The sequence below is a fragment of the Dreissena polymorpha genome, chromosome 12 (assembly GCF_020536995.1).
Source record: "Dreissena polymorpha isolate Duluth1 chromosome 12, UMN_Dpol_1.0, whole genome shotgun sequence".
Taxonomy (NCBI): Eukaryota; Metazoa; Mollusca; class Bivalvia; order Myida; family Dreissenidae; genus Dreissena; species Dreissena polymorpha.
Window position 1 is genome coordinate 8,286,496 of NC_068366.1, and position 72,089 is coordinate 8,358,584.

Sequence of the window (72,089 nt, forward strand, 5' to 3'; positions counted from 1 at the left end):
CTCTGATATGATTTTCATAGACGTTTATTGTATGTTAAAAATGTTAAAAATCAATACCTTTGAATAGGAACACAAACATGTAAGAATATAACATATCGTATTTGGCAGTGTGTTTTTAAACATTACAAAGTAAACATGGTTAAGGTTTAGAAAATTAATACTTAAATGAATTTGTCAGAAAAATGCAAATCTATGAAATATACTGTGGGATGTAAACACTATTTTGTTTACATAAAGAAGTGTTGACGAATATTTCGTGCTAATCATAATGCAATATACTATATATAACAAGGGGAACATTATCATTGTGATATCCGCACCAAATCCATTGGGCTTTTCTTGATTGAATGTTTATAATAATCATTAAATTTGAATTCGAAAACATGTAAGAACTTAAACATATTTGTTTTTCAGTAATTACGTTGTCAACAAAAGGAATGTGTTGTTATTACTACTTGATTTAAGAAAGTTTCAAATACATTCTCATTAATTAATGATTCAGTGGGTTGTAAACAACTTTGTTTAGTTTAAGGTGTGTGTTCAATGAGTTTAAATCTGCATTAATAGGAACATTGTTTGTAATTTTAACACTGCCGTCTGCAATAAGTGAGATTGTTTATAATTTGAAACCTGCATGAGTGTACTGATAACATTTTCTCTCGGTGCAATTTAAAAACAAAATATAGAATGAATAAATAGAAGATGTGAATACGCATTAACCTCATAACAAATCAATTCATATTAAACAGGAATAACATATTCTTATAATTCCATGTAATTGCTTTTTAATTACTTAATGGTTATGATAAATCAGAGCAAGCGAATTACAATCGTTTAAATTATAAAATGAGATACATACAAATATAAGAAGAAAACCTTATTGTTGATACGATTCCGGAAACTACATTAGTATTATCGATTGTGAATGTGAAATACAAACTACACGTAAATGAAAGTAAAAAACATAATTGTGTATCTCAAACAGGTTTGCCTTGGAAATATTTATAAAAAAGTAAGACCAAGTGTGCATTCCGTCGAGACATTCCAGTCCTGGATCTTTCTGTTTTGATTGACTTCATGAATAAAGAAGCCAACTAAATTTAAATGACTACAATAAACATACGTCAATGCAATAACAGGTTGACACCATTGTTTTATTTTATTAATTACTACATTTCCGATCTATTGTACCTAGCTCATGATGATTTAAACAATCGTGGGTTGTATTACTCAGAGTAAGTAACAACAGAGCAACATGTATTATGTATGTGTGTGTATTGCGAATTGTATGTGAAGAAAAGGAGTGTGTGATAGCACTACTATCTAATGTGGTAACTAGACTCACGAAATTTGGGACGAATTTTTATCTACAAATTCCATTGCCGGCTATTTAGTTTTAACTGAAGTTACTAAATTGTTTATGTGTGTGTGTGGTAGGGGGACCCGGAGAAGCGAATACTTACCAAACTCACATGCTCCGGGAAAAGGATGGAACTCGGTCGTTGAAGTGAGCAGCGCTTTTATCAACCACTGCGCTAACTCGACTGCCCGATATATAGAGACTATATGGTTGGTGACTTTTGATATCATGTGATATCAGACGAGTCTAATATGGCGTAGGAAAAGGCGAGGCTTCCCGAGCCTTTTCACACGCCAAATCGGACGAGTCTGACATCACATGATATCAAAAGTCACCAACCATTTATTCTATTTATTATGCCACATTTAAAGTAAATAACTAAATATTAACAAAACAAACAAAAACAATCAACCGCTAAATTGCATTGATGTACGGTAGTAAAATATGCAAATTAGTAGCAGCCTGATTACATCCGCTAGCGTCTATGCATCTTTACACATAAAAAAATAGTTAAACGCACATTATTTAACAAAATAAAAGAATTAAAGCGAGAAATCGATACTTAAAATTATAATTTCTGCACAAGAAACAAAATACCAATATTTTTTTATAATGACACATTCGACTTGTACATGTACTTCCAAGTACACGCCAACCGCTATTTTCAAAGCAAATGTGTAGAGTGACAATTTCGAACAATACAGACAATAACCAAATTTAACGTTGTGCGCGAATTGAGAGTGATAAGAGTGATTTTTCAACTTGTCCATCTCCGTAATATACGTTTGGTTGGGAGATATTAACGATTTTCCCAAAAAAACAGGCCTTCTCTGCGAAGTCAACGTGGGTGGGGAACGCGACTGCTTGTGGATTCTGAGTTGCTGAAACTTTCTAAGGAAGCTGCTTTTATGCAATATTCAGCGATTTTGCAAGCTGTGTGTTTGGAGTCGGAGATATATATTGCTGAGATAAATGATGATGTGTACATTCTTGTGACAAATAATCTGCATGATATCAGTGGGGGAGCATCCTGAGTCCCACATAGCCTGCACCATATGTTTCTTGGTCAAGTGGTTGGTAAGTTTCATCGTTATACATGCAAATTACAAATGTTTCATTATTTGTGCTATTTTTGACACCCATTGTCATGCTGATGAACCAACGGTCGGTGCCAGTAATCCTACTGTCATTTGTCTGTGTGCTTGTTGAAAGTAGAATGGGTTGTTTAGCTGCGATAAGCCATGAGGCTATTGTTTGGATAAAATGTCTGGCAGTTGCTTTTTTATCTTTGTTCAGCAACCTCGGCCCTCTCTTTTGTGAAAAAATGAGTCGCACAATGTTCATATTGTGAAAACTGGGTGGTAACTGTTCAAAATTCAAATTGTGAAAAAATGAGTTGCGAATTGTTTAAAATTTTGAAAATATCAGTCTCAAACGATTTAAAACTGTGAAAATATTAGTCGCGCAATGTTAAAAATTGTGATAAATGAGTCGCGCAATGTTGACCATTGTGAAAAATAAGCCGCGCAAAAATTGTGGAAAAATAAGTTGCATACTGTTCAAAAGTGTGAAAAAAGTAGTTGCGCATTGTTCAAAATATGAGTCTCAAACTGTTCAAAATAGTGAAAAAAGTGTCGCTAACTTTTAAAAAATGTGAAAAAGTCGCTATTTTAACTTTTTAATATTTATCATTTGCATAGCGAATTCCTCAAATTTGTGCAAAAACAGCTAGCCATTCGCTAATGAGGAGAAAGCCCCAAGTCTATCATAAAAAAGGTTTTCAGTTAAAAAAAATTCTTAATTATTTATCCTGCCTCTCAAAGAATTCAAGATTTACCCCCTCTGCATTCCGACACAGCTTCAAATCAACCCATCCTATTACTTTTTTGGAAAGATATGCCTACAACTTTTTTCAACAAAATTTTTTATTGAGAAAAGTCGTTTTTATGTTCTTGTTTTATCTTTGAATGTTACAGATCTTAATTCAAATAAAAAATCTAATAATAATGTATAGATCTAGATTTGTATTTAAAAAGAAGTGGCGCAATAAGTGTTTTATTTTGTTCTTACCAAGATTTTTTTATTTCATTTTCAGGTTAACTAGACTATCAGACTACCAGTGTACACAAACATTTTCTGTTTTGTTAAAAATGTGGAAACATAACCAGTTTTATGTAAAATTTTGATTTCAGACACTTAAAAATTGAATAGTTCATGTATTATTAGATATGGAAGGTATTGGCTAAGATAGAATATTTATTATTTAGATTTTTTTAAACAATTGAAGTATTCATGTATTATAAGTAATGCCAGGTATTGACTAAGAAAGCATCTTTAGAATTTTTTTTGTCAACATTCATTTATTGTGTTTGATGCTCATTTTTTTGCCTTGCTATTTAAAGAGTGACACAAAAAGGAAAGCATTTGCATCTTTAAAGTATAAGTTGTCCTGAATTATTCTTTTGATCAAATCCGTCATGTTTATTATTTATATAAACGTATGAAGTTTATTTTTGTTAAGTTAAATGTTTCTTATTATGTTGTCTAATTTGTGTTCTTTTTTAATCAAGTGTGGCCCAAATGTGTATTTGTTTTAGTTTTCCCATTCATGAATGCTCATTTCTTTCATGCTTTACATTTTTTATAAACTTAATTAACGATAAAAAAATTATTATAATTATTATAATTATTATATTGTTTATGGATTTTCTGAAAACAATATGAATGGTTCAGTTTGTTTACATTTTAACGACGTAAGCGACATTCCACGCCTACAAAAAAGTGGTTCTCAGTATGGGTGGGACTAAGCAAACATTGAACGCTTCACAAAATAATTATGAAAAACAAATGTGGGCGGAGTTAAAAAAAATTATATTAATGAGCGGAGCTTAAAAGCGTTATCGGATGTGGTATCCGATAACACTCTAAAATATCATGTCAGCGTCTCCAACGTAAATGTGTAGTAGTGGCAAAATAATATGTTATAAACAACATAATGCAAAAACTGCATTATTGTTGCAGATTTTATATTTTCCACCAAGAGGCTAGCACTATAATTAAATTCTTGCTTCATTACTATCCCTTCGTCTGTGAGTTGTTCTTTCACGTTAACGGTAAACGAATACATATATTGTTGCATTATTGTGAAAATGCCTTAAAGTTCATCTTACAAGAATAAACCTTGAAAATTGAATAGCATACAGCTTATTTTGTTAATTGTCGAATGTGTTGCTAGATAAAAATCGACACTATACATACATTTTGAAAATGCAAATTGACCCAAATAAATAGCCAAGCGCGCTGTCTTGGGATAGCTGTTGTTCGTGTTGTAAACTGTTTCAGTGGTTACATGAAGCACTCTCTCAAGAATAGGGGAACTGTATTATACCTATCTCAAGTGATGTATTGCAATATAAGTAATCATTAGAGAAGATTTGGCGCGCATCTCAGCATGAAAACTTGACAGATTTATTACGAATGTCTGTGTGGGCTATAATTAACATACTGTTCTGCTTCTTTATTTCAAGCACAGCGAACGCACGCGTCCTAAGAACACTGTCCATGGCTGATTTAACATATCTGTTACACATGCGTGTGGTTTTCTGTACACATATTACTGTACTTTTTCTCTAATAAACAGTCCCACATTATTAATAGCTAAAACCCATAGTCATATATCATTTAAAAATGTATAAACAACAACAGCCAGTGAATTTGCGCTGAGTGTTAATAGCGACATTTCGGAAATAGTTTGGGTCTGGTTTCATCATTATGTTTTGCTCTCCAATGTTTGTTCTTACAGGGTTTCAACAAGATAATGGTATAGATGTAGGAGACATATCACATAAAATTGGGAACCATTATACATTGTACGTTTAACTTTTTACTTTTACTTTTAAACGTACAACTCACTACTTTTTGCAAAATTAATCACATTCATATAAGCAAATAATTGATATCTTCTTTCACAATTATTCATGTTCTCATAAATAGAAGTTTTATCATATATGTAAACTGATTTATATCAATACTTTACGCCTTCAAAACATTGTTGCCATTAATATCACTTAAAGTGCGTAACGTTTTTGCATTTAACATAAATGTTACAAGATAATCGAATATATTTGGTTTCAGCTCTATTGTGTAGAACCAGCAGTATTGGTGAGACATCTTGAGGACGTTAGCAGAGTGGGGCCACCTGATACAAAGGCCAATACTAATCTTCTTATTGAGGGTATTTACGATTCTTGATTCATATTACATTTTTAATCTGACGAACAAGCAATTTCAACTCGGTCAACAAGTGGCATTAAAGAGTTGCACCAAAAAAGTACATACACGTGTATGTGTCCTTGAATATTTACCGAAGTATGACTATTAATTATCTATTTTCAAGATAATTAAATTGAACTTGTCTATGAAGATATGCTGTTAACGTTATGAAGAGTGGCTCAATATTTGATGAATTGCCGTAGTAATGAATTTGTTTGTGTCATCAGGTTTGAATGGTGATACATGACTGTAGATGTTAGCGGTTGATGGGGACACAAATGCAGCTCACTAACAAAACACTACGAGATACCATGGCTCCTCTCTTTGCCATCAGTGTGAATGTTTTTCAAATTCTCTTATTATGTATGTGCATGTTTTTTTAAATATACCATAAACATTTGTATCTTGTGATATTAAATAATAACTCAGGTTGTGCCATATATGCATTTACTGAAGTATCACAAACCATTATTTACATGATTAAATAAGTCCTAAAATACTTGATATTTAGTTTTAAATATTGTATTGTAATCTAAATACCCATATGCTGTGTGCTGATAATTTGTTTCACACTAGCCGACATATGAAATTGATATTGATTTACAATTTTGAAAACACTTAATTTGTCTGTACAATGCATTGTAAGCTCGACAAAACATCAAAGTGTTGATGTAATCGTCGAAGTCGCTGTCGTTGTCAGCGTCGGTGTATGCGTTATCCTGTTTCGATAAACTCAATTGCTGTGCAAGGTTACTGACCAAATTATCTAATTCTAATTTGCAAATAAGCAGAATTATACACCTTTAAAAAAAGAAATGATAATCTCTAAAATGGTGTAACATTAGAGATTCACGTCATGTTATCCTAGTTGATCATTATTGCAAACAAATATATAGCTATGTTGTACCAAAAGATGTGCCGAAATAGTATGATTCTTGTTTTAAGTACAAATTGACTTAAAACACACAACAAGATTTTCATGCTTGATGAATAAAAAATGTGTTCATATTTTGTGTCATCAGTATGTGCCTTACGAAGAATGATTCACGTCATACAAATGATAATTGATCATTATTTAAAACAGGAATGCAAATGTTATAAATATGTAAATGAAGATGAGCCGACATACCATTTTCCTCAGTTTTAAATACAAACTTTGTGCAAACATACACCACGATTTTCATGCGAGATGAATTGAAAATTGGTCTAATAATGTGTCTTTTGTAATAAAACATGATACACGCGCACACCCTTTATTGGTGAAAACTCCTTTTTATTATATAAACATGTGTGTTTGCATAAAAATTGAGTTCATGAAATTCTGAACAAACAGTTAGGATATTTCCGATGCAATCAATCTGCTATTTGAACGTATATATGCGTTCCTCATACAAACATTGCCCCCTCTCGTAAAAATACAATATATATATATATATATATATATATATATATATATATATATATATATATATATATATATATATATATATATATATATATATATATAACATACAAAATATACAAAATATACATGTTCATGACAAGCTGATTGATGAAATGAGTATCAATGATTATCGGAAAAATGTGTATTAAGACATAAAATTTAACTAACTTTTACCGGATCATTATTAGACATCAAACTATTTTTTTAAATTTATATAAGATGAATATATTAATGTATTCGGGAAAATGAAATGCAGCGATAGCAAACGGAATTTTCATTACATTGACATATCAATGACAAAGTAGAAGTTCGAGTTCTCCATGCTCGCTGAGCAAGGTTTCGGAATGACTGTTAGATCTTAACTTGGCTGCAACAGCCGGGTTCTGCATAAAGCGAGTCAGCTTTTCTTTCTTCTTTAAGATATGTTGCACTCGTTGCGCTAACGTTACAAACACTTGATTCATGCTGGTCCAACCTTCACTCGCCGATGTTTCAAAGAACAACAAATTATACTCGGCACAAAGTCTTCTGATCTCAGTATCAGACACTGTTTTTCTCTCAATCATGTCCGACTTATTGGCCACCAACGCTACAGAAATTGGCTGGTTGATAGTATGCACGTATTCAGCCAAAGTTCTCGCAATTTGGAAGCTCGTGGCCATTGTGATCGCAAATTCTATAATCACGCAGTCCGCCCATAGGACTTGATGTGGATTGATGTCGTCTGCTGTCATCTAAAACATATTACCCGATTAATAGATAAAGGAAACATGTAGAATCAAAACTGAGTCTATAGCCCTTGAGCGGTCTTCAGATCTCATAATGAGATAGAATTATTACACATCATCAAATAAGAATTTTTAACAATATACCGTTATCTACATAACTGAAACAATTTTACTCATTTCTAAAAAAGTGCATAAAAATTTATATAAATTATACATAAATTGTAAAATGTATTACATAATGGAAATGAATACCATTTATAAGCACATAACTACGACATATTACAGTACGGTCCTAATCGATATATTGGTGGTGCGCTTTTTTGTGCATTTGCCTACAATTGCCAAAATATCAACATACTATTTGTATAGCTTAAAGTGGCTTTACTGAAGGAGACCTTGCTTTTTGCAACATACCGTACGTAAGGTTCTCATAACAAAAACCTTTATTTCATATCAAATTAATGAATAAGTTTTGACGTAACTTTCATGTTACTTAATATTTATATTAACTACTATTATTCACGAGTATTACTCACCTGTCCGAGAGTGTCTATAATATGCAGGGTTAGATGTTTACCCTCTATGCACTTCGAGTGGCTGTACAGCATATCTGGAATAGAAGTGTACTTATTTTATTGTGCCAAACTTTAATACTAAAATAAAACGACAATATTTGCGCTAACCTGGCAAAATCAAGGTTATTGATACTGACTCTTTGGGACTTTCTTTATGTGGAGAATTGTAATATCGTGTTAGCATGAGGAGAAAAGTATGTTTCTTGAAAGATTTCTCTAAAAATAATGACGAAAATTATTTAAATATTCGAATGAATCATACATAACATACATAATACATTTCCCCGACCTCTCGAAGTCATGGTTTTAATGAAACTATTTTTTAAGAAAAGGACGATCATTATGCACATGCGAACCCAAATACACATGCTTGTGAACCCGAAGACACATGGGTGTGAATCCGAAGACACATGCGTGTGAACCCGAAGACACATGCTGTGAACCCGAAGACACATGCGTGTGAATCCGAAGACACATGCGTGTAAACCGAAGACACATGCGTGTGAATCCGAAGATACATGCGTGTGAAACCGAAGACACATGCGTGTGAATCCGAAGATACATGCGTGTGAACCACAAGAAGCAAGCGGGTGAACACGAAAACACATGCGTGTGGAACCGAAGACACATGTGTGAATCCGGATACACGTGCGTGTGAACCCTGTCAAAGAAATAGGGTTGTCTTTTATTTGTGTGTGTGTGTAAATGTTAATATAGTTAATTAGAATAGCAAGTATAAATGTTACTATAAACCAGCTGCGGGATACACATCCAAGAGTACTGAAAGCCCTGAAATCATAAATCATACGGTCAAATCTAATGGGAAATTTAGGGTCAGGTCTGGGGTATGGGGATACTTTTGTTTATTCAAGGAACCCTGGTTAGTGTATGGCAGAGTTCGAGAGTTTTCTGTGTTTTTCTGAGTCAGTTGAATTTGGGCTGAAGACCAGAGCGTTTATTGTTTGGAAGGAGGTGCCATCAGAATTTCTGATCGTCGGCCACATTGTGGAGGCATCTAGAGTGTTGTGTATATAGAAGGATAAGAGAAAAATCTAAATGGGGTATGTTAACAATAATCTTTCTCGTCCAACATGTGCATTATTGTAGTAATCATTCTGTATTGTTTTGTTTTTCTTGTAAAACTTGTAGTGCTTGATGTTACGGAAATATTATGTTATTGCAATGTGATTTTGATAACTAGTAAAATGTGGTATAATTGAAAGCTGTTATAAGGGATTAATCATAAGCATAATGATCTGAATGGATATTCTTATATCCTTGTAGATCCCATTTTTGTTGGTGTAAGAATTACCATGAAGAAAGTTGATGGATAATGGGATAGAAGATAAAAGTTTAATAAGACGTATGATGCTTATTAGAATTAGTTGAATATTGGCCATCAGTTTCATAAAGACAACTACAGATAAATTATACAGATAAACACACTGACAGGAAGGAAGCATTCATATCATAGTAAACCTCAAAAAGTGTAGCAGTGATGTGTACTGTGTAGTTCCGATCGGGTAACTGGAAAGAACTGGACCTGAGAACTGAATATATGTATGACGTACACAGCGGAGCACAGCAAAAACATTTGTTTTTAACAGTTGACATTCGATCATCAGGGATAATCTAGACTATAATTTCTTTTTTGTTTTTAAATGTGCATGAGATTAGAATAGAAATTAAAGCATGAAAATTAAATAGATACATAGATAAAAAAACTTTGTAATCCTCTTTGCAGTATTGTGATTTGCATAGACCCCAAAATTGCAAGTCCTTTCCTTCTATCTGAGGGACATTGGTGGACTTTTGTTTACATTTAAAGTTTATAGTTAGTTGGCTCAACTATACTATTAAAAATCTTTGACAAACCCGAAGACACATGCGTTTAAACCCTAAGACACAGTTGTGTGAATTTCGTTTATTCATCGAGTTGTTTCGAACAGAAGCAACGTTTGAAGATTTCCAGTTTAACAGCTGTTTACATGACAATCGCATATTTAAATATATAACTCACAATTCAGCTTCGGGAACAAGTTATCTTTACCGGTCATGCATATTATTATTTGGTAAAGCTTTTTCACGACAAAGCCCATCGATGCATCCAGTTCATAGCAATTAAAGTAACGCATTATATATTGTATTATCGTTAAACATACTTGTTCTCACGTTAAAAATAATGTATCATACTCCACATAACAAACCACATCACAGTTGCAGTACCTGTTTCAGAATTTTAATCGCTGATAAATCGCTTTGTCAGGTATCGAACAGTCAAGGCTGAAATGAATAGAGTGAACATTTAATAGTATATATATATATTTGTTGTCAGATGACAGTTTTGAGACGTAAATAAATAATGAACTTAAGTGTTCTTTTCATGCATAGTTTTATTACTGGAATTGTTAGTAAAAATAGCAATAGGGTATAAATTGAGCACACTAAATGCCTCGCCTCAGATGAGCACTTAGTTATGTTGTCGTTTATAACGTATTACCTGTAAGTTATCTCATAGTAAGACATGACAGCGACCGTTTTAACAATTTGCAAGAATGTGATGTTTATTGAAGCCGTGTTAATTACAAAGGTAATTTAATTACTCAGGTATGTTAATGTTCTTTAAACGCCAAATGACGACGACATGTGTTAATTGTTAACAAGGTATATATACGTATGGTTTATACGACGGTAAGTAAAGGGTTGGGTTTGTGTTAACAAACCCATACTTACGACTGTAGACATGACAGGGCAAGAAAAAGATGTACGCTTTTAATATATGCATGCTCTAATTGTTGATTATTACGTAACGTAACGTAAAAAAACGTTGAAAAAACATGGAATACAAAATGTGTCGGATTCGGTGGAATGTCGATTTTTATTCACTCGTGATCTTAGAAAAAATATATAATTAGTTTTATGATAATCTAAAAATATAAAATTTACCGTAGAAAATAACAATTTGTTTATTTTCACTGCTGTCATTTCACTGCAGAAATGTCATATTGTATCATTAGGTATTAAAGAATATGCAGTCATCTTTATTTACCATTTGTACTTACTTTATGTTCAGTTAATTCATCATAAAATTAGCGAACATGATCGAAAGCATCAACACTGATCTCACCATTTATTGCACAATAAGTGATATATAAAAATTAATCGGAAGCTCAACCCGGAATGCCCATAAAAGATTAGGCTCGACTACAATACGTTAGGTCGGTCGGGTTAATTAAAATAAAACAAAACTACTATAAGCCTTATTAAAACACATAAATTCATTACTTTAAATGGACACACTTATCGGAACTCAAGCATATCAGTATCGGACTAAATGTTTGTAGGCACTGATCCCTCGACTAGGTCGAATATTTGTTTAGCGCGAACACTGCAGGCTATTATATCAAATTAGAGATATTTGCTATGATTAAGTAGACTTTAAAACTACAAGGTTACCAGCATGTAAGAACATGTTCTGACATTTAATGAGCATGCTGGGAATGTTTGGGTTAAACTTGTTATCATTATCTTATCTCAAGATATGTTGTAATGGTTGTTTTTATTATAGAAACATTACCGTAAATTACAAGTTTCTGCAATTTCTATGATATTCTGATGATAGCGATTTAGCCGCATGACCCGCAATTTTGATGGTGTTAAAAACTACCGATAATTTAAAGTGTGTGTTGCAAAAGGTCGGAACGTTCAAAAGATTGTAGCATAACTAGGTGAATTATGTTCAATCACACATTAAGCTACGGGAATAGTCTAACATAGATATGAACATCTGTCGACTCTAATATATTCGCATACATTCAGATTAATTATTACTTCATGCCCATGTATTGTTTTAGAAATATTGTTTCTGCTTCTGTATCGATAAATTCTGATACAGACAAAAATAGTAAGATGGCGAGTATTGACGGATAACTGTTCTTACGTTAAGTTATTGCTAAGCTATTAAGTGATAAGTTATGTGTTACTACGTGATTATTGATGTGCTTTAAAGTGAGTATTGTTTATCTTTTAAGTGATTGGTTAACTAAGTACGAGTATCGGCCTGCCTTTCACTCGATTTAAACCGAAACATTTGCTGGTATTGACCGTTCTAATTAAGTCTTCCGTCCTTTTTGTTTTGTGGAATATCGTAGTTTATTCGTTGTCTTTAATTGTAAAGCCTTAAATATTAATAGCGGGAAATATCCTCCCATTCAGTTCTGTTTTTTTCTAATCATTAATAAAGACAAACCGGTTGCAGAAATATAAATTGAAAGTAAGTGTTAGTCTTATTTCTGCTGATGCTTCAAATTGTGCTTCAAAACAACATATAGTGCATACTTTCACTCATTTTAATTTAGTTTAATAAACTGTCCAACATACTGTGAGCAACTAAATTAACCCTTTTTGTTTGAAAATAATGATTGGTGTAGTTGTTTTTAAATAAATCATTGTGGTTCAAATTATTAATTTTTTAAAATGGCTTAATTACTATTTTTACCACTCTTGCGTTGAAAACAGAAAATATCTTTAATAAATTGATTGCATTCTGTTTTTATTTCGCCTTAAAACTTTCTTTCTGGCTGTAGACCAACGTATGTATTAGCACAAGTAGCATCTGTTCGTTATTGTATATAATGTTAAGATACGTATAATAAATGGACACGAACGCATCCCATCCATTCATGTTATATCATTATTCCGTTGTGTCTTGCTAAATAACATTAGATGTATTCTTGCTAAATAACAGTAGATGTATTCTTTCTCGTTTTCAAATAATCGCACACGTATAGCGATACTTCGCAAGAAGATTATAAATGTAAAGCATTAACCCAAGCTATAATTTATATTAGAGTCGTAAAAGAACAAATTTATTTAAGCCGCCATCACATATTTTAACACACAAAAACTTACTGACCTGTCTTGCCTACTCCTCGGTGACCCAACGCCAGTATGTTGACCTCCTTGCCGCTGGAGTGGGCGTGACGTAAGTGCGTGTCTGGCCTCGCCCTCGGACTACGATGACCAACCCTGTCCAGTTTACGCTCCACTGACATTGGGATATCAAGCACGTGTCTATATTGCGTTCTCGGTGTGTTGAAAAACTGCTTTCTTATCTTTTGTAAAACCAAACATACGTCAGAACCACTATGAAAACTGAAGCTTTGATGAAGTTATCTAGTTGCCAGTTTGTTTTTACATTGTTCAAATACTGCACATATTTTATAAAACAGTATTTTGCTGACCTGCCTTTCCTACTTCTCGATGACCCAGCACCAGTATGTTGACCTCCTTGCCGCTGGAGTGAGCGTGGCGTGGGGGCTCGCCCTCGGACTACGATGACCAACCCTGTACAGGTTACCCTCCACATACATTGGTAGTAAGCACTTTGTGTTATTGCTTTCTCAATTTATTGAAACGCAATTATAAAAATGATTCAACGATATTCCAGTAAACGAACGACAAAAGCTCTGGGATTATAATAAAATGAAAACCTGCAGCACGGAAACTGACTGTTTACAACAGCCACTGTACCCACTCGCTGAATAGGAGCCTGTGGAAGTTTCATGCGCATCCTCTTAAACTATTGAAAAGTGGCATTGGGGAACGGTTTGTTATTACTTTTACAGAATTAACTAGTACAAAGTATAGACTTGTATGACTTTGATTTCGGACGTCATGCTTGTATGTGTTAATGCAGTGTTATGCGATATTAACACAGATATTAATTATGAAATTCTAGCATTTCATAATTACAATGAAGTATAAAATCAATGTATGATAAAGGTAAATTATTGTTGATGTGTTGACAAACCTATTGCGAGAAGCATATACATATATAACTTGAACCAACCCATCATTTTTATATTTTAGTTTAAAGTTAAAATATGCCAACAATAAAATATTTGAATATATTGAGCGGGTAATATAATTGAAAACTCGTACTTAAATATTTAAAGGGGCCTTTTCACAGATTTTGGCATTTTTTAACTTATTCATTAAATGCTTTATATTGATAAATGTAAACATTGGATCGTAACAGCTCCAGTAAAAAATCAAGAATAAAATTAAAAAAAGGAAAAGAACATTACCCGGAGCAGGTTTCGAACCAGTGACCCCTGGAGTCCTGCCCGAGTCCTGAAGTAAAAACGCTTTAGCCTACTGGGCTATTCCGCCGAGTACACATACTTAACGTATTTTATACATTATATAAGCAATCTTCGTAGTTGCACAAAATTTAACGACAAAAACAGAACTCTCCAAATTATTCAATCGTTACGCGTTGCAACGCTTTATAATTTTTAGGCTTTAAAATCGTCAAAAGATGCATATAATGGCTATATTAGAGCATGGTAATTGTTCAGTATTACTGTTTCCTCACAAATATCATAACTAAAACGAAAATTTGCGAATCTGAAACAACTTTTTTCAATTTTGTCAATTTACCAAAGCGTGAAAAGATCCCTTTAAGTGAGTTACGTATCTTTAAATTAGCACATATTTCGTCGAAAATTAATATATCAATATTTGAAAAACACGGCGATTTGCAGATCGATTATGTTCGACTCATGGTTATCTGATAAATACCAGTCCAGAAATTGACTAGCTGATCAGTTGCGTTTAACCGAACGAAAATTATAACGTTCAATCAACGCGCATGTTTTCGCATGCACATGCAGTTTAGATCGGTTCAATTGAAACCTCAGGCGTCTCAGGCTAGCAACAGGATGCTCCACTGTATCAAACATGGGTAGGAATCATTTGTATTGTGATAACTAACTGAGAGAACGGGATATAATGCATGTCTGTAAAGTCGTACCAGATGAGCCTGTGCAGTCCGCGCCTGCAAATCCGGGACAACACTTTCCGCCTACACCAATGTGAAGAGGAGACTTTCTTTAAACGAAAACAAAAATCATAAATGCGGAAAGTGTCGCCCCTTATAAGCCTGTGCAAACTGCACAGGCTCAGCTGTGACGACACTTTACGCTTATGCATTAAACTCCTTTTCCACAGAGCAAGGCTAATATATTAACATTATTTGTTTTGTATCTAAATTATTCAAAGGCGAAATATTGATGCTTGGCAATTTTCGATGAATTTTATCCAACAATTAAACTATTAATGAATCCTTTCCAAAAAGAAACATTCAATGAAATGTTGATTTCAGAAACAAAAATAATGAAATGGTGATGTACGAGAGATTTTTAAGATTTCCCTATCAGCTCGATTTGTTTAATGTTTGCATGGTTTTGTTATTAATTTTTCTTTTATAAAGCCTCCTCATTTGTATTCGATGTTTTTCCTTGTAGTTATTAATGTAATAATGCATGAACCTGTAAATTCGCACATTAATTTCTCTGTATAACTCACAAATGTATTTGTGTTTTCCAATTAGCAATACTACTGGAAGACCAAAGAAAATGATGCAACCAGACCCAATCTATTTACAACAAGTCGCAATAAATACTGTGCGTTAATTCACTGGCAGTGTCTGTTATTAAAATGGTATATGGTCATGTGTTCACTACTAATAATGTGAGGTTAATTAATCATGTGCGGTTTCCTTTGGAAAAAGTATGTCATGCGTTAATTCTTTGTTCTAAAACTGAAGAAGCAGAACATAATTGTGATGATAGCCCACACAGGTTTTCCTCATAAATCTGTCAACTGAACATGCGTGCCTAATCTTCTATAATGTTTACGTCTTTTAAAATACATCACTTGAGATAAGTAGTACGCACAATTTTCAAATTTCATCCAGAGTTCATCACCACAACCGCTGTTTACAAAATGAAATAAATGAATACGAAGACAGAATAAGTTGTATTCGTACAAGATGAACGTCGAAGCTATGCAAATATAATTCAACACTGTATTTATTCATTTACCGTAAACAATTTATTAATTAGAAGAACAGACAAATTCTATTCGACTTTGTATACAAGTGTCAACGTTTTTTTTTGGAAAATATATTTATAATAAAAACATGCAACAATAAATTCGTTTTCCCGTTGACTTATTTAATATTTAATTTAACTATTAAGTTGCTGATAACAAACTACCTATTGCTCTAACGGAACATAAACTGTGTGGGAGAACCTAAAGTCAGTGTATAAGATCATCATCGTTTAGTGCAATTCATATTCATCAATTTAATAAAAATAATATCATTTTGCATTTCCTCGTAAGAAACATAAAAGCAGTTAAAATGTGTAGACAGGTGTAAAATGTGTAAGATGCATGGATCGTTTTTGCTAGTTTGCATCAAACAAAGCTCGTTAAAGTATTTTCTGGTACAATTCTTATGTTACTCTGATCCCACTACTATTGCTAATAGCTTACGGTGAACAAAGAACGGTACAGAATCTCTCGAACTGCATATTTAGCGATTGTATTGTGTATATGTGTGTGTTTCTTTTTGATTTTGTGTTGCAGAAATAGAGACTTTGAGGCAAAGGTTGCTAAGGAATGGTTAATAGGTTCAAGAAGAAATCATACCGACATGCATGTTTTTAATGAAAAGACCAGAAAAGCGACTGGCCAAAGTTGCATACAGCCTTATAGGCTTGAAAAATTGGGTTAAATCATGTGTGCTGTACATTGACATACAATATTTAATATATTAAAATACTTGCGAAGATACACATTTGTCTGTTTCTACGATATTGTTCAAATTTGTAACAACAATGTTAACGTTGTAAGTTTCCGGACTTCATGAACAACGAATATACGTATGGCAAATCGTGAATATCGAGTTCTACAAATTGTTAACCTTATAACTGTGCCCAATAACTTAGAATAAACTTATAGAAGAGTCCATATACACTCTTGCTTACACAGATAGCATCCAAACTAACCATTTATAATATACATAACTATATGTCATTTAGCGTTCCGAAAAATACCTGTACATAGTTAAATACATAATTATCAGTTCTTTAATAAAAATTGCTTACATTCGAAGTGCGCGGAAAGTTGTTGCCACGTTCCAAATGCAGATAACTTACAGGTGATGTTTAATTCATGAAGAAATCATGTAATTCCCATCTGGGACGAGGCATGTATTTTCTGAAATGTCGACACTCAAAGTGTATTGCTATTGTCACTAAAACAGACAGTTAAACACATATTTAGATGCAGAAATTTAAATGGTCTGGAATAAGTTTCTTCATTAGTATTGGCGGATGGTAACGATGTTTCTGCCATATTCAATATTATCTTTAAATGCCTTACATTTGATATAGCCATACATATAACTTTAGCTCTGACTGTTCGAATCCTGACCAAACATTTATCACTAATTACAATGCTGAAACATACATCAAACGTCTGATTGTGTTAGTTTGATAATACGCTATCAAAGCCTATGAGTATTTGATTAGTTTTATTTTTCATTTTATGTTGTATGAATAACATGATTTGAAGTTATATTGAAATCATTATAATATTGAAATTTGTAATTCTTCACAGTAGCCGAAACCGTAAAAGAACATTAAAGCCTTAACATGTGTATTGTCCTAAAACTGTGTCGATGTCAAACAAACTAACGAAATTAACATTCCAAAGCTTAGCAACTTAAGCAGGTTGTTCTTAAATGGCGACATGTTAACGTCTGGCCATGTGCTCACTCACTTCTTTGGCATCAATATACTGACAATTACGCAGGTGAACAACCCGGCCACCATGGGCTCCATTAGTTGACAAGGTAAGATTGTGTAAGAAAGTATACTAAAAACGTTTAAAGAGACCGTTTATCAACACTATTGAAGAGATGTTGTACAGTCAGTCGACGGTTAGCATCTTACCCTGCATATCATAGACACTCCCGGACAGGTGAACAACTCGTTGGTATAAAAATAGTTGATGTTATGTACGCAATGATATAGTGACATAGAAGTAACGTCAAAACATATTAAACTTTCTAGAATGAACGACGCTGGAACTAGATAAAACACGACTTTGGAGCTTACGACCAAGAGTATAACGAACAATCAAAACAGCACAAGCTTTCGTTCTTGTGAAGTTAAGGCCACATCTAGCAAAAACATGACAGAGTTGTCATGAAGAAACAGTAATTTATTTCACTGGAAACAACATTTTATATGTGATGTGTAATCAATCACAAATACTGATCTATCTAAGCTCAGTAGATGCCCAAGCTATGCCGTTGAGGTGTATTGTGCTCACATCTGGTTAATTAAAGACAGCCCCATTGCGATGACCGACGTTTTTAATCATTTTCGTGCTGTTTTGTGTTGTGATGGTGTGTGATTTTTTTGAGCCATTAGTCGCCAATAAATCAGATATTAATAGACGAAAAACTTTGCCGAATATTGAGATCAGTTAACTTTGTGCCGAGTATTTTTCCTTTTTTTTTACATCAGCGTGTGAAGGACGGACCAGCATTAATCAGGTGTTCGTGACGTTAGTGCAGCAAGTGCGACAGAGCTTGAGACAAAAAACTGACTCACTGATTTATGCAGAGCTTTCATACCGAAACCGCGCTCAGTCCGCGTGAAAAAACTCAAACCTTTAACTTGCAATAATTAATTATCAATAAACAATTTATTGACAGATCTCTTCTTATAAATAATGTGACAATTTATTGTCAATTCGTGGTCTTGTGCTGCCATTAATTTAACCGAATACATTTATATATTTATCTGAAAGAAATTTATTTAAATAATTTTATGTCTGAATACAAAAAGTCCCAGTAATCATTGATACTCATTTCATAAAATCACTTGTAATTTACATGAATATGTTATTGACAGATAAAAACATAGCATGCAAGTGTATAGAAATATAACTATATTTTATTATCATATATGAATAAGAGACGTTGATTTATAGTTAAGACACGAGAAAGTCATAAATGATGTGAATAATATTAAATGCTTTATTTTTTGCGTTTTATTTTCACGCTGAGCAATGGTGTTAAGAACATTCATATTAAAATAGCTAATTAATACTATCTGCCAAATCTAAACGGTTTTCTTTTAGGAAATTGAATATGTTATAAATAATATTACCATTCGTCATAATGTATTCGATACAATGCAATCGAATATATACGGTGATCAATGTGTTTTTGCGGATAAAGGCAGTTAACATGGATGTTGTTTTATTGCACAATTATTATTGCATTAAAGCTCTGTATTGTAAACAGGTGTACCTTGTTTAGATACGCGTGTTGTTTTTCAACCAAGATAGAAAATCTGTTAGCGGTGAGATACGAATTCTGAGCAATGCTAAATTAATTTATCATGAACCGCATGATTTATTTTGAAGGTACGTTTATACTAAAACTCGGGAAAATATTTTGGCTTATCTGCTTTTACAAAACACACATTCATTACATGTACATACTTGTTTACAGTAATGCTCAATTAGCATACAATTACGCAAATCGTCATTCATAATTGTTATATTTGTCAGTGCGCTGTTTCAGTAGAACAAGAAACCCATAGACACACAAACAAAACACTGTGTTCGCTAAAACGCCAGCAAACAGACAGCTACTGAACGAAACTCAACATGTCATGCTAAACGTGGGAAACTGAAATCAATTTAATTTCTACCTTGCATCTTGAGATACGATGATGAATAAATATTCGAGAAACAGAATAGTGGTTATTGTTTATCATGTGTTGAAGTGTTAGACAATTGTTTGCTCTCAAAATAGTAATTATATACAGTCAGTTATAAGTTACCAATAGAGGATCACTAGCGATAATAAGTTGTTTTGGTGAAAAGCAATACTGTTTTTGCGACCTCTAATATATCAGTTTAATAAAATATTACCGTTTCTTACTGTTTCAGCAAATTTTATGTTTTGAATGCAGACAATAAGTATTTGTGGCACGTTTTTGTTAGCAGCGGACTTCATGCATAAACGGATCACTTGAAGCCATAACGGATCACGTGATCAAAACCGCTCGGGGGCTATCTCAAGCGTAAATTGAACTGTCAAAACATCAAATACGTTGTTTACAATCACACATTTACATTGCCAGTTAGTTTGTTATTTTGTGTCGTGCCTTTAATGATGTTTAAATAATATTCATTTTTGTTACATTTTTATGTGATCTTGTATCTTTACCTTATGCATTGTGTTTTTATTTATTGTGTCAATATAAGATTTATCATGTTGAAATGCTAATAAAAAGTGAAAATGCATTATTTTACAAATTGCAAGCTGTGAAAAAAAGGCATATGTATACCTCAGTTTGCGCAAGACTATAAAGAAACCCATAAATCCCTCAAAACAAACAACTGGCACATTGTATCCACCAACTGTAGTTTCATTTCATCAATTATAATTGCAATGTTATGTGATTTTAAAAGGATTATCAATATGTCGGCTTTGATTTAACAGCAAAGAAGTGAGTCTCCACAGGCTAGCTCATTTGGAGATACATATATTGTTTCAGTGTGAATTATCTGTTGAAAATCTTAAATAGAACTAACAGAAATGAATAACTTACAAAACATTAATATTGCTTGAATCATTTCTTATCAATGTTGAACACGATATACAAATAACACATGAAGATAACACATGATTAAGATCATTTATTGGTCGATTCTTAAGAATTTGCATACATTTTAATATAATATATAATATAATCAATGGGATCACAGATAATTAAATATAAATCATCATGTAAAACAGTAAACAATCAGTGTAGTTCTAAACTAGCCAAAACAGTAACAAACAAAACAACTAAAACAACGGAACACAAGAACTAAAATAACATCACACGATAAAAATAATATCAATGTAAAATGGAAACACATCAAACAACATATTTAAGAATATAATTATAGTAGACATTATGGCGAGGATATCCCATCACTTATTGACAACCCCGTCAAGTGCTTGGGTAAATGGTTTGACACCACACTGGGTGATAGCAGAAATAACAAAGAGCGCATCAGGCAGCAACTGAGGAATGGGCTTGCAAAGATAGAGGGAACAAGCCTACCAGGGAAGTTCAAGGCATGGCTTTTCCAGCATGGCCTCCTGCCCCGTCTTCTGTGGCCACTAATGTTGTATGAGATCCCAACATCGACGGTTGATAGCTTGGAAAGCATGATAAACAAGAGCCTGAGACGATGGTTCGGACTTCCATCATGTATGACAAGTATTGGACTCTACAACAGAATCGGAATGTTGCAGCTCCCTCTTTCATCAATTGTAGAGGAGTACAAAGTTAGTAAGGCAAGGCTCGTGTTGACCCTACGAGACTCTAGTGACATGAGCATTAGAAATGCAGGGATAGAGGTCAGAACTGGAAGAAGATGGTCAGCATCGAATGCAGTTGAGCAGGCAGAGAGTCGACTGAGACATCAAGACATAGTGGGAACAAGTTGTCAAGGTAGACAGGGACTCGGCTTGAACACTAGACAACCGTGGAGTTCAGCCACAACAGTCCAAAGAAGAGAACTTGTTCAGAGCGAAATCCGAAAGGAAGAAGAAGAGATAAGAAAGATGAAAGCAGTCCAGATGGGGAGCCAGGGAAGCTGGACAAAGTGGCAGACAACAGGGAGGAAACTGTCATGGACAGATATCTGGAAGTACCAGTTTTTTCAACTGCAGTTCCTGATCCGGGCAGTTTATGATGTCTTGCCAACACCGGCGAATCTCCAGAGATGAGGGCTGATAGAAACAGCAGAATGCACCCTATGTGGAGGAAGAGCTACCCTGGACCACATCTTGTCCTCTTGTAAGGAAGCACTTGCCCAGGGGAGATACCGCTGGAGACATGACCAGGTACTCCGAGAGGTAGCGGATACACTTGAGAGACACAAGAAGAAGGCACGAGTACATGCAGGGGCAAAGCACATCAACTTTGTACCAGCAGGGACAGTAATGAAGGGTACAAAGGGAGGACATCCGAGTATCCTAGACGGCACAAATGACTGGGAACTACGGGCAGATCTAATGAAACAGCTGAAGTTTCCAGACATTGTCCACACTACCCTACACCCAGACATTGTGATGGTCTCCGGAAAGACAAAGAAGATCATCCTGGTAGAGCTGACTGTCCCGTGGGAAGAAAGATGTACTCAGGCACATGAGAGAAAGAAGGCCAAGTACGAAGATCTCGTCCAGGAATGTAGAGAGGCCGGGTGGAGAGCATGGAACTACCCGATTGAAGTGGGATGCAGAGGGTTTCCTGCACCATCGCTGGGAAAGATGTTCCAGGATATGGGAATAGAGGGACAGGCGAGAAAGCTGGCCATTAAGAAGGTATCACAGGCAGCAGAAAGAAGCTCCAGCTGGCTGTGGCTAAGGAGAAACGCCAGTAGCTGGAAGCCATCCACTAATGGGTAGTGTCTGATCAACACTGCCGCCCGCCACTTAGAGCTTGTCCTAGGTTTAAAAGGGCGAAACAAGCAATGACAAGTGGTACCTAGCTGATGACATTAGTGGAAAGCAGTTTATCTGTATTTTACAACATGACTTCTGAGAAATCAGTGACTTCCAGGAAAGACTGGATGACAACCAGGAATACATTGGTGACAACTGGAGAGACAGTGGACATCCAGGAGAGACTGGAATTGGGCATCAAGGGCCGGCACCCCAAGATAATGACTCCGTAAGGAGTAACCCACAGAACAGCTACAACAAGACATACAAAAAGATACCCCCAGGGTCTTCCGAGAGGGGGGGTGGAAGAGAGATCCAATAGGACGGACACAACGGAATCGACACGGCTAGTACAACGGACATTGACAGGTGAGGCCTATACAGAGACAGCTCAGTGTGTTTGCGGGAAAATCTGTAAGAATGCCAGGGGTCTCAAGATACACCGGTCTAGGAAGGGTTGTCAGCCTGATCCGGAGCAGAGACAGTGCACAGACTTGTCTGGTGAGACACAGGAGGACCACAGCCAGGAAGAACACCACAGTGCTGAGGATCTCCACGAATCTGAGGTGGAACAGGTTGATAAGCCTACAAGACCAGAACATGATCTTGGTAGCCAGGGCAGTCGTACAGATGACAGACTAGAGCGCATCAAATGGCCAGCTATGAACGAGAAACAGTGGAAGGAGTTTGATCAGGATGTAGATGGCATCGTGGAACAGGTGTTACTTGGAACAGTAGAAAGGAAACTGCGGAGTATGTGTAGACTGATATATGCAGTCGGGAAGGAAAGATTTGGGGTGACACCATCGGAAAGGAAGCAGACTACAGTCGCCAAGAACAGACGGCAGATAGAAATAGAGAAGTTGAGGAAGGACCTTCGCAACTTGGGGAACCAGTACAGACAGGCATCAGAGCTAGAGAAAATTGGTCTACAGGAACTACGAGACCACACCAGACGCAGACTTCAAGACCTGAGGAAAGCGGAAAGGATACGAAAAGCCAGAAGGGAGAAGGCCAGACAAAGATCACGATTTCTTTCCAATCCCTATGGTTTTAGCAAGGAAATCCTTGAAGAGAAGAAAGCGGGACAGCTGAATTGTTCTAAAGAGGAGGTTGAAGAGCATCTGAAGAACACGCACTCTGATCAGGCGAGACATATGCGGATGGAGGGACATGAACGCATAGCCCCAGTACCCATGCCCATTGTTGCATTTACTGAGGGAGAACCAACCCTCAAGGAGGTCCAATATATAATCAAGAAGGCTAGATCCAAGTCAGCACCAGGCCCAAATGGAATACCTTACAAGGTGTACAAGTCATGCCCAAAACTGCTGAGACGGTTGTGGAAACTATTGAAGGTGGTCTGGCGTAAAGGAGATGTACCTGTGGAGTGGCAGCGAGCAGAAGGCATCTTCGTCCCAAAGGAGGAGGTTTCCAAGGATATTGGACAGTTCCGGACAATATCATTGTTGAATGTGGAGGGCAAGATCTTCATGTCAGTGGTTGCCAGGCGTCTTACAACATTCATGACCAGTAATGGGTACATTGACACATCAGCACAAAAGGGAGGTGTTCCAGGATTCTCTGGCTGCATTGAACACACATGCGCTATTAGCCAGTTAATCAGGGAAGCTAAGATCAACAAGACAGATCTCACAGTTGTATGGCTGGATCTAGCAAATGCGTATGGCACGGTACCCCACCGGGTAATAGAGTTTGCTCTGAAACACCACCATGTACCAGAACATATTCAGAGCATTGTCAGAAGCTACTACAGAAACATCAACATGCGCTTCACAACAAAGAACTTTACAACATCCTGGATACAGCTTCAGAAGGGGATTGTAACCGGCTGCACAGTGTCAGTAGTACTGTTCATCGCCGCTATGAATCTCATCATCAAAGCCGGAGACAGGGAGTCAATGGGACCGAAGACCCAGACAGATATCAGACTTCCACCACAGAGGGGATTTATGGATGATCTGACTATCACAACAGAGTCCCACATACAAGCTCGATGGATCCTATCAGCCCTTGAAGATGTTGTGTCATGTGCTAGAATGGCCTTCAAACCAAGGAAGTCAAGATTTCTTATCTTGAGAAGAGGTAGAGTCTGGCAGAAGACAACACTCAGGGTACAGGGCGAGGATATCCCATCACTTATTGACAACCCCGTAAGTGCTTGGGTAAATGGTTTGACACCACACTGGGTGATAGCAGAAATAACACAGAGCGCATCAGGCAGCAACTGAGGAATGGGCTTGCAAAGATAGAGGGAACAGGCCTACCAGGGAAGTTCAAGGCATGGCTTTTCCAGCATGGCCTCCTGCCCCGTCTTCTGTGGCCACTAATGTTGTATGAGATCCCAACATCGACGGTTGATAGCTTGGAAAGCATGATAAACAAGAGCCTGAGACGATGGTTCGGACTTCCATCATGTATGACAAGTATTAGACTCTACAACAGAACCGGAATGTTTCAGCTCCCTCTTTCATCAATTGTAGAGGAGTACAAAGTTAGTAAGGCAAGGCTCGTGTTGACCCTACGAGACTCTAGTGACATGAGCATTAGAAATGCAGGGATAGAGGTCAGAACTGGAAGAAGATGGTCAGCATCGAATGCAGTTGAGCAGGCAGAGAGTCGACTGAGACATCAAGACATAGTGGGAACAAGTTGTCAAGGTAGACAGGGACTCGGCTTGAACACTAGACAACCGTGGAGTTCAGCCACAACAGTCCAAAGAAGAGAACTTGTTCAGAGCGAAATCCGAAAGGAAGAAGAAGAGATAAGAAAGGTGAAAGCAGTCCAGATGGGGAGCCAGGGAAGCTGGACAAAGTGGCAGACAACAGGGAGGAAACTGTCATGGACTGATATCTGGAAGTACCAGTTTTTTCAACTGCAGTTCCTGATCCGGGCAGTTTATGATGTCTTGCCAACACCGGCGAATCTCCAGAGATGGGGGCTGATAGAAACAGCAGAATGCACCCTATGTGGAGGAAGAGCTACCCTGGACCACATCTTGTCCTCGTGTAAGGAAGCACTTGCCCAGGGGAGATACCGCTGGAGACATGAACAGGTACTCCGAGAGGTAGCGGATACACTTGAGAGACACAAGAAGAAGGCACGAGTACATGCAGGGGCAAAGCACATCAACTTTGTACCAGCAGGGACAGTAATGAAGGGTACAAAGGGAGGACATCCGAGTATCCTAGACGGCACAAATGACTGGGAACTACGGGCAGATCTAATGAAACAGCTGCAGTTTCCAGACATTGTCCACACTACCCTACGCCCAGACATTGTGATGGTCTCCGGAAAGACAAAGAAGATCATACTGGTAGAGCTGACTGTCCCGTGGGAAGAAAGATGTACTCAGGCACATGAGAGAAAGAAGGCCAAGTACGAAGATCTCGTCCAGGAATGTAGAGAGGCCGGGTGGAGAGCATGGAACTACCCGATTGAAGTGGGATGCAGAGGGTTTCCTGCACCATCGCTGGGAAAGATGTTCCAGGATAGGGGAATAGAGGGACAGGCGAGAAAGCTGGCCATTAAGAAGGTATCACAGGCAGCAGAAAGAAGCTCCAGCTGGCTGTGGCTAAGGAGGAACGCCAGTAGCTGGAAGCCATCCACTAATGGGTAGTGTCTGATCAACACTGCCGCCCGCCACTTAGAGCTTGTCCTAGGTTTAAAAGGGCGAAACAAGCAATGACAAGTGGTACCTAGCTGATGACATTAGTGGAAAGCAGTTTATCTGTATTTTACAACATGACTTCTGAGGAATCAGTGACTTCCAGGAAAGACTGGATGACAACCAGGAATAGATTGGTGACAACTTGAGAGACAGTGGACATCCAGGAGAGACTGGAATTGGGCATCAAGGGCCGGCACCCCAAGATGATGACTCCGTAAGGAGTAACCCACAGAACAGCTACAACAAGACATACAAAAAGATACCCCCAGGGTCTTCCGAGAGGGGGGGGTGGAAGAGAGATCCAATAGGACGGACACAACGGAATCGACACGGCTAGTACAACGGACATTGACAGGTGAGGCCTATACAGAGACAGCTCAGTGTGTTTGCGGGAAAATCTGTAAGAATGCCAGGGGTCTCAAGATACACCGGTCTAGGAAGGGTTGTCAGCCTGATCCGGAGCAGAGACAGTGCACAGACTTGTCTGGTGAGACACAGGAGGACCACAGCCAGGAAGAACACCACAGTTCTGAGGATCTCCACGAATCTGAGGTGGAACAGGTGGATAAGCCTACAAGACCAGAACATGATCTTGGTAGCCAGGGCAGTCGTACAGATGACAGACTAGAGCGCATCAAATGGCCAGCTATGAACGAGAAACAGTGGAAGGAGTTTGATGAGGATGTAGATGGCATCGTGGAACAGGTGTTACTTGGAACAGTAGAAAGGAAACTGCGGAGTATGTGTAGACTGATATATGCAGTCGGGAAGGAAAGATTTGGGGTGACACCATCGGAAAGGAAGCAGACTACAGTCGCCAAGAACAGACGGCAGATAGAAATAGAGAAGTTGAGGAAGGACCTTCGCAACTTAGTACCAGTACAGACAGGCATCAGAGCTAGAGAAAATTGGTCTACATGAACTACGAGACCACACCAGACGCAGACTTCAAGACCTGAGGAAAGCGGAAAGGATACGAAAAGCAAGAAGGGAGAAGGCCAGACAAAGATCACGATTTCTTTCCAATCCCTATGGTTTTAGCAAGGAAATCCTTGAAGAGAAGAAAGCGGGACAGCTGAATTGTTCTAAAGAGGAGGTTGAAGAGCATCTGAAGAACACGCACTCTGATCAGGCGAGACATATGCGGATGGAGGGACATGAACGCATAGCCCCAGTACCCATGCCCATTGTTGCATTTACTGAGGGAGAAACAACCCTCAAGGAGGTCCAAGATATAATCAAGAAGGCTAGATCCAAGTCAGCACCAGGCCCAAATGGAATACCTTACAAGGTGTACAAGTCATGCCCAAAACTGCTGAGACGGTTGTGGAAACTATTGAAGGTGGTCTGGCGTAAAGGAGATGTACCTGTGGAGTGGCAGCGAGCAGAAGGCATCTTCGTCCCAAAGGAGGAGGTTTCCAAGGATATTGGACAGTTCCGGACAATATCATTGTTGAATGTGGAGGGCAAGATCTTCATGTCAGTCGTTGCCAGGCGTCTTACAACTTTCATGACCAGTAATGGGTACATTGACACATCAGCACAGAAGGGAGGTGTTCCAGGATTCTCTGGCTGCATTGAACACACATGCGCTATTAGCCAGTTAATCAGGGAAGCTAAGATCAACAAGACAGATCTCACAGTTGTATGGCTGGATCTAGCAAATGCGTATGGCACGGTACCCCACCAGGTAATAGAGTTTGCTCTGAAACACCACCATGTACCAGAACATATTCAGAGCATTGTCAGAAGCCACTACAGAAACATCAACATGCGCTTCACAACAAAGAACTTTACAACATCCTGGATACAGCTTCAGAAGGGGATTGTAACCGGCTGCACAGTGTCAGTAGTACTGTTCATCGCCGCTATGAATCTCATCATCAAAGCCGGAGACAGGGAGTCAAGGGGACCGAAGACCCAGACAGATATCAGACTTCCACTACAGAGGGGATTTATGGATGATCTGACTATCACAACAGAGTCACACATACAAGCTCGATGGATCCTATCAGCCCTTGAAGATGTTGTGTCATGGGCTAGAATGGCCTTCAAACCAAGGAAGTCAAGATTTCTTATCTTGAGAAGAGGTAGAGTCTGGCAGAAGACAACACTCAGGGTACAGGGCGAGGATATCCCATCACTTATTGACAACCCCGTCAAGTGCTTGGGTAAATGGTTTGACACCACACTGGGTGATAGCAGAAATAACACAGAGCGCATCAGGCAGCAACTGAGGAATGGGCTTGCAAAGATAGAGGGAACAGGCCTACCAGGGAAGTTCAAGGCATGGCTTTTCCAGCATGGCCTCCTGCCCCGTCGTCTGTGGCCACTAATGTTGTATGAGATCCCAACATCGACGGTTGATAGCTTGGAAAGCATGATAAACAAGAGCCTGAGACGATGGTTCGCATGGAACTTTCCTCAACCATATCTGAAAGAACTTCTGTAAGAGTGGCACAAATGCTGACAGCATCATCAACAACCAAAACATATCTACAAGATATAACAACGCCAACTCCCTGTGGGACAGGCCATGGTGGGAAACTTGGACATAGCTTTCCTGTCACAATCACATAAATATTGCCATCAGAGTCCAAAATTTTGCGAAAGAAGCTCGACAATGTGCCGCGAGCATGGTCTACAGGTAAGCCTGCAATATCGGACAGTTTTAACTGCCTCATTTCATCTGTGGACATGTCATGCAAAAACATATTAAATTTAGAAATGTCAGCAGTCCACACCAGACAAGCATTTTTATCTTTCAGATTGGTATACTCCCGGTCAACATTAAAGTACGTGTCTGTAACAGGTGGTATGATTTTAAAAACATGGTTTCCCTTAATCACTGAATTGTCATTTTGAGTGTCGTTGATGGACTGGTGGTTGTGACTGTATCGGGAAACCTTGATGTTGATTGAGAAGAGGTAGACAGACCGTTGGTGGCTACTGACCCTAGAAGCCTCCATGTTGATGGAGCAGCATTGGACGGACTGATGGCGGCTACCGAACAATAAGCCTCATCCCAGCCTTCCCGAAACAGACAAATACTTATACTGTTAATGATCAACAATTATAACTTTGTAAAATATCATTTAAACCACAGCACTTGTCAGCCGTGTGCAAGGACAAATAACTCAGGAATGTTTAGTGATGAAAAGAGTCCTTTACATCTAGAATTCATGTTGACTGTAAATTTGAAGTTCAATTTAATCTTTTTAGATATATACACATGAGCCATTTATCAAAGTTCAAATTCAAAAGCTGTTAAGAGAATAAAGTTCACAATGTTGCCATCTAAACTATACGAAATGCATAACCCTAATAAACAGGTAAGTTGAGAAGCTTGAGCTGTATAGAGAATAGCTTTAACATTGTTTACAAGGATTAAGATTTGATGTTTAACAATAACAGTGAGAATAACATTTATTGTAAATAACAAAGTAATGGATAAATGGTTTCTGCAAAATACACTAACAATATGAATTCTTATTATCTGCTTGTTTTCATTTACATTTCTTTACACACAATCCGGACAAATGAATGGTTCATCTTCATTCACAAGGCCAGAGATACAGTCTGCACGAAGCCACCCATCAAATTGGTCACACTGCGTCCACATTTGTTCAGCACCTGACTGCATGTCTTCCTCCAAGGTTACTAAGCAACCTCGCCAATACTCATTTGATTGGCTACTGTTTGCTTTTCCAAGACTAGAATGTCCTGTAATGTTCTTTGTCTTTGGCTGTTTTCCCTTTGAGCTTATCTGTTTATGTTCCATTGAAGTAAGAATGTCTTACAGAGAATTTATCAATATTCTTCTTACAGATTTTATGGAAGCATGAGCGATTGGAAGGACCAATGCTTCACTTAACGCTGGGGAAATCAGACCTGATGTGGAAGGAAGATTCAATGAACATTTTTCAGCAGCTGACTCAGTTGTCTCCATAAGTGCAGTGTCTGCAAGCAACGCCAAACCTGAAATCTGTCTTGTATCGTCCACTCTTGTGTTACTAGATGGATGTGCTTAGGCATGTATTTTGGCGTAAACATCATAGCATGATGATTCATCCTGTATGTCATATGATTCCTCAAGTCGTCTTTTGTATTTGATACGCACTGGAGTACACAGTGAGTCTTCAAACAATTGAAATGCATTTCTTGCTTTTGATGTATCTGAAGTGCTTGACTGTTGCACAGTAACTGTACTTTGATTTGCCTGTTGCACAAGAACTATACTTTGATGTGACTCATCAGTTGTATTACTGATGAAAGGTTTTTCCAGGCTACAACAGATCACTCGTGATTTTGTTGCTATCCACAGGATAAATACCCGCTGACTTGAAGGCATTCTATCTTCACATGTTCATTCTATTTCAGACACCCACTGCTAAACAATGACCTGATGTGTTACGCTATTTAACCTGCGTAGTGTCACAATAACACTTTTTCAACTAGTCCTGCTTAAAGACGATAAAAAACGGAAGATTGGCTTGTAGGAAATGTAACGGAGATGACAGGAGTGGATATATATTAGCATTTCGTCATACGGGCATCTAAGACTAAAATGCAGTCCTTGTCGTATGAGTCGTTTTGTCTGATCATATGTCATATATTCACAAAATCTACCCAAAATAACTAGTCTTAAATAGATCGTGTATATCCAATACAGACGCTGCGTATTTAGACTTACATTTAACTAATAATAATAATTTGATTAAAACTAGTTTATTCGAAAAACGGGACGACTTTACCTTTGAAATTGTGAATGTTCCGTTCCTAGATGGCAACATCCCTAAAGGACTTTCCTATGGTATTTACATTTCGCAGTTGGTACGTTATGCCAGAGTATGTTCATGTATTAAAGATTTTAATGATCGTAATCTAATATTAACAAAAATTGCTAAAACAAGGCTTTTTGTACCATAACCTAAGAAGTAAATTCGCTAAATTTTACTCTAAGTATGGTGATTTAATTTCAAAATATAATGTTTCTTTAAAATGGCATTTAAATAATGGAATCTCCCATCCATCATTTTATGGAGATGTTTTGAAGCGTGTCCGCAAATTAAAATATGTTAAACCAAATGTTCTTATTAAACTTTTCAATTTGATTAACTTGTTTTTATCTAAAGGATACGATGCTTATGTACTTAAAAACACGTGTTTGATGGTTTTCGATTCACTATATCTTTCTTCTCTTAAAATTTGGAATCATTAGTGATATAATAGGCATTTTTCACTATTGAACAAAATTGTGTCTTTGTGTCGTATGCACAAATCTGCATGAAAACTACATTTGGACTCACATCGTACATCAAATCATTTCTGTCGTCAGTTGTCAAAACACCTATATACTGTTTGATTCCAATAATGTCGCTTTAATGGAATTACCATTTTTATATATTTAATTCATAATATTTAATCAACTAGACTTGTTTTATTAGTAGTACAATTTTGCATTAGCCCCCCATTAATAGTTTTATTATTACTTTACAGTACTGCCCCTGGATTTTGTTCACGTCATTGTGTCTTCGCTTGTCAATTACGTCATAACTCTTTCTCTGTTCCTGGGTACATGAATTTTTTGACTTCATACGATCAACTTTCCAGTTGTAATCTACATGCATAGGTCATTGGGTTTATAACGTTTAATTTTATTTATATTTTCTCTCTGATAGGCGTTTCATTTTTTATTTAAAGTAACATTACTACTCAAAATCAACGACAATTTTGTACAATTGTTCGTAAAATAAACATAAACAATTAAAAATCAATGTTCCTTATGGCAATTGCCGAAATTTCAACGCCAGATGTTGTCTGATAAAATAGATGTTTGTAGATACAAAATGCTCGTTTTTATTATTGTTTTGCATATCTATTCATACGACACATGAACACTAACATGGTGTTCGTGTGTCGTATGAAAAGATATATTCGCGGGAATTAATTGTGGCCACAAATAAATAACAACGACCATTTTGTATCTACAAAAATCTATGTAATCATACCACATCTAGCGTTGAAATTTTGGATATTGCTACAAGGAACACTGATTGTTAAAGTGTTAACTTTATTTTACGAAATACTAAACGAAATTTTCATTGATTTTGAGCGTTATAGAGACTTTAATTATTATTAATTTAATGTTTAGCAGTCACATAAACAACCAAGCAATGTAATATGGAATTGTTACACCCATTATTGCTGCTTCTTCCTGTTTTTGCGCGATGATTATCTGAAATATGAACTTAATGACGCTATATTCTTAAATCTTTTTCTATAAAGAAGGAATGTAGTTTACACTTGTTTGTAGTTTCATTTTATCGTTCGTCAAAAAGTTGTAACTCTGTTGCTCAGGTATCTTCAATACCATTGAGTAATTAAATTGTAATTAAATTGAATGCGTTTTAATTCCCTTTTATTATTGTTCAATTTGAGTTACAATGCTATGACGTTAAATTTTATTTACACTTAAATGTATTATGAATAATGCTTGGCCAAGTGTGAGCTTGAGCGCTCTATAACCGGTTTAAACCCCGAATGCTTTGCATTGGCCGTTCCAAGGCGGTGACCCCAGTTTTATTGATATTTTGTGTTTATGTTTGTTTGTATTGTGCTGTATTGTGCTGTTTTGTACTGTTTGGGCAATCGGTCACTTGCCTTAAATAAAGGACCAACTAATTGTTTTTAATGCGAATTCAATACTGCTCCAGCAGCTGGAGTTTCACTTCTTTATATGTCATCATATACATGTATGCAAGGGTACCGGAAATTGAATGTGTATAAACCACTAAATCGTGATCGATAATAATTGAGTAGGTTCCGAAGTCGTGTCAGCACATAGGAAAATAGCTAACATAGCTAATTTATTTAATTGCCTCTTAATTCAAATGGTTGTAACTCTCTAACTTTTGTTTATATTTATTATGCATTAATTTAATTCCAATCATATTGAATTATTGCCGTTTGAATATCATGGCTATGAGGAAATAAATATTAACATCTCTTGATAGTTAATCTTCAGTTATCCTATATCTCATTTGTAAACTGCAGCGAGAAAAAATCTTACCAATATGTATATTTTTTATATAGAAACATAATGTTTTCCTTGTTTCTGAAATTCTATGTTTTAATCCTTAAACATTAATAGGAGTTACAATAGCATAATATATCCTTTTCTCAGTAACAGCACTTATCATCATTTTAAGATATATATCGTGTACATAATTATTGTTTAAATATTTGTGTTAATTTGAAAACTTTGAGATTTACGCGAAGAGAACTATTTACTTACCAAACAAAATAACGGGTATGACAATAAGAATATGTTAAGAATAAAGTACATGTTTTTATCTTTAAATGCTCATACAAATGATCCCAACACCTCAAATACGAATAAGCACAAACACGCCCGAAATCAGTCCTCAAGTTTAAATTCTAGTGTTTATGAGACTTTTAAATAATTTTAAAATTCATGTACACATGTACAAACCACCCGCTCCTATTCAACTCGAGCGGAAAGTATGTCAACATACTGATGCTGGGTACCCGAAGAGTAGGTAAAATAGGTAAGATAGTGTATGGTGCCTGTGTTCTAAAATGTGCAGTCGGCTTATATTAATTTGTATTATTACAACTCCAATCTAAATTAATCCCTGGGTCCATCCTTGACATATATGCTCCAACTGAGAGTAGGAGTATGTCAAATGTAATTTAGTATTATAAAACAAAATAATGACAAAATCAGTAAACAGATTAATAGTATGCATGCGTGTCAATTTATATCAACGTAATATTCAATTAAAAACAGATGTACATCATCCTATAACATATATTGGTATATTACCAGAGTGAAAGGTTTTTGGCAAAACAAGCACAGAACGCAATCAATTAATGAGCGACATGCTCTGTTTTCAATGGAAGAGTGGTATACTCAGTATTGATGTCCGGTTTGAATCTACACATAACTCATGTAACGAAGCGTTATGTCTAAAACCCCAAAACACCTGCGTTTACACCAATGTTGGTATACATTAATGTAGCGTCTAAAAATCAAATTGCCTCTCTTACTCCCAATCAGACTGATCTATATTCTCATAGAAAATATCTCCAATACCGTTGTTTAACGTAATATCAACAACGTTAAAAGAAGACGCAAACCTGAAAACAGCAGGGTCAAATATTGTTTCTCATATGTTTAAAAATATGGGAAAAATGAGTCTCCAGAACGATTATCAGGCGAGAAATACATTTCCTCGATTCATTTATGTACGAAAATGACCGAATTTCTTTCAATATGAGACACTATATACAATACGATAATTAATATTCTAGAATTATTGAAGCAGGGATCACCGGATTCAAAGCAGTAAAAAGCAATATTGGGTTCGAAACGGTCGAAAAGCTTGAAACAAACTCAAGCTTTGGAAAGCTATAATTGTTTAATAGCCCAGCAAATGTTATTTAAACGCTCAATATTATGGTATTTTAATTAGAAAATGACAAGACCAAGTTTAAAATGTATTTTTGTAACATGATAACATCAAATAAATGACATTTTGCCCATCTGTGCAGATATTCTTATAAAGAAATAATTTTTGTTTTTTTGTAAGAAAATACGTTTTGATTGATCTTTGCGTTTCGTCCAATCAATCATTTTCAAATATTGATTGCATCCCTTGCTAAATTATTGCTAAATTATTGCGAAAATACATACGACGTAAGGGCGAACGTTGCATGCAACATGTACTATGCCTTAGCACAAAGACTTTTATAAATGAGATATATAGAACGTTTTGTGGTGGTTAGACAGCACACACAACCACTAATAGCATGTGATAAAGATGCATGCAAGTAAACATCGATTACGTACCAACATAAAAAACCACATAATGAAAAACTAGATGAGACTAAATTTACCCACAACATAATTGGTAATGATTGTATAGTACCTCTATCTCAGCTGAATGCATGGAACCGAACGCTATCGAATATTACAATAAATGCATAATATCATCTTTTATTAATGATTAATTAAATACAGATCTTGTTTATCATTACGCAATTACAATGAATGTTTTCAAACACACTTATAAAGATGATCTCCGTTTTAGATTATGCTATAAATATTCAGTTTACTGCTTCAGGATTTTATTTGATCGAACCCAGATTTAAAATTCACCATTTTCGGTGTACTTGGTTACATACATAATAATTATTGGATATGAAATGTGCTTCGAGTTCATTCACACCAACTACATAATTGATCACTTATGTCAATATATGAATCTTTATAAAAACGCGTTTGAAATTGATAATATCTTGCTCATGGGATGATTCTTGTGGAAAACTACGACCCGTATGCTCAAACAAATGCTTTTTCGTCCTTTTGGCAAGAAATAGTACACTTATATTGGAGTAGACAATCTGGATAGAAAAAAAAATGTTCAAAACGAGTTCCATGTTTTACGTCAGAAGCATTCCACAAATAATGGCAGCTACTGTATCTAAGGTTGACCACTTATCAAATTAATTTCAACCAATTAATAGTGCAGGTGCTAACACCAGAGAACTATTATAGTTTATTTGAACATCGGAGAAGATGAAAAGTGCATATACTGTTTTACGATTGTAATAACCATTTCTATTCTATAATCTGCTGTGTAACGCTAGCGAAGATAGTTTTCTTGACTGAGATGTAATTGTAGAGCACTTAACATGGTTAAGATACTACGAGTGTCCTTATCGGCAATACAATGAACAATAAGTTATTGTTTGAATTTAAAACAAAACAATATCATTTATATAAAATCGCAAACACAACGGTTTACCAGCACTACCATTACATGTATATACATTATACATTCTATAATATTTCAACACAAATGACAAGGTGTTGGGTAGCTGGGACCAACGAGTAATGAAATATTGACTATCAGGGCTGGTAAATCACACTTCTCTTGTTGTTGTTTTTAAATCGAATTACTCTTATTTATCTCACAAAGAGCTTTACTTCGAAGTTGTGGATGCGATTTCAGATATTCTGTATACTCAACTGATTGGTTAACTTTAATACCGCTTCCTAAAAATAATTTATATTGACACATTTTAAGATGTGTAAATAAACATTATTATTACCATGAATTAGGATATACTCCCGTCTAGTTGTAAAAATGTAACATTATACCTGTCAAAAATATAAGATATTTATTTTACAAGAAACTGTATTTCAACCCATAGACTTATGTCAAAAGTGCTTACCGTTTCATTTGGTCGGAAAATATATGACAAGATCGAAATAACACTTTAATTTCGTATTGCTAAATCCTTCTTCCAAATGCGATCTTTATTTGTTGAATTAACAACTGTCTGGTCTATTTATGTTGAAGTTTAACCTAATTGAGGACAATGATTTTAAGCTCAGAAATAATATTTAGATAGAGACGTTTATTTTCCAAGCTGTAACAAAGCCTAAAGTTGGAATAACGGGAAATCACATTTACGCGTCAAAACGATGCTTATTGTTTAGTTTGCATTGGTAGTTTAAATTGTAAAGGAATATATTTAAAACAAAATCATTCCTTACGCATTCAGAAGTTTAAACAAATTAAGTGTGCTAATTTTTACTTAAATCGAGTGTGCTCATGCCTTACCAATCATAAACAGATGTTGTTACGCATTATGCTGACTTAATGTGCTCGAGTATTGTTCGAGACGAGATTCCTCTTAATACAGATTAGAAAAGTCTACAATTATGGTTTCAGAACTAAAATTCGCCCCATTGAAACATTTACCTACACTTTCATAAATTTCTGGCATTTTACGACAATGGCGATCGCCAGCGGTAGTACATATTGTCAAAAACCATAATTAAAATATGTAATTTGTTTGTAACAAAATAAAAATGTAGTAAATGTTAGTTAACATTTACGCATAAAAAAAACATAATATTATGACGTCTTAAATGTTGATTCATGTTTAAATTTGGGTAAATATATCCGAACACTTGCAGAACAATTGCCGATTTGTTTATATTACTGTTATAATTGTTAAGGTTATCACTAAGTCAGGATACTTTGTACTATTTAACACGGTCCATTAGACAACATTAAACAATATTCTCATAGTCTTAAGACTATGCATAAAGCGTATTCTATCCCAATAAATGATCTTAAGCTGAGCTGAGTCTTATGTCTAGTAACAACTCTAAATTATTTGTTTCTTTTGTAAAATAAATACATTACAAGGGAGAACAGCAACACTAGAAGCAGTACTTATTAAACAACGTAAGTTTGTTCGTGTATTTAAGTGTTTTCCTTATTCTAAAGAGTGGATCGGTGAACACGGACTCAAATCTGGTCTTGTCCTTTAACAAAATATATGAAGTATGCAAACGTTATGCCAATGAACAATACACACATTTCAATGTCATTTTGCGTGTCAGGAACATCATACCCTGGAGTAATTAAATTATTTTCATTATTACCACTTCTTCACTAAACACCACAAAATTAAATTAAAATAATTAAAAATCATTGTTCCTTATGGCAATTGCCGAGATTTCAACACCAGATGTGGTCTGGTAAAATAGATTTGTGTGGATACAAAATGCTTGTTTTTATTATGGTTTTAATATGGTACCATTTTAGTGTTCGTGTGTTGTATGAATATATATTTTCGCAGGAAATTTGCATGGAATTCATTGTGTCCACAAATGAATAAAAACGAGAATTTTGTATATACAAAAATCTATGTAACCATACCACATCGAGCGTTGAAATTGTGGCTATTGCTATAAGGAACACTGATTGTTTAGGTTTTAATTTTATTTTACGAAATACTTAACGAAATTTTCGTTGATTTTGAGCGTTATAGAGACTTTAATATTTAAGCTCTGACTGTTCATTAATGTGACCAAACGATTCATTTGCGAGTATAAATCTGAGCCAGGTACATACTTTGTGGTTTATAATATGCTATAACAAACATTATGATAACACGGTCAATCATTTTAACTTGATGACGTCTATTTGTTTGAGAACAAACCATGCAACTGCATATATTAATATTTACTTAATGTCATCTAAGAGTGGCGTCGCTAAACAAGCAAATCTACTAATAATATGTCTTTACTCTTCAGCTTACCTGTTATGAACGCTCAATCGCGAGGGAATTTCAATTATGTTTGTCAACCAATAGCTTAAAAAGTGGAACACTTCAAACATTTTTTTGTGTTCAAATCCAATTGGTAAATTTCAGTCAGAAGTGCAGACGAATTTGATTTCGATTCCATGCAAATTTGTCTTCGGTGATCGTCATATTATTCAAAAATATGTTAACTAAATCCATGCCTACACGAATTATATATGGGTATACCGACAACTTAATACGATTTTGTCATCAGTTACGTTCATGCTATTGCCTATTTAGCTAAAATTGGTGTTATATTTCTCTATAAAAATGTGCGACAAAAAACTAAAAGGCTTACTTCTATTTCGTATAAATTTTTATATCGCAAATAGTAAACATCTTACCATGCATATCATAGACACCGTCGGAAATGTAAACTTCGCTCGAGAATATATTAACTAAATATGCACTTATAAAGTGTTCTATAAGTAACATCGAAATGTATTTACTAATATGGATTGAAAGTAACCAAATCTGGTTGCTTTTGATGCGAATTTCTACGTTAGTAATGTTAGGAAAATAAAGGGAAATATATGCAGTGACGTCAAATCAAGGGATACACATTACCTGTAGAAGTGCGTGCTAGATTCGGCAAAAGGACACAAACAACAAAACCACACGCTAGCTTTGGACCGCACTACAATCTGCCTTCATAATTTACTAATCATTGAACTGTATTTCTCTAATTTAAAACATTTTACAATGTATATGCAATAAACATGAATATACTAAAGAAACGAAACGAAGTTGAAATATGTACTTATCCAGACATATGAAATAAATGTGTTTGAGTTATTTTGATATTCGCATATCGTTGGCAATTCTTAGTTGCTGATGTGTATTGCAATTATGGCTGAGAGTGAGCTTCGTAGACCGTTCCATTCCGATACACCCAGTTTTTGTTCCATACTTTTGCAAAATTTATTACTTTGGTAAAACCCAGATGTGGCAGCCACGTTAAGATCCACAAACATTTTTAAACCTCGCCCAGCGAGCATTGAGAACTAGAACGTCTACCTTGTATTACAGACCTATCTATAGACAATTGTTTGATACATTTGTGCTTGTCATTAATGTGACAATGTAATGTAAATCCTGTGGTTTATCTTCAATTAATTACTGTAATTATATTCAAGAGATTAATTTAAATAATTGTATATCTGAATTCAATACTTACTGTGAATTATTGATACAAGCAGCATCGTATACGGTTAAAAATACTAGGTAAAGTACTTATGATATATGGAAGATAACTATTTGAAGTTAAGTAACAACATGAGAAATATTATTTCTTGAAATCAGAGCTTCTTTTACAATTTGGCTAATTTAATAAGTTCACATCTATTCGTTGTATTCAGCAAACGGTGGAATTTATAAAAAGAAACCCTAATATAATAACATTTCTTTAGATAATTTCTTCTAATAACAATGTATAAAGGACATTCACAAACACATTGAAACTCATCTTGACATCTAATTCGTTACTACAAAGGCAATAGCGTTCGTTTCGTGGTACACTTTGACCAGCAAATCTTCATCAAACAACTTGTAAATTACATGTATAAATTTCATTTGCAGATAATAATGCGACAGACAAGTGTATATAAATATGTCCTTATTTGTATTGTCAATTTTAAGCTTCTTCTTTGTATAACTGTGTAAATAAGAATGATTGATCTGTAGTTCTGACATGAGAACGTCATGAACATTTGCAATATTGTTGTATGGTTTCAATGTATATTTCAATGTTATTTGTTCTAAGTTGTATTTCATTTATATATGTATATTAAATTGCAACGCATATATACATTCAAATAGCAAATGTATAGTATTACAATATCCGAACGGTTTATTAAGAATGTCATGCGTTCCATACAAGTCAAACGTAGTTATATATAATATTCAAGGTGTTTTCACCACAACAAATTTTAAACATGGATGCTCTTTTATAACACAATTATTCAATTTTAATTGCAAAGAAGCTTTGGATCGTAAACAGGTGTTCCTTGCTCAGTTACCCATGTTGTTGTGCAATATAAGATACAATTTCTTTTGACATTGAAAAACACACATTCTGAGTAATTATATATTAATTAAACATGAAACTCGTGATAAATGTTTCAACGTTACAATTTAGACATTTTGGCTCGTTTTATAGTACAAAACAACTATTAATGACATTTACAGACAAAAAATAATGAATACTTAGCATAACATGTCGATAATTCTTCGTAATACTTGTAAATGTGAATGAGATTTTAAAGTTGAACAAGCTACCAATTTAAAGACAACTACGTCACTCTTTACGCCATTTGTTTTTTTCAGATTTTACGAACTACACATAAAATCTAAACATGTCTTTCAATAGACTGCCGTGATTTCACAACTGGTTCAGATGCCTAAATAAAGTATTTCGTTAAATTCACATAATAATCATCTAAATGGAATTATATAATGTACATGAATACATCGTTATTAAATGTCTATTACATTTAGCAGTCAAATTTAAATTGTATTAAAGTAAAGGTACAACAAAGTTGCCTAATTTGCTTTTTCGAATTATTTCAAATACAATAATTATATGAAAACATAGACACGTTGCAACAATTATGAGTTTCTCCGATAATGTATTTTGAATTGTATCATTCTAAGAGAGCAATCATTGATTGATTTTGTTTATTTAAAATAGTAAATTACATCTGATTTCGTTATATTATATGTTGTATAGTAAAACAAATTTATTGAACAATACACATCGCTTATTCAGTTCAATCTAGTCTGGAACAATTTAATAGTGAACAAGGACACGTAATTTACAACACGAGTCGAGCATTTGTCAAATACACTCTGATTAATTGTTTGCCCAAGTGGTGTCTTAAGAAAAATCGTTTTCTTTAAGTCGTATGTTAGAAACATTCGTGAGGAAAAGTGTATACATTTAAAGAAGAAAAATAAATGCCACTGGCAAAGAACTTGTTTTGCAAACAAACAAGAGATTCTATAAACAAATGGCATATACAGTATACAAACGGCATGAATCGTTGAATTTGAAAAAAGCATCATAATAATATTAATAAATAATAATATAGAATAGCATGTTTAGGAAAAGATAAGATATTGTAATATAAAAGCATTATTGTAACAAGAACAGAGCCACTCTCGATGCTATTTACTTACGTAATTCTTTTTATGCGATTACTTGTACACTGTGTGAGACTAGTATGTACCTTATGAAGATGGTTACCATAGATTAAAGTTAAGTGATAAGGACAATGATGCTAAGTGCAGTTTATATCCAACACTTGTTTATATGTCTAAATCATCCGTCTATTAATTAAAGCATATATTGTATGGGCTCTCGCTAAAAACGAAAATAAGACCTTTCATCGCTTCATAATTGAAATTCAAACACAAATTAAAGTGTACATCATACATTTTTATTGTGATTGGGCTGGTTTAGTTACTCTTGGGAAAGCGACGAATAAAACCAATACTCTTTGCTATGAGTGACTCTCTGGATATTTAAATGATACAACTCGTGACCTGAACTACATTGTTTCCCAACTGTTGTCAAATTCAAACGCAACAAATCTTGTGTTAAAACCTAAACGTTCTTAATGGCACTGTAATTAAATATGACCCGTTGAGAAACTGTATAAGTACTTAGAAATCGCCATATAAACCACAGCAATTTTTGTTTTGAATGACAACGCTGTCGAATGGTCTGGTGTATGTCTCCAGAAAACAGAATGCACTTATAAAAAAGTATGCATACGTTTTTGTGAAAACAATATTAAAAATAAAATTAAGTAACAATCGATTCACTTAAGCTCGATTTCTAATAAAATAAACTTCAAACAACACTTTATATCGATAGTTCCAAAACGGACTCATTATTTGTAGTTTCATGTATATCGCAACTTCTCATCGTTGCTTAACCACAACCCCACCTCAATCATTTAGGCTCTGCGGTATTGTTTCAATAAGCAACACGCGTCTCCAATCTTGACATCAATTAACAGACAGGAAACAGCGAGTACTTCAGGAACCCAGTCCGCTAAGCACGATTGAATGGTTCAATTATGTAGTTCTTACTTTTCGTGCGATAAGTTATGCAGCTGAATAATAGAACGCCTATCGAATAGGACAGACGCTGTAAATGCAAACATACTGCATTTAAAAGCATGTTAAATACATATTCAAGTTGTTCTTGATTCTGCAAGTGTCAGTACATCGTATTTGACGTTTTAAACATATACAAGTTACAATCGTTAGGGGTATGGACACTTATATAAAATTGATATATACTTTAAAATAATATCCTTAGTTCTGTTGATTAAAATATATCAAGTGAAGTGGGTCAATTGTTGATTATTCGTTTCATTTTTGTTTTAATAAGGACAATGTCTGCTTCTCTCTGTATTTTCATCTTAAGATAATTGGGAACAAAAACAAATGTGGTATGCATTATTTAATTGTCATGTTTGATATAAATGTTTTCATTAACATAAGTTTGAAATTCAGAACAACATTGTATATTTCAGTATATTGTATGCAATAATGCCAAGCAGAACCGAATTTATTAGCCAACTGCCTCATATGGCAAAGCTCCTTTTTATGCAGTTTGTACCTAAAATAATGTTTATCTTAACATTAAGATTATTACATGCAAACTAAATCCTGTAAAATCATGGGGAATGATTATATTTCGGCATTAACGAACGCGTAAAATAAATTCGCATCATTTGTTTACTTCAAGGTGAGTGTTTAACAAGTTTAAATGTGAATTTATAGGAACATTATGTACATTTTTGAGACAACAGTCTTCTTCATTAGATTGTTTTAAATGACTTAGCTTATTGATTACATAATCTTTCTCTCGGTGCTTTTGAAAAAAAAACAAGATAATTGCACACTATAAACGCACGATAAAATAAATACGAGTAAAAGCTGATTGCCTTATTGTTGACACGAGTTCAGAATGTACACTATAATTATCGATTTCAAATGTGAAACATAAATTGAAATAAATGACATAAGTGTGTACCTGGAAAAAGTAAGCAAAAGAGACCATTTGTACAAAGTAAGATGAATCCTGCAATCAGTCAACCGATTCCAGAGTTTTAGGAAACTATTTTAAAGAAATCGATTGCTGGTGATATTTATAAATAACAGCAAACACATAGAAGACAGTTAAAGTATCTTTAAGCCAACACTGACTGCCGATCTTATATAGCGTTCAGAATTTCTAATGAGTTTTGGTTTAATATAACCGATCAATATTTTAAGAACTATCGTACCATCAATTAAATGTAATCCTTCTATCTAAAATGCAATTCTTATGATTGAGTCTGATTTAAGTGGAAGCACGTCGTGTTTATCTTTATATCAGCTAACACAGGAATCAGATTTCACTTCTTTATTAACATTGCTGATTTAATTTTCAGATATAAAATGCATAGGTGGTGACGGGATAGAAATCTGGTGAAGATCACATAATTTAAATATTTTGTAACCGGATAAACTCTTATGGCACCTTCTGTGTATGTATTTAGCAAGTTGCTACACAATTGCTTTGTGAAAGCACGTACTGACAGTTTAAATACTTCAACATTATGCTATAACGACGAGTGTCTTACCTAAATTCATTTATGCGGTCTGGCAAAAAATATCAATGATTCTTCCTTTAATGTTTTGTAAGTGTTATCTTAAAACGATACTAAAAGCTGACAGCATATTTGTTTTATTGTATCATTCGTTAATTAAACACAGAGATTGAAGTATCGACTTTACAAACAATTTTGGCATCACCGCGTCATTCAGTTGATTTGTTGACTTACAAGCATGTGAGTGTTTCGGAATTTAAATGCAATGTGTATGGTGTTGATTTGGATTTGTATAAGCTGTTTGATAAAAATAGCCCGATCGTTATCCAATGCTATGGAAAAAGAAAGGAAAAGCTTGCATACTTTCGAATGCCATTTTAAAGCTCAGAATGCACGCTGGATACTACTAGACATCAGATCATAGCTGCAACGTTTTTATTGTTGGGAAAAATGTTGAACATAATGCCGTATAATTGTGTATTCGTAGTATAAACATTACGCGCCGGGATGGTAAGTAAACAACTTGTGTTTTGCACAGAGTTATTTTGTCATATGACCAGCTGTCTACCCAGAACCTTTAAATCGAACGATGCATTTGCCTCGATGGCACCATCCGGCATGTTGGATGTTTATCAGTAAAATATATAACACTATTGACTTTTGTTTCATTAAGAACATAATTTAAGTTATGTTTATTATATATATCGCTTTTAAATGTGTCTATACAATATTTTATTTAAAGAAATTATGTGCAAAGTAAATGCTTAATCCGTTTAAGTTAATTACCATTGCGTTTAATAAACACTATCTAGTATTTGATCAACAAGTTGAACGGAATTATTTTTAGATCGACAATTTAATGAATAATAAGTGCACTATTCTATTTGATTTTTATTCTCAAATTCAATACAATAGTGTACACTACGTATCTTTGTTATTTTTTCTTAAAAGCATCAACATATGAACAAAAGTAATACAATTGAAAGAAATATATGACCATGACATTGCGCCTTCCGCTGACAGCTTGACGCCGTTATTTTCCTTCGATTGTTATTGGATTTTCCATCTATTTACCTTTCTCGTCGAGGTGCAGGCATTTTAGGCTGTCCTACAAGTACATAACAATAGGTGGTATGTAATAAACAACGACACAATTAAGTAAGTCAAAGCGAAAACAGCATTTTTGTTGCGATGTTTCTTTGTTTTCCAACATGACACTGACATAAAGGAGACCTTACGGTTCTTGAGGTATTACTTGCCTGTCGATGGTGTGTTCTTTTATTTGTTGAATCGTAAACAGTATGTGAATACAGAGTATGTTGTACTATTGTTCTAGTGCATTGGCATTCATCTTACACGAATAAATCTAATTAAAAACCAACCGTGTAAAATATAAAAAAATATTAACGTTATCGTTACTATACATACATATTGCACATTTACATTTTATTTAAATAAAGGTTATTCAGTCGTGCTGTCTTCGAATGACATTCACTCATTCTTTAAACTGTCACAGCGGTTACGTGATGAGCTCTTGATGAATTAGCAAAGTCAGTGTACTACTAATAAAACGTGATGTATTGTAATACAGGTAAGCATTAGAGAAGATAATACACTCATGTTTACATGAATAGAATACTGGTTTATGGGGGAAGTCTTCTTGGGCTATCATTAAAGTTGTGTACGGCTTCTAAATTTGTAGCATTGCGAATTCATGCGTGTCACACTTATTCCAAAGAAAACTGCCCTTGACTAATAAAGCATGCCTAATATACATGCTTGTGATTTTTTCAAAAGAAATTCAAAGTTATTTAAATAAACAGGCTCACATTATTAATACCTAGCTGACGTTATAAATAGCTAACCCATGTTCATATATCATTTTAGTAACATCAACTGCCAGTGAATTAGCGCTGAATGTTTATGGCGACCTTTTGCTAATTGATTAGGTCTGGTTTCCTCACGTTGTTTTTCTCTCCCGGTTGTATACTTTCTGAGAAAACACTTATCCCTCTGAATTATTTATTCTATGTACAAGATAAGAAGAATTGATGTAGGAGCTCACACATTCATGGCGTACATGATATTTATGATAAATGACATAACAAAATCGTATAATAATCAGATGCATTAATAGAAAAGTTAATTATAAAATGATGAATACACTGGATGAATGTACACCAACAAAGCTGATAGTTTAAACAAATCAATCCATTTTTATCTATATCGTAGAATACCATTCATTCAATTTGATATGATAATATGGATCAGGGTAATAATTTGGCTGTATGATAAATATTTATCAGAATTGCTATAATCGTACATATTACATTTAAACAAATAGTTTAGCCCATTAAGCAATTAAATACTGTAAATATATTAATTATTACAATGATTCATATCCGTGCTTGCAATTAATTTGCGTTACAAGCTTATTGAAGACATTTAGTTTCAAGCTGTTATGTTTACTCGATTACATAAAGAAAAGGCAGCTTTCCGAGACACACGCAAGTCCGTTTCCTTGAAAGAAGCATTATTAATCACTTCTCAAGAAATCTTGGAAACGCAATTTAAGTCAGAGTTGTGATAAATTGCGGGGACAGCTTATTATAGCAAGGTCGAGCTTATGATATTGAAGATGTTTGCGATTCTTTATAAAGATTTAAACATTATCATTTTTGTTTTGATACTAAAACATCAACTTCTCTAAAACAAATGTGTCTCTATCAATAAAATATATATACAAAGTATTCAACTTGAAATAACCCGAAAACAGTGTGCATCGCTTTGAACAGCAACAGCCATAACTTCATCAAGTGTACAGCGATATCAATTCACTCGTTCTTATTCAACGCAATTTTACCGAAACTTGGTTATCGTTTATTTGTTTTCTAAATAATCCATTGTGAACTAGTTGTTGTAGAAATGTTTGAAGGTAGAATTGTATTTGCTTGTAAAATTATTTTCGATTGATGACACTTGATAGATATCCGAGATTTAGTCTGAAACAGAGATATCTGGACATTTAAATTCGAGATACAAGGTTCCGAGTTTTATTCTCAGTGTGAAGCTTTTCACATTGTCTGCTGTTGTATGTGCATGTTTGTTTCAAATATTTTATTTCATTTTAATATTGTGATATTAAATAAAAGGTTCATGTTATCCCAGATATGCGTTTAATTTAATAAAAAAGAAACCCATTATGTGTATGTTAAATTGTGTCACATAATACTTTATATCTACTTTAGCTAGTTTTTTTTTGTTTTATGTTCTTCACAATGTAATTTTAATGTCCGAATGATATGTACTTAGTTTTGATTTCAATTGGCCCGCATTAGTCATTTGATATTGATGAGCGATTTTTGAAACAATTGATATTTGCATGATATCAATTTTTATCTTGACTATTTACACAATTCGACATCTACAATTCAAGATACTTTTGCCATCTAGGTCACTGACCTAGATATACCTCTAACCTGCAATTTAGCATAATTTTGTTCCTCTTTGTACTTCAAAATTTGGTTAAGGTAAACTTGTAACATATCGATATTACTTTGTCTACTAAGTTTATTCGATTTTAACTGTATACCTGAGTTTAAAGTAATTGCGTGAGTTCGTTGACCAATCTCTATCTATTGCACTTATGTCCATGTATGTATTCAGACAATGCTGTATTCATGACATATAACTGTGACACCTTCAAGCTGAATTAAGCTTGCTTTGGAAGTTAAAAGTCATGTTGTGTTATGGTTTAAGGTTGAAAGACAAATTTAAGTTTACATGCAGCTTCCAGTAGTTTTCAATGTAACCGCTAATGACATTTATTTTAAACCTCACGAATGTCCTTGAGATTATTTTCAAGGTCACTGACCAAGTCCGACATTTACCTGATGAGAATTAGGCCCCTTAATGTACTGTATGTCCGTCAAAGATACGTTTTGAACCATTATCTGTGTCACGTGATTGCGCGGGAAACTGACGTGTGTTTTTAAGTGTCAACAATTGTGATAAAAAATATAATATTAAACTAAGTTCGAGTGTTTGAAATATTGAAAACTATGTGCATTTATATTCTTCGTTGTCAGTTCTGATGGGTTATCACAAAAATAATAAAAGAAAAGATCGAAATAGTAGTGGTAATGATAGTTTAAATCCGAACAATACAAAAATACCAAAAGAAAAAGGCCCGTCCAGTGAGATCAAGATTTCGGACACTTCGTTCTCAGTTAGTGATTTACTTGGACTAACAAACTATGTGCTATATGGTGACGAAAATAGTTATGTGAACAATATTAGAGTTTTTCTAAACAGCGGCGAATCTTGCAATACACCACAGAGCAGCACCATGGGCGGGAGCACAACCAACGCTACAGGACGTCATGAGTGCATTAGGAGTTATAAGTGGGCGGCTTACTTCAGTAGAAAATAAATAACAATGCCTTGACAAGATGGACCAACGTATGGCAGTGTTGGAATAGGACAGGAAAACCCTGTGATTGGCCCTTGAAGACCGCGTAAAAAGGGTTGATGAGCGCGTGTCAAAACTAGAACACTCAACTGAGGGGGCGGACATAGCTGCGGCACATGTCTCAAATAGGATCGACGACCTCGAACGGGAGCGAGACAGCCATCGGGAGGATCTTACTTATATGAAATCGCAAAGTATGCGGGACAATCTAATTTTTACTGGTGTGCCGGAAGTTGAGAGTAAGTCGCCTGATGCCACAGAATCAATTCTTAGAAAACGTCTTACAGGTGCGCTTAAAATCGCACAGGAAACGGTGGCCTCTATCAAGTTTGAGAGGGTTCACAGAACGCCGGGGGAACAAACGCGTGTTAAAGCTCGCTCTATAATTGCAAAGTTTGCATTTTTAAAGACAAGGAGTCGGTGCGTCGCGAGTGGAAACAGTGAACTGGTACCAACCACAATGTGTTTGAACAATTTCCACCGGAAGTGGTTGCCAAACTTTGGAAGCTGCTTCCAAAGATGAAAAAAGGCAAGATCCAATGGGAAGCGATAATGAATTTCGAACGACACCCTTTACGTGGACGGGCGACCAGTGCGTTATTAGGTGCACGACGGTGGAGAAATCGCCATTCTTTTGTGGAACGTAAATGGGCTGACCAATTGTAAAAAAGTAAACCTTCTTTTGTTAATATTTTGTGTTCCTATGATATATGTTTTTTTGTACGAATCTTGTTCGAATAGTTGTAGTGATATCGATTTGAGTGGGTACCTGTCTTTTAATTTCTTTACAAAATTCCAACATTAAAAACTCGCAGAAATAGTGGCGGCATTGTTGTTTATATTTAAAAAGAATTACTTGATGGAATTGCTATTATTAAAAATCATTATGATACAATTATCTGGGTTAAACTAGATTACACATTTTTAATATCTCAAAAGATTTATGTATCTGTGGAACTTATTTAAGGGGAATTGATTCTCCAGTTTATAGCACATTTAATGTAGATTCATTTGATTTTTTAGAAAATGATATTACTTATTTATCAAATTTGGCAAAGTGTTTGTTACTGGTGATCTCAATAGTAGAGTTATTTATTAGAATTAGAAATAAATGTGATTATATTGTACATGATGAAATTAATACTGTTAATGATGATGTTGATTATCACCCAGATATTGCCTCTGTTAGGGCCTCAGTAGATTGTTCACTAAATAATCATGAAGTAAGATTACTAGATCTATGTAAATCCACATGTCTACGTATTGTTAATGTTAGAGTTGGCAATAACTGTAAACAAACTTTTTATTCAAATAACGGTTCTTCTGTCATTGATTATTTATTGGCAAACAAATACAGCTTTTCAAGCATATCCGATTTTAATGTTCACGATTTTAACGTATTTAGCGATCACGCCCCGTTACAGTTTTCATTGTTATGTAATAACGCATCATCTGAGTATCAGTCTTTCACCGATGTTAAATATAAGTGGAACGATGCGTTACGTGGGCAATGTCGTTAAGGTATTATTTTATGCTACCTGTTTTTATGGCCCCGAAGAAGGGCATATAGTGATCGGACTGTCCGTCCGTCTGTCCGTATGTCCGTCCGTCTGTCCGTCTGTCCGTTTGTCTGTCTGTCCGTCTTTCCGTCACACTTTGCGTTTATGTTTCGAAAAATGCTCATAACTTCTATGTCCATTGAGATATTAACTTCATATTTGGTATGCATGTGTATATGGTCGAGTCCTTTCCATGTGCAATTTTGTTTTACCCCTGTGACATTGACCTTAAATTTAGTGTCCGCGTTAAGGTTTCAAAATCTGCATTTAGGTTTTGAAAAATGTACATAACTTCTATGTCCCTTGAGATATAACCTTCATATTTGGAATGCATGTGTATATAGACAAGGGCTTTCCATACGCATACACATTTGTACCCATGTGACCTTGACTTTGAACTTAGGGTCCGCGTTTAGGTTTCAAAATCTGCGTTTAGGTTTCGAAAAATGCTCATGACTTCTATCAACGCGTTTATAGGGGACATATGTCATCCTATGGTGACAGCTCTTGCTAATACTATTGTACAGCATATTGATTATTCAAGTAGAACGTCTATAAATGAAGTGTTGAATATATTTACTGGAACTATTCGCAGTGTTGCTGACCCGTTATTTTCTAAAACATGTGTTCATAAAACAGATCATAGTTTTATGTAAATAGCTGTATGAAGAATGCAGATTGGTTTGATCACGAGTGCAATGAAGCACAACAATTGTACCATGACGCTTTACGTATTTTTAACTCTAGTAAAACAGATATAAACAAAGAACATATATGTACACGTAAAAAGTATTATAAAGACTTACTCGGCAAGAAAAAAGCCTGTTGTTATAGGCAAAAAATGATTGAGATTGACAATTTAAGAAAACATAAACCGAGAGACCTTTGGCGATTTTTCAAATAAAAAATAAGACTGTAAACAATATAATATCGTTAAAAGAATTTTCATTTTTCTTTAAAAATCTCAGTAGCAATATGTCTGATTTTTGTAATAACGAAGCAGAAGATCTTTGTTTAAATAATGATATTAATTTAGAAAATTCTGTATTCCCATTGTATGTTGAATGAATATTTTCTTGAAAGGAGTGATATTTTGTCTGCACATTTGTGCGATGTGTTTAACGGTATTTTATTGGTATCGGGCTTCTTTCCCCATAAATGGACAGAAGGGGTTATAATTCCTTTACATAAAAAAGTGCTGCTTATGATCTTAATAATTATAGAGGGAGTTTTGCAATGAAAACACTATTATTTCGGATGCGCCGTTCGGATTTAGAAAAGGTTATTCAACTATTGATGTTATTTATATTGTGATGTCGATTGTACAAAATTATTTAAATGAAAATAAACGTCTTTATGTTATATACGTCGATTTGTTAAATGATTTGATAGAGTATACCGCACTGCATTATGGTTGAAAATGTTTCAGTCTGGTATACAAGGTAAATTGCTTAGAATAGTGAACGATATGTATGCGAATGTTAAGTCACGTGTTAAATCATGTTCATCTTATTCAGATTATTTTAATTATGCGGTTGGACTGAGGCAAGGGGAGTTAATGTCGTCGATTTTGTTTTCTTTATTTGTTGAAGATCTTGAATTTACCTACAAGATAATATTAACTCTGGTTTAAGTATAGACGATATTGTTTTGATTTTTTTATTATTTGCCGACGACATGGCCATTTTAGGCAAGTCACCTGCTGAAGTCCAGTCACATTTAGATAAATTTTTTGTATACTGCAATGCTTGGGGGCTAAATGTTAACACTTCAAAAACTGAAATAATGGTATTTCGGAAAAGAGGAGGATTAAAAGAAAATGAAAAATGGTCATACAATGACAATGATATTGAAGTTGTTGATAACTTTAACTATTTAGGCACGGTGTTGAATTATACTGGAAGTTTTACATTAAACCAAGAACATTTGGTTGGTAAAGCCCTTAAAGCATTGAATACATTATCGATACAATGTCATGACTTTGATTTAAAACCAAAAATACTAAGTCAGTTGTTTGACTCCTTTGTGGGTTCTATATTAAATTATGCTTCAGAAGTGTGGGATTTCACAAAGTCAGATGATATTGAACGCATACATTTACAATTTTGCAAACGATTGCTGCAAGTAAAATTAAATACATGTAATGCTGCTGTTTATGGAGAATTATTTTGATACCCATTGTTTGGTAACAGGTATGTTAGAATTATAAAGTTATGGTCTAAAATTCTTAACAATGAAAATATTATTATGCAAATTGTTTACAAACAAGCTTTAAACGATTGTAATAAAGGTTTTAAAAATTGGGTCACATATGTTAAGAAGATGTTAAATAATTATGGATTTGGTTATGTATTTGAAAATCCAAACGTTGTGCAAGTCAAAAGTTTTGTTAGAGAGTTCAAATGCAGAATTGTTGACAATTTTCAACAAGAATGGTATGGTAAAATGAATAACAGTTCTGAATTAGATATGTATAAAATGTATAAATCCTATTTGGAATACGAAGAATATTTAGACTTACTTCCAAGACGTCTGCGTTTATTTTTTGTAAAATTGAGAGTCTCTGCACATCCACTGAGAATCCAACTTGGCAGAATCCACGAAATGAGCGTTATTGTTTGTGTTGTAATTCGGTTGATTTAGAAGACGAATACCCTTTTATATGTATATGCCACTGTTATATAGACTTCAGAAAAAGATATATTAGTCGTACATTTTATATTAACCCGTCTGTGTATAAAGTCCATGCGTTATTAGCTTCCAGTGATAGATTAGCAATTTCAAAAGAATGTAAATATATCAAAGAAGCTTTAGTCATAACAAATACATTACTAAATAATATTGTTTGATAGATTTCATCACCCCTCGATAGAACTTACGTGTTCTTGACATATATTGTGTTTATTTGTATTGTGTAATTGATATTTATGTTACATAATGTTATGTTATTAATCGTATTCACGTGACCGAAAATAATGTGTATATTTGAGTTAAAGACGATGTACTGTTGTATAAGTCTGAATAGACTTTCTGTCTGTCTGTCTGTCTGTAATTCTTAATTGTAAACAATGAAATTGTATGCAATAGTAACTTTTATTGAACATTACACTTACTCTGCGGAACTATACGTTTTGATAACGTGTGTAAATTCTTGTTATTTTTTATACAGTGCTAAGTAATTATATTGTATAATTACACCAGTAAATGCGTATGTATTATTAATTGTATGCATAGGTAAAATATTTCAATATATCTATAATACAAATTTACGACTTTTTTTTAGGCCTTTTCTTTTGACTCTGACAGAGCAGAAATTATATGTTGCCACGTACAAGAAAATGCGAAACTCTCAAACAAAAAAAGTACAAAATATGGAAAATTTTAGTAATTTTCCCCCACCATCCAATCCCGGCGTTCACATTACCGGACAGGTTGATTATTATTTCAAGAACATTGCAATAGCAGATGCCTATGTGCTCGCACTTATCAAAGAAAACGCTGGTCCAGAAATTAACGTGCCGATATGTTGCGTTTATCCGCACGAAAATAATGCCGTTCAATAATCGCACATATAATCTCGTGCACGTGCAGAGTAGATCTGTTCAATTGAAACCTCAGGCGTCGTAGGGAGGATGTATCATAGAAAGTAATTTGTCTTTAAAGACGTAAACAAATAATTCTTTCAATAAAAATGTTCGCCTTCAAGTGTGCATTGTTAGCCTGTTTCCATCTATTCTCAATTCAAATAAGTCACACAAATAGGTTTCTACAGAAATTAGGGACACGTCGAACCTTTTTCAATGCTGTTGAAAATTCATAATTTCCAACGTTCATGATCTATTACCGAGGGAAGCAACCCGTGAATTGTTAACGATGTCTTGTTTGACCATATAGAAATGGTTTTACTTGAAACACTTGCATTTAATTTAGAGTATTCAGCATTGTCCGTATCAGCGCTTAAGGAGTTTAATAATGTATATAATATACCTGTTTATACGTCCATCAATTGTCGAATACAACATTGTTCTTAATTGACATATGTTGTCACAGCTCAAATGCAGGTGTCATTGTATACCGTAAGAAAACCAGTATCAACACATGTTTGATATGTTTTGAATAATGTACGCGTCTAAAGATTCAATGCATTTGAAACACAGCAAGTGATTTAAGTACTCTCAAAATAATTGCCTATTTTGTTTCTCTGATATGATTTTCATAGACGTTCACTGCATGTCAAGAACCAATACCTTTGAATGTGTTTTCATCCATTACAAAGTAAACATTGTAAAGTTTTATCAAATTAATACTTAAATGAATTCGTTAGAAAAATGCAAATCAATGCATTATACTGTGGGATGTAAACAATATTTTGTTTACATAAAGAAGTGTTGACGAATTTTTAGTGCTAATGATAATGCAATATGATGTATATAACAAGGGGAACATTATCATTGTGAAGTCGGCACCAAATCCATTGGGCTTTGCTTGCTTAAATGTTTGTAAGAATCATTAAATTTGCATTCGAAAACACGTAAGGACTTATTTTTAAAACATATTTTTTTCTAGACATTTCGTTATAAACAAAGGGAATGCGTTTTTATTATTACTTGATATAAGAACGTTTCAAATACATTCTAATTAATTAATGATTCAGTGGGTTGTAAACAATTTTGTTTACTTTAAGGTGTGTGTTCAAGAAGTTTAAATGTGCATTTATAGGAACATTGTTTGCAATTTTGACACTACCGTCTGCATTAAGTGAGAATGTTTATAATGTGAAACCTGCATCTGTAAACGCTTGAGTATATTGATATAATTTTCTCTCGGTGCAATTTAAAAAACAAAATATAGAAAAGAATAATAGAAGATGTGAATACGCATTAACCTCATAACAAATCAAATCAATTCATACTGAACATGAATAACATATATTAATAATTCCATGTAATGGCTTTTTAATTACTTAATGGTTATGATAAATCAGAGAAAGCGAATTACAATCGTTTGAAGAATGATATCAGAAAACCTTATTGTTGAAGCGATTTCGGAAACTACATTAGTATTATCGATTGTGAATGTGACATACAAACTACACGTACATGAAAGAAAAAGACATAATTGGAAACCTCAAACAGGTTTGCCGTGAAGGTATTTATAAAATGTAAGACCAAGTTTACAATCCGTCAAGAAATTCCAGTGCGTGGTAGGGGGAGGGGGGTGGCGGAGGAAACCTACATATTCTTAATTGTTTTCTTAAGTGGTGGTTTAAAGCGAGATTATACGATTTTCATCAGTATTAAATTGTAATAAATTGATAAAAAAATATGTTACAATAACTCAAAATAGGTAAAATATTTTTTTATTCTATATCCAATAAATTCATCCAATCGGCATTCTTCATATGTACCACGAGACCGTCCAATATATTCCGGTATTGAATCCAAAAAGTCTGTATTTTTTCCATATTGGACAGTTGAGTACAAGTGCACTAAGCGATTGTTTTATAACGATAGAAGCCGTTACCGAGAAAAAAGTATCCGAATGTAAAATAATCGATTCACACAGGCGCTTGAAAAACAAAAACAAAACAAAAAAAACTTGAAAATAGCCCATTTGCAATCAAAGCATTTTAAAATCAAAATTATAATGAAAATGACACAAAGAGCTGAAGAAAGGGATATATAATAAAAAGCTTATTAGACGTTTAAACTGTACAATACGTGATATATTTGGACTCGCAATCTTCGTATTGTACAGTGAAACGTCTAATAACCTATAAATATTGAAGACGAATTACATAAAATGGAGCAAAAAAACAAACAAATTAGCGTCCCAAGCCGATTGTTACGACGATATTTCGTACATATTTTCTCCAATAACCGAAGCATTCGTCTTTTTAGTTAGTGTTCGTTAGTCGTATGAATAGATGAACCGTTAAACTAAATTTAGATTCACATCGTACATGCATGATTTAGATGCTGGCGAATTCGACTGTACAGACATTTTCGATTTCAGAATTAAATATCTGGCTTATTTCGCATTTTTCGACACATGTTCTTCTTAACGTTTATTTAAATCTATATTAAAATATATGTTTACACAGTTGTTTACACAATTTATATAAAATTCAAAATCGTATAATCTCGCTTTAAGGAAATTATGTTTACCTTAAGTCGCGTGCTAGAAACATTCACGAGGGAAAGTGTATATATATATATATATATATATATATATATATATATATATATATATATATATATATATATATATATATATATATATATATATATAAAGAAGTTAAATAAATGCCATGAAAAAGAGCTTGTTTGCAATCAAATACGAGATTCTATAAACAAATTACATGTATGGTATACTAACGGCATATGTCGTTTTATTTGAAAAAAACATCATAATAATAAAACTAAATAAGAATATGGACTGTCATGTTCAGGAAAAGAGAACATACGATATTGTTAGATAAAGGCATTATTTTAACAAGAACAGACACGTCCGATGCTATTTACTTACGTAATTCTTTCTTTGTTTTTACTACACTGAGACTAGATTGTGGCATAGTTTGTATTTTGAAAATGGTTACCATAGATTAAATCAAAGTGATAATGACACTAATGCTAAGTGCAATTCATATCCAACAAGTCTTTATGTCTAAATCATCCCTCTTCTAATTAAAGCATAGATTGTATGGGTGTAAAACGAAAATAATATATTTCATAATTTCATAACTTAAATGTAAACACACATTTAGTTGTACATCCTTCATTTTTATTTTGATTTAGCTGGTTAAACAACTGTAAAGAAAGCGAAAATTGAAGACAAGACTCTCTGCTGGCCTGCACTGTTTGTTACATTCCGGACATTCAAAATAAAAACTCTTGCCCTAAACTAGATTGTTTCCCAACTGTTTTCGGTTTTGAATGGCAACATGTACGCTGTCAAATTGCCTGTTGTATGTCTCCAGATTCAGGCAAATAAACAACTATGCACTTATAAATATAAATTATGTATACTTTTTTTGTGAAAACACTTTTGCAGATTATATTAAGTATCAACCGATTCACTTAAGATCGATTTGTAATACATTAAACTTCAAGCAACATTTTATACCGATAGTTCCAAAACGTATTCATTATATGTAATTTCATGTCTTTTGGAACTTCTCATCGTTGCTTAACCACAGACACACACCAATCATTTAGGTCTTGTGGTTTTGTTTCATTAGCAACACGCGTCTCCAATCTTGACATCAATAAACAGACAGGAAACAGTAAGTACTTCCGGAAGCTTGTCCGTTAAGCACGATTGGATAGTGCAATGCTCTAGTGTTTGTTTTCTTTTCGTGCAATACGCTATGCAGCTGAATCATTCACCGCCTAGCTTAAAGGACAAGCCGAGTTACAGCAAACATAGTGCATTAAAAAAACATGTTAAATTTATAATAAAATAGATCTTGGTTCTGTAATTATTAGTACATCGTGATTCACGTTTTAAACATAAACCATTTCCAATCGTTGGGAGAATTGACACCTATATAAAATTAATATGTACTTAAAAGGAATATCATAAGGTCTGTTTGTTGAATTCAGAACAACTTCGTATACTTTTTACATTGTATACGTTAATGCCATTCAATACCGCATTAATAAGCCAACTGCCTCATATGGCATAGCTCCCTTTCATGCATGATGTACCTCAAATAATGTTTATCTATACATTACGATTATTCCATGCAAACTAAATTCTTTTAGCATTTCTTGTACGTAAAATCATTAAATTTGCATCAGAAAAAACATGTCGCATAGCAAGATGGATAATCAGGTTATTAAATTCAATATCATAAATATTATAATAAATATAAGTTATATAGTATATTATATATTTATAGGCTACATTACAAACTCAATCGAACCTTAACAAAAATATTGATGTGTAGACATTTCAGAAAAAATATGAGGAATGTTTTTATTTCGGCATTAACAAACGCGTAAAATAAATTCGCAACATATGTTTACCTTAAGGTGTGTGTTTAACAAGTTTAAATGTTAATTAATGGGAAAAGTATGTACATTTCGAACACAAAAGTCTACTTTATTAGATTTTTTAAGCGACTGAGCGTAATGATTACGTAATCTGACTCTTGGTACGTTTAATAAACTTAATATAGGAAAAAAATGTAGATACATTATCAGAAGATGTTTACGGACTGTAATCTAATGGCAATCAAAATCGAATTCAAACGAAATATCATATAATTATATTTCCATTTAATTGCAAAAATTTATCTCAATGATGAAGATGGATCAAAGCAAAATAACCAAGCACTTTAGAGGCACAGTAAAATTAAGTAGATACACATATAAGCTGATTGTCTTATTGTTGAGTCCATATACACTATATACATCGATTTCGAATGTGAAACATACTTTTAAAACATATTAAACTTGTATACCTGACCAAATTAGTGAAAAAGTCTTATGATACAAAGTTAGATTAAGTATGCAATCCGTCAAACGATTCCGGAGTTTTAGAAAGCTATTTTTTTAATGAATCGATTGCTGATGTTGTTCATAAATAACAGCAAACGATAACATACAATTATATATACGGAATTTCTGCCGACACTGACTGGCAATAGAATAAAGCTTTCTTTAGCGTTTTTGTTTCATAAAACCGATGAATATTCTTAGTGCTATCGTACTATAAGTTAATTCAACGCCTTCGATCTAAAATGCGATTCTTATGCTTGAGTCTGATTCAATGAGAAGCACGTCGGGCTTATCTTTATATCAGTTAACACAGGAATCATTTTTCACTTTTTGAATTACTATCGTTGATTTAATATTCAGATATAAAATACACAGCTGGTGACGAGATGGAAATCCGGTGAAGCTTACTAAATTAAAATATTGTTGTTGTCATTCCTAACCGGATACATTTTAATGGCTCTTGCTGTGGAAGTATATATTAAGTTTCTACGAAATTGAATTTTGAAAGCACGCAGTGAAAGTTTAAACACTTCAACATTATGTTATAACGACGAGTTGCTAACCTTAATCCATTTATGCGGTCTGGCAATCAATATCTAAGATTCCTCCCATTATGTCCTGTAATGTTAGCATTAAGTTTTATTGCCCCCTTCTTTATTTAAAGCGGGTATATACGATCTTGTCAAATATTTATTAATTAATTTAAAATTCGTAAAAAAACTTATTATACATATATTTCAATATAAACTAAAATAAAAGTTAAGAAGAACATGTGTCGAAAAATGCTAAATAAGCCAGATATATAATTCTGAAATCGAAAAAGGCTGTACAGCCGAATTCGCCAGCATGTATATCATGCATGTACGATGTGAATCTAAATTTAGTTTAACGGTTCATTTGAAATTCCTGCAGCGATATCGATTCATACGACACACGAACACTTACTAAAAAGACGAATGCATCGGTTATTGTAGGAAAATAATTACGAATCTTCGTCACAATCGGCTCGGGGTGCTAATTTGTATTTGCTGTATTTTATGAAATTCGTCTAAAATGTATAATTTTTCTTGCATATTGTGTGTTATTATAACATATTTGTATCAATATTTTACAATTCAGCACATATAAAAATCGTATATACCCGCTTTAAATAAAGACACTGCAGTATCAATTTTTTAGTCGTCACCACGTCACTTGATTTGTTGACAAACTTGAATGTAAATATTATGGAATTCAAAATGCAATTCGTATGTGTCGATGGGTATTTCGCAGGAATAAGTACATCGGGTCTGAAAAACCAATGTACGGTTTAGATATGCCTCGAATAAAGCCGTTGATAATTATCATCGATGCATTAATTAATTAATCATTGCGTTTAATAAACAATATCTATTATTTGATCAACAATTTGAACGGAATTATTTTTAGATCGACAATTTTATTAATAAGTGCGTTATTCTATTTGATTTTTGTTCTCAAATTCAATACAATAGTGCACACTACGGATCTGTGTTCTTTTTTCTTGAAAAAATCAACATATGAACACAAGAAATACAATTGAAAGAAACATATGTCAATGCCATTGCGCTTTTTGCTGACAGCTTTACGCCATTATTTTCCTTCGATTGTTATTAGATTTCCCATCCTTTTATCTTCCTCGTCATGGTGCAGGCATTTTTGGCTGTCCCACACAGTGTAACTTAGCACATAACAATGGGTGGTATGTATTAAACAACGCCAAAATGAAGTAAGTCAAAGCGAAAACAGCATGTTTGTTGCGATTTGTCTGTGCTTACTAACATGACGCTGACATAAGGGATACCTGACAGTTCTTTCGTCATTACTTGACTGTCGTATTATTGTTCTATTGCATTGACGTTCATCTTGCACAAATAAAGCTAATTAAAAACCAAACATCTAAAATAAACAATATAAACGTAACGTTACTATACAAACATATTGAACAGTTTCATTATATTGAAATAAAGGTTATTCAATCGCGCTGTCTTGGGATGACATTTGCTCATTCTGTAAACTGTTACAGGGGTTACGTGATGCGCTCTTGATGAATAAGCAAAGTGAGTGTACTACTTGTATAACGTGATGTATTGTAATACAGGTAATCATTAGAGATGATAAGACACTTTTGTTTACATGAATAGTTGACTGGTTTATGGGGGTAGTCTGCTTGGGCTATCATTACAGTTGTATGCGTTCTTATATTTAAGCATTACGAATTTATGCATGTCATACTTATTCCAAAGAAAACTGCCCTTGGCTAATAAACATGCCCGTTATACATGCTTGCATTTTTTTAAGAAATTCAAAGTTGTTGAAATAAAAAGGCTCACATTATAAATACCGAGCTGACGTTATAAATAGCTAACCCATGGTCATATATGGTGATATTTATGATAAATCACATAAAAAATAGTATAATAATCTGGTGGATAAATATAAAAAAGCACACTTATGACTTATCCAAGAGAAATTATTTATAAAATGATGAATACTCTGGATGAATGTTCACCTATAAAGCTGATAGTTAAAAGATATCAATCCATTTTTATCTATATCGTAGATCACCATTTTATTGAATGATTGAATGTTTGATCTGAAGATATGGATCAAGGTTATATTTCGGCTGTATGATAAATATTTATTAAAATAGCTAGAATCGTAAATATTACATTTAAACAAATAGTTTAGTACATTAAGCAAATATAAACTGTAAATATATCAATTATTGCAATGATTCATATCCATGCTTGCAACTATGAAACAATGTGCAAGTAATTTCCGTAACTAGATTATTGAAGACATTTTGTTTCAATCTGTTTTGTTAACTCGATCGCATAAAGAAAATGTACCTTCCCGAGACATATGCGAGTCCGTTTCGTGGAAAGAAGCATTATTAATCTCTAATAAGGAAATCTTGAAAACGCTTTTAGAGTCAGAGTAGTGATAAATCGCGGGAACAGCTTAATAATAGCAAAGTCGACACCTGTTCTTATACACCAATGCGACCTTATGATATTGAGGATGTTTACGATTCTTGATAAAGATTTTAACATTTTCATGTTTGTTTTGAAAACGAAAAATCAACTTCTGTGAAAAAAATGTCACTATCAAATATATTTTATAACAAAGTATTCACATCGAAATGACCCACAGTGTGCATCGCTTTACTTCATCTATGTGCAGCGATTATCATGAACTTGGTCGTATTCATCGCAGAAATAAATATCGTTTTTGGAAATGTATATATCTTGCAAGATGTTTACAAATGCTGGGTAAAATTTTAAGAAAAATCACGATACTCAACTCGCGTGAACTATTCGTCATCGATCTATCACGGAGATATTCACGGAGTAAAGGGCATTTTCACAGCAAAGTTCACGGACTTCGATACAATAATTCAATTCTTACCGTTCTTGCCGTTGCAGTATGCACCAAAGCTAACTATCCCGCGCCTATAACGTGTGTTTATATACATTTCAACTGGCCAACATGTTAAACACACGAGTGATTTCATTGGTCCAATGCGTAGGTGTGTCTTTACTCCTGAAAATTTAATTCATTAATCTTGTCCGAATGATGTGTACTTAGTTCTGATTCCAATTAGTCCGCATACATTATTTGATATTGAAGAGCGATTTTTATAACTATTAATATAAGTATGATATATATATTTGAATATCGACTATTTACACAATTGGACATATACAATTCACGATACTTTTGCCATCTAGGTCCCGGAGCTAGATATACCTTTAACCTTCCATTTAGCACAATTATTATCCTATTCGAATTTCGAAATTTGGTTATTATAAACTTGTAACATATCCATATAACTGTGTTTACTTAAGGTATTCGATTTTAACTGTGTACCTGAGTTTAGAGTAATTGCATTATTTCAATGACCAATCTCTATTACCCTTATGTAATGTATGTATTCAGACAATGCTGTATTCATCACATATAACTGTGAAACCTTCAAGCTAGATTAAGCTTTTTTTGGAACTAAAACAGTCATGTTATGCAATGCTTAAACGTTAAAAGGCAGCTTAAAGTTTACATGCACCTTCCAGTAGTTTTTTATTTAACTGCTAATGACATTCATTTTAAACCTCACGAATGTCCTTGAGACCATTTATCAAGGTCACTGACCAAGTCCGACAGTTACTTAATGAGAACTAAGCCCCTAAATGTACTGTATGTCCGTCGAAGATACGGTTTGAACCATTATCAGTAATTCTTAATTGTAAACAGTTGAATTGTATGCAATAGTAACTCGTATTAAACATTCCCCCTTCTCGCGGAACTACACGTTTTGCTAACGTGTGTTAATTCTTGTTTATTTTGTATACAGTGCTAAGTGATTATATTGTATAATCACACCAGTAAATGCGTATAACTTATGAAATGTATGCATTGGTAAAATATATCAATACATCTTTAATACATTTACGAAGTTCTATATTGCCACGAACAAAAAAATGCAAAGCACTTAAACAAAACAACTATAAAATGATGAAAATGTACTTTATTGTTTTTTCACGCCATCCAATCCCGGCGTTCACATAACAGGACAGGTGGATTTTTATTTCAAGAACATTGCAATATCAGATTGCAATAACATTGCTCGCACTGATCAAAGAAAACGCTGGTCAGGAAATCAACATTGCGATTTGCGTTTATCCGCACAAAAATTATTCCTTTTAATAATCGCGCATGTTAACTCGTGCCCGTGCAGGGTAGATCGGTTCAATTGAAGAAGATGAATCATAGAAAGTAATTTGTCTTTAAAGACTTAAACAAATATTTCGTTTAATAACAATGTTCGCCTTCAAGTGTGCATCTTAGCCCCTTTTTATATATTCTCAATTCATATAACTCACACAAAAAGGTTTCTCCAGCAATAAGGGACATGTAGAGCCTTTTCCAATTCTTTTGAAAATTCATTATTTCTAACGTTCATCATCAATTACCGAGGGATGCAAGCCGTAAACTATTAGCGATGTCTTGTTTGACCATATAGAAGTGGTTTTCGTGTGAACTTTCATTTAATATAGAGTAATCAGCATAGTATTTATGGGCGTTCAATAATGAATGTTATATACCTGTTTAAATATCCATCAATTGTCGAATAAAACATGTATTGTTCTAAATCAACATATGTTGTCAAAGCTCGAATGCAGGTGTCATTGTATACTGTAAGAAAACCAGTATCAACACATGTTTGATATGTTTTGAATAATGTACGCGTCTAAAGATTCAATTTATTTGAAACACATAAAGTGATTAAAGTAGTCTCAAATTTAATTGCCTCTTTTGTTTCTCTGATATGATTTTCATAGACGTTTATTGTATGTAAAAAATCAATGTCTTTGAATTGGAACATAAACAAGTAAGAGTATAACATATCGTATTTGGGTGTGTTTTTTCATACATTACAAAGTAAACATGGTCAAGCTTTATAAATTAATACTTAAATGAATTCGTTAGAAAAATGCAAATCAATTAATTATACTGTGGGATCTAAACAATATTGTGTTTATATAAAGAAGTGTTGACGAATATTTCGTGCTAATGACACTGAAATATAATGCATACGACAAGAAAACATTATAATTGTGATATCCGGAACAAATCCATTGTGCTTTTCTTATTTGAATTTTTGTGAGAATCTTACATTGGCATTTGAAAACTCGTAACAACTTAAACACATTTGTTTTTTTAGAGATATCGTTGTAAACAAAGGGAATGTGTTGTTATTATTACTTGTGTTAAGAACGGTTCAAATACATTCTTATTAATTAATGATTCAGTTGGTTGTAAACAACTTTATTTACTTTAAGGTGTGTGTTCGAGAAGTTTCAATGTGCATTAAAAGAAACATTTTTTGTAATTTTGACACCTTCGTCTGCATTAAGTGAGATTGTTTATAATTCAAAACCTGCATCTGTAAACGCTTAAGTGTATTGATAACATTTTCTCTCGGTGCAATTAAAAAAACATATATAGAAAAGATAAATAGAAGATGTGAATATACATCAACCTCAACACAAATTAATTCGAATTAAAAAACAACAACATACAATAATAATTGCATGTAATAGCTTTTTAATTACCCAATTGTTAAGATAAATCACAGCAAGCGATTTACAATCCTTTGATTAATTATAAAATAAAATAAATACAAATATAAGCAGAACACGTTATTTTTGATATGATTTCGGAAACTACATTAGTATTATCGATTGTGAATGTGGCATACACATCACACGTAAATGTAAGACAAAACATAAGTGTGTACCTCAAACAGATTTGCTAGTGACAATATTCTTGAAAAGTAAGGCCAAGTGTGCATTCCGTCAAGACACTTAAGTCCTTAATCTTTTTGTTTTTCCTGAAATCATGAATAAAGAAACCAACACAAATAATACGAATACAATAAACATACGTTAATGCAATAACAGCGTGACACCGTTAAGAATTTTAATTTACTAGGAATAAGTATGTCAAGCAGCGGCACATTTATACAAGCCACAAATTCTTTGTCTGCCAAAGCGCTTAGGGCGATGAACTCATTATTTACGATTACAAAATCTTTGAATGTACCTATTGAAATCATGTTTCATCTGTGTGATGCCAATGTTGCATCGATTATTAATTATGAAAGCGAGGTGTGGGGATTTTCGAAAGCTGAAAATATTTAGCGAGTCTAACGCAAATTCTGCAAATGGCCTTTAAATGTGAAAGTTTCTACACATTCAAATGCTTTGAATGTCGAAGGTGGTAGATAACCAATGTATATATGTCGATATTTACGAGTAGTTAAATATTTCTTAAAATTGTTCAACGAAAAATCGTCCAACTGTATTTTAAACAATATGATCAATCCAAGTCATGGGCATCAAACGTTCGAAAACTTTTGCAAGTATTTGGTTTTAATGACTTGTGGATATATCCTGAATCTGTTTATGTTAACATCTTTATCGAAATGTTTCGCAGTAGATTACATGATGTGTTTATTTCAAAATGGCGAACTGATGTTAATGACACTTCATCTCTGTTTCTTTACAAGGAATTAAAACCCATCTTTAATAGATCCCTTTACTTGGAAAAAATCGAAATTTGTAAATATAGAAACATCATAGCAAAACTAAGATTATCTTCTCATTTTCTATTTATAACAACTGGTAGGCACCAAAACATCACAAGAAATTAAGGAATTAGTAAAATAAGTACACTCAATGAAATTGAAGATGAGTACCATTATGTTTTGATTTGCCCTATGCAAGATCATTTTGGAAATACAATTATACTTGTTGTTTACAGACGAAGACCAAGTATGTTAAAATTTTAACTATTCTTGAATGATACCAGAAAATTTATACTGATACGTCTTGCACATTTCTTTATTAAAGCATTTAAACTTAGAACCGAAAATATATCAATATTTTTTCCTAGAATTGGAATTTTGTATGTATTATGTAACCGCCTAATTTTTTCTCAATCAATTACGGATTGTAACATCAATATAACTTTGTTTAAAAATAATAAAGAGCCTTCTCTTACATTCAGCATTCTCACACAAATCATATATTAGTAAAATGCATAAACAAAATTGCTAATTTGACGCATGAGTATTTATATGTATTTATTATTACTTTAATGCTATCTTGACGATGAGCTGTATATGCTTAAGTCGTGTTATGATCTATTCTGTCAATTTAGTAATCTAATTAAATTTTAAGAATTACATCTTGTTCGATCTATTCTACCTAGCTCATTATGATGTAAACCATGTTGAGTTTTCTTACTCATGTTTAGTAACGACAGAGCAACAGGGAGTATGTTTGTGTGTGTATTGCGAATTGTATTGCGGTCCTTCCGGACCAGAGGCCGCATAATGTGAAAACCCAGAGTGTGTCCCAGCACTACTACCTAATGTGGTAAATAGACTCACTAAAGTTTGAGAGGTAGTATTAATTACAGCTTCCATTTCCAGCTATTTAGTTTTACCTAAAGTTGTTCAATTCGTATGTGTGTGTTGTATGGGTAGACCCGGCGAAAAATAGCGAATACCTACCAAACTCACATGCGTCGGGAATATGATGGAACTCGGGTGGCAGATGTGAGAAGCGTTTGTACCAACCAATGCGATAACCGGAAAGCTCGGTAGAATGTTACAAAAAACGTTATGCGAAAACTGCATGATTGTTGCAGATTTTATATTTTCCAACAAGACGCTGACATTATAATTTATTACTGCACATTCCACTGTGAGTTGCGCTCCCTCATTCACGGTAAATGAACACATATAGTGTTGCATTATAATGACATAGCCTTTAAGTTCATCTCACACAAAAACAACTAATTAAATATCATACAACTCATTTTGATCATTGCCGAATGTGTTGCTAAATAAAAATCGACACTATACATACATTTTGAAATTGCAAATTGTACCAAATTAGTAGTCAAGCGCGCTGTCTTTGAATAGCTGTTGTTCATTGTGTTTTAGCGGTAACATAAAGCACTGTTTCAGAAATACGGGAGCTGTGTAATACTCATCTCAGGTGATGTATTGCAAGATAAGTAATCATTAGAGAAGATTAGAGAAGATTTGGCGCGCATCTCAGCATGAAAACTTGACAGATTTATTACGAATGTCTGTGTGGGCTATAATTAACATACTGTTCTGCTTCTTTATTTCAAGCACAGCGAACGCACGCGTCCTAAGAACACTGTCCATGGCTGATTTAACATATCTGTTACACATGCGTGTGGTTTTCTGTACACATATTACACATATAACTGTACTTTTTTCTCTTATTAACAGTCTCATATTATTAATAGTTAAAACCCATAGTCATATATCATTAAAAAATATATAAACAACAACAGCCAGTGAATTAACGCTGAGTGTTTATGGCGACATTTCGGAAATAGTTTGGGTCTGGTTTCCTCATTATGTTTAGCTCTCCCAGTTGTATTACCTATGGATAAACAATACCGTTATAAGTGACATCTTCTGTGGAGAAGATTAATACAAACCATGTTATCAAATATATGCATTACATGATATTAATTGCTAATACAAAAAGTGTCAGCTTATTAACCAGCACAGTTTTTAATAGTTAAACATAAATTAATAACAACATGTCGCCTACAATTAAATACAAACCTTAAATTCAGTATACAGTGAAAACATGTTAATTGATGTTTATATATATAATTTCCTTGAATGTTTGTTCTTACAGGGTGTATCGAGGTATTTGTTTGGATGTAGTAGACATATCACATAACATTGGTAAGCATTATACATTTTACGTTTTACTTTTTACGTTTACTTTTAAACTTACAACTAAGTACTTTTTGCCAAATTAATCGTATTTATATAAACAAATAATTGCAATCCTTTTGCAAAATTATTCATGATCTCATAAATATATATTTATAATATATTTAAACATACTTATATCCATACTTAATGCCGTGATCCGTTTTTGCCAATAATACCACTGATTTTGTGTAACATATGATCATTTAAAATTAATGTTTCAAGACAATATCATGTATTTGGTTTAAACCTAGTTAATATAGATCTATAGATCCGGCAGTATTTGTCATTTTATAGACATCTTGAGGACCTTCGTAGAGTATGGATATATTTTGGGACCACCTGATATCAAGGCCAATAATAATCTTCTATACCACTATAATCTTATGTTATTGGGGGTATTTACGATTCTTGATTCATATTGTATTGTATTTTCTATTATGACGAACAAGCACTTTCGACTCGGTCAACACTTGGCATTAAACAGTGGCACCAAAAACGCACATTTGTATCATTGAATACTATGCTAAGAACGACTATCATTGCCTGTTTGAAATATAATTCAAATTACACTAGTCGTTGTAGATATGTTGTTAACGTTATATAGAATAGTTTCTTATTTGATTACTTGCCTGAAGTTTTACAAACGGCAGTTTTTTTGTTCATGTACTGTTCGTAAGTACTATTGTATTTGTTTGTGTCATCAGGGTTGAATGGTGATTTATGACAGTAGATGTCAACGGTTGATGGTAAAACAAAAGCATCTCCCTAACATTACAGTACGAGATACCATGTTTCCGCTCTTAACCATCAGTGTGAAAGTTGTTAAAATTGTCAGATTTTGTTTGTGTATCCTTTTTATAATATGCCATGAACATTTGTATCTTGTGATATTCAATCGTTGTTCAGGTTTTACCAGATATGCATTAATTACAATATCACATAACAATATGTGTATGTTTTTAATTAGTCCTAAAATACTTGATATTTACTTTAAAGTATTAGTTGTGCTCTACACATTGTAATCTTAATGCCCATTTGATGTGTGATGTTTATTTTATTTATATTAGCCACAGTATTTGATTGATATTGATTTGCAATTTTGAACATGTTTTATATTTCTGTATAATGCATTTTTAGCTCGATAATCCATCAAAGTGTTGGTTTAATCGTCGACGTCGCTATCGGTTTCAGCGTCGGTGTCTACATTATGCTCTGTCCAGATTAACCCAATTGCTGTGCAAGGTTATTGATAATATGTTCTATTTTCTATAACTTGAATTTGCAATTTAGCAGAACTATGCAACTTTTTTTCTTATAAGCAATGGTAGCACATAGACGTTCTAATCGTATTTAACGGTAATAGCTCTGTCACCAGTACAAGTATTACAATACTGATTCAAGTTATGTTTTGCTACTTGATCATTATTGCAAACACATTTACTGTTTTTTGTGCTGAATATGTGCCGAAATTGTATTTTTCTCAGTTTTAAAAACGAACTTTAAACATACAGCGACAATTTCATGCTTGCTAAATTAAAAATTATTCATATTTTGTGTCACCAATGTATGTATTACGAAGAATGATGCACGTCAAGGTATGCTAATTGGTCACTATTTTTAACAAGAATGTAATGTGTTTTGTAACAGAAGATGAGCCGAAATATTATTTTCCTCAGTTTTAAGTACAAACTTACGCTAAACATACAACAAGATGTGCATGCTAGATGAATTTAAAATTGTTCACATTTTATTTCACCAGTTTATACATTACGAAGAATGATTCACACCATGGTATGCTCATTGTTCATTATTTTAAACAAGAGTGTTAAGGTAGTAAATAGTTGTTTTGTACCTGTAGTTGAGCCGACAAATTATTGTCCTCAGTTTTAAGTACAAACTACCTTTAGTCATACAACAAGATTGCCATGCTAGATAAATTAAAAATAATTCATATTTTGTGTCATCGGCTTTTATCTAAGGCAAAATAATTTGCGTTATGCTATGATAATTGTTCATTTTTTTTAAAACAGTCATATGTCATAAATAGATGTTTTGTACCTTAAGAGGAGCCGAAATAGTATTGACCTCAGTTTACAGTAAAAACTTACTGTAAACATACAAGATTTTCATGCTAGATGAATCGAAGAAAGAATTTTTCATAATTTTATGTTGAGTCTTTCAGAAGAATTTATATCTTAGTTTGTACAGCAGCCACATACGTATCTGAATAAGGAGCACTTGGTTACACTACAAAGCTACTCGGCAATCATAATGGCATCATTGTATAATAAAACTAAATCCATATATACACTTTATTGATGAGATGACATGTTTATTATATACATGTACGTTTGCATTGACTTGAGTACATACAATTCTGAACAAACTGTTCGGTTATTACCGATGTTATGAATTTGGTATTTGAATGTATATATGTGTTTCTCATAAAGATATTGCCCTTCATAAATATACAATATATAAAACATACAAACTATACACGTTCATTAAAAGTTGATTAATGAAATGAGAATCGATGATAAACTATTATATTTTGTTAATTTCTATAAGACGAACATATATTAAAGTATTAAAGTACATGAATAGCAGCGCTTGAACACGGAAAATACATAACATTGTCACATAAATTACAAGGTAGAAGTTCGAGTTCTCCATGCTCGCTGGGCGAGGTTTCGGAATGACTGTTGGATTTGTAACTTTGCTGCAACAGCCGGGTTCTGCATAAAGCGAGTCAGCTTTTCTTTCTTCTTTAAGATATGTCGCACTTGTTGCGCTAAAGTTACAAACACTTGATTCATGCTGGTCCGACCTTCACTCGCCGATGTTTCAAAGAACAGCAAGTTATACTCGGCACAAAGTCTACTGATCTCAGTATCAGAAACAGTTTTTCTCTCAATCATATCCGATTTATTGGCCACTAAGGCTACAGGTATTGACCGATTGGTACTTATTTTGTGTACGTATTCCACCAATGTTCTCGCAACTTGGAAGCTCGTAGCCATTGTGATCGCAAACACTATAATCACGCAGTCCGCCCAAAGGACTTGGTGTTGACTTATATCGTCTGCTGTCATCTGAAAAATATTACCCGATTAATAGATAAAGGAAACATACAGAAAAAAATGGGTCTATAGCCCTTGAGCGGTCTTCAGATCTAATGATAAGACAGAATTACTACACATCATCAAAGAAGAATTTTCAACAATATACGGTTATCTACGTAAATGAAATAATTTTACTAATTTCTAAATAAGTGCATAAAAATATCTTATTTATTTTTGAAAATTACATTAAATAAACATTCATTGTAAAATGTATAACATAATATAAATAAATACAAATTATAAGCACATATCTACGGCAGTTTACAGTACGGTCTAAACCAATATAGTGGTGCAGCGCTTTTTGTGCATTTGCCTACAATTGCCAAAATATCAACAGGTAATTTGCATAGCTTGAAGTGGCTTAACTGAAGGAGACCTTGCTTTTTTGCAACATACCGTTTGTCAGGTTCTCATAACAAAACCAGGTTAAGTGAGTGTCATATCAAATTGATGAATAAGTTTTGACGTAACATTCATGTTACTTAATATTATATTAACGTCTATTATTCTCGAGCATTTCTCACCTGTCCGAGAGTGTCTATGATATGCAGGGTTAGATGTTTACCCTCTATGCACGTCGAGTGGCTGTACAGCATCTCTGGAATAGAAGTGTATATATATTATTGTGCCAAACTTTGATACTGCAATACAACGACTATATTATTATGTTGTCAATATCAAGAAGGTCATTTATACAGATTCTTTGGAACTTAAATTATGTATTGTGATATCATGTTAGCATAAAGAGAAAATTGTGCTCCATGAAAGATTTCTCTAAAAATGATAATTATTTAAATATTCGAATGATTAATACATAACATAAATTTCCCCGA

At 34.0% G+C, this 72,089-nt stretch overlaps 4 protein-coding genes across 5 annotated transcripts in view; 2 read left to right on the forward strand and 2 right to left on the reverse strand.

Moving 5' to 3' along the window:
• Positions 1–7,177: 7,177 nt before the first annotated feature.
• Positions 7,178–13,433, reverse strand: LOC127853858 (ras-like protein family member 11A-like). Its single transcript, XM_052388659.1, has 3 exons — positions 13,295–13,433; positions 8,341–8,414; positions 7,178–7,810 (listed from the first exon to the last, which is right to left on the reverse strand). Exons 1-3 carry the CDS (start codon positions 13,431–13,433, stop codon positions 7,367–7,369), a joined length of 657 nt encoding a protein of 218 aa, XP_052244619.1. The 3' UTR covers positions 7,178–7,366.
• A 208-nt stretch (positions 13,434–13,641) lies between these two features.
• Positions 13,642–22,720, forward strand: LOC127853860 (uncharacterized). Its single transcript, XM_052388660.1, has 3 exons — positions 13,642–13,680; positions 21,260–21,997; positions 22,115–22,720. The coding sequence occupies exons 1-3, from the start codon at positions 13,642–13,644 to the stop codon at positions 22,718–22,720; spliced, it is 1,383 nt and encodes a 460-aa protein (XP_052244620.1).
• A 125-nt stretch (positions 22,721–22,845) lies between these two features.
• LOC127853862 (uncharacterized) lies at positions 22,846–28,899 on the forward strand. The gene is made up of 3 exons (XM_052388662.1): positions 22,846–22,985; positions 23,031–23,997; positions 27,673–28,899. Exons 1-3 carry the CDS (start codon positions 22,846–22,848, stop codon positions 28,897–28,899), a joined length of 2,334 nt encoding a protein of 777 aa, XP_052244622.1.
• Positions 28,900–70,678: 41,779 nt separating this feature from the next.
• LOC127853216 (ras-like protein family member 11A-like) overlaps positions 70,679–72,089 on the reverse strand; it is an 11,101-nt gene continuing 9,690 nt past the window's right edge. For both annotated transcript variants that reach the window (XM_052387503.1, XM_052387502.1), the window contains 2 exons: positions 71,781–71,854; positions 70,679–71,226 (listed from right to left, as the gene is read on the reverse strand). In XM_052387503.1, the coding sequence (XP_052243463.1) occupies positions 70,780–71,226; positions 71,781–71,854 (521 nt within the window). In that variant the 3' untranslated portion in view covers positions 70,679–70,779. The remainder of the gene's footprint in view (positions 71,227–71,780; positions 71,855–72,089) is intronic.

Excerpts from the sequence above, each read along its gene's own strand:
- LOC127853862 (XM_052388662.1), top strand. The coding sequence starts at position 22,846 with ATGACTTCTGAGAAATCAGTGACTTCCAGGAAAGACTGGATGACAACC. Across the intron at positions 22,986-23,030 it reads CACCCCAAGATAATGACTCC|ATACCCCCAGGGTCTTCCGA; the intron begins GTAAGGAGTAAC and ends ACATACAAAAAG. Across the intron at positions 23,998-27,672 it reads GAGAACCAACCCTCAAGGAG|GTCCAAGATATAATCAAGAA; the intron begins GTCCAATATATA and ends ACCCTCAAGGAG.
- LOC127853858 (XM_052388659.1), bottom strand. The coding sequence starts at position 13,433 with ATGTCAGTGGAGCGTAAACTGGACAGGGTTGGTCATCGTAGTCCGAGG. Across the intron at positions 8,415-13,294 it reads CCGAGGAGTAGGCAAGACAG|ATATGCTGTACAGCCACTCG; the intron begins GTCAGTAAGTTT and ends CTTCTATTCCAG. Across the intron at positions 7,811-8,340 it reads TTATAGACACTCTCGGACAG|ATGACAGCAGACGACATCAA; the intron begins GTGAGTAATACT and ends AATATGTTTTAG.
- LOC127853860 (XM_052388660.1), top strand. The coding sequence starts at position 13,642 with ATGACCCAGCACCAGTATGTTGACCTCCTTGCCGCTGGA. Across the intron at positions 13,681-21,259 it reads TTGACCTCCTTGCCGCTGGA|TGCTTGGGTAAATGGTTTGA; the intron begins GTGAGCGTGGCG and ends AACCCCGTCAAG. Across the intron at positions 21,998-22,114 it reads TGCAGTTCCTGATCCGGGCA|GAAGCACTTGCCCAGGGGAG; the intron begins GTTTATGATGTC and ends TCCTCTTGTAAG.